The 72,089-nt window shown below is 36.2% G+C and overlaps 2 pseudogenes; both read left to right on the forward strand.

The window, feature by feature from the left end:
- The first annotated feature begins 37,631 nt into the window (after positions 1 to 37,631).
- On the forward strand, positions 37,632 to 38,930 carry LOC124885301 (annotated as a pseudogene).
- Positions 38,931 to 38,969: 39 nt separating this feature from the next.
- LOC107876554 lies at positions 38,970 to 39,765 on the forward strand (annotated as a pseudogene).
- Positions 39,766 to 72,089: the final 32,324 nt, after the last annotated feature.

Raw genomic sequence — 72,089 nt, forward strand, 5'->3', positions numbered from 1 at the left:
GATAATGGGAAGGGTATAGTATGCAGAAAAGACCATAACCTGGTTGCAACAAGGGATAATTCCTTAGTTACACTTGATACTCCTCTGGAAATAGATGAATCTTTGCTCTGGACTAGTAGTATTTAGGCTTCAAATGATGTTTTTTACAATATTTTAACACATAAAAATAAAGAGTTGGAGGCTTATGAATAGTTAGAAGATGGAGACAAAATAGTGCAGTTCATCTTAAGGTACAACTTAGAGTAATATAGATCTCTATCTCCAATAACTACCAAATCAATCAAATTTTCAGAAAGGGGAAACATGCTAATAGTGAGACTACACAACCTGCTAAAGTCCAACCAAAGTGAAAAACAGGGTTCCAAAAGACAAAAAAATCAATGAAGGCTATTATATGGATTCTTAGGTTGGTTAAGTCACAAAAGACTCTTAAGAGAGACCAAATGTTACATAAGTTCCATGAATTTTCTTTTGCAGATTTACTAGAGCCTTTTCAACACATAAGAACCATTAACATATATAGGAGCCTTATCTAGATGGCATTGGTGTTTCATGATTAGAAAGGTAAGATATGGTTCTTTTTTAGTCTCAGATTTAATATGACTATAGTAAGTGATACAATGCAATAGATTTCCCAAGAGTTGAGGTATAATTCTGGTGGTTCTTATTTTTTAGTGATAGTTGTGTATGCAAAATATGATAGAAGTCAAACATTACAATTCTAGGAGAGCATTTATGATATCTCCAGCTTTTTGAAATACCTTGGATGATAGGGGGAGATTTTAATATTGTTCTCAATGTGGTAGAAAAGAATAATGGTGCTATAATTGTTAATTTATAGGTTTAGGACTTTCAAAATTGTATTGAATCATATGATTTAACCCAAGGGTTGTATAAAGGGGAGCCTTTTTAAATGGTGGAATATATTAGCAGGTTCTGATTGTATATTTGACTGCCTTTGATAGAGTTTTAAATAACTCTTAGTTTTAAGGTCTGTATTCTCAATAAAAGTTGAGCACCTTGCTAGAGATGGGTCAGATCATGCCCCTTTATTACTAAATTGTAAGAGTAGAAGCATACAGTTTCAAAGGCTATTCAAATTATTACAATTCTAGACTGGACATGTTGAATTCAAGGAGGTGGTTCAGAGTAGTTAGGATGCTAAACACACAAAAAACGTATTCTTGGATTTCAAGAGGAAGATTAGTAAGTAAAAAAGGCTTTCACTGTGTGGAGTAGACATGTGTATGGTGATATTTTTCAGCAATTAATCATTAGAGAAGAGATAGCCAAAATAAAGGACAAATTGTTTGAAGATCATCCTTGTCAGGAAAAAAGGTTGTTATGCAAAGGGCTAAAGCTGAATATGCAAAATATCTTTACTTAGGAAAGAGCTATTGGAAATAAAAGGTTGGGTATGATTGGTTTAAAAGTAGGGAAATAAATACTATGTTCTTTCACAGTATTGTAAAGGGAAGAAGGAATAGATTGAAAGTGTCTAGACCTATGAATCAGCAGGGTTATTTGTTAGAAAAGGAAAACCTCATTGCTAATAAAACTATTCATTTTTATCAGAAGAACTTTACTCAATAGAGGGATTCCATTATCTTCCTTTTAACTTATCCCATACCAGAGCTTGTTATTGAAGAAAACAATGAGTTTTTAAGGTTTACCCCTAAAGATGATGAAATTTAAAAGGTTGTTTTTAGTCTTAATGGTGACAGTGTTAGTGGTGCTTATGGTTTATCTAGGAGATTTTACAAATTTTGTTGGGATATTATTGTTGTTGATATTATTAGATTGGTTCTATATTTCTTTACTGGTAATACCTCTCCGAAATCCATAACTTATACTAACCTGGTTCTCATCCCTAAAAAGGATAATGTGAAATCATTTTCAAATTTGAGACCTATCAATCTTAGTAACTCTGTGAACAAGGTTTTTTCAAGAATTTTTTATGATAGATTTGGAAACTATTCTTCCTAAATTGATATCTCCTAATAAATTAGGTTTTGTGAAAGGAAGAACCATTGTTGAAAATATGTTATTAGCACAGGGATTGGTTACTGATATGGAGAAAAGAGAAAGACCCTCCAATGTTGTGCTAAAGTTGTATATGGCTAAAGATTATGATAGGGTCTTCTGGTATTTTAATAAAAGTCCTAGGAAATATGGGTTTTCTTCTAGAGTTGTAAATGCAATCTAAAGGATAATTTCTTATAACTACTGTTTAGTGTTACTAAATGAGCACTCTGTTGGTTATTTTCATTCTACTATGGGGTGAAGTGGGAGGATTTTGTTTCCCTGGATCTTTTTATTTTATCTGTTAAAGTCATGACAAGGACTATTAACCAGTTGTTTAAATATGAATCTTATGAGGGGTATGGTATGCCTAAGTGGAGTTCAAATTTGAGACACTTAGCATATGATGATGACACCATAATTTGTTCCTCTTCTAATGATCATCCTTTTAAAAAAATTATATTGGTTTTGTAGGAATGTGAAAAGGAATCAGGAAAAAAGGTGTATAGGATAAAAGCTTTTTCTACATGCACAAGAATAAACTAGGGGTATGCTATAATAGGTGGAGCATATTACAGGGATGGCAACGGGTTCCTTTTTTATGAAATAAATTAGGTACCCTTTATCACATTCAAAGAAGAATAAAGTATATTTTATAAATTTGATGGACAAAATGAGGAAAAAACTACAAGCATAAAAGGGGAGATTACTGTCATATGGGAGGGGAAGAGGTATTGTTGAAAAGTGTGCTTCGTAGTGTTCCCATTTATATACTATCAGCATTTGTTCCACCTAAATATGTTTTTAAGATAGTCAAAGAATCTTTGCAAAATTCTTTTGGCACAACAAGGAGTATAATAGAGAAAAAAATTGGTCTGCTTAGAAGAAGGTTTGTCTACCCAAACAAAAAGGATACTAAGGGTTTAGATCCCCATATAACATTTCACAAGCTATGAATGCTAGTTATGGTGGAGATTTAGGACATGGATTAATGGACTAATTTCATTTGGAACAAATACTAAAAGAAACAAATTCCAACTTTAGTACAATTGAAAGGGGGATCTTAAGTGTGGAAAACAATATTGAGAAACACGGATAGGATTGAATAATTTTTATCATGGAAACCAAGATGTGAAACCTGTACCATATGGTTTGATAACTATACTAACATTGGTCCATTGTTTATGCATCAAACATAGGTTCTTTCTTTCCATCCATCGGAAGATGTTGGGGAATTTCTCAAGAAGGGGGTGGAATTTTTAGACTATGCAGGATTATATTCCTAACTATATTTTGGAGCATGTTAAAAATAATATAAAGGACTAATAAATAAATATATGATGGATAGACCTTGGTAGACCAAAAATACTAATGGAAAATTTACAACAAAGAGTGTTGCGAGTTGCTGAGATAAAGAGCTGAGGATAATAAAGACTTAAAGGTTATTTAGTGTATAGGTTTCCTTTGAAGTACACTGGATAATAATGACTTAAAGGTTAATTGGTGTAAGGATTTCCTTTTAAGTACTCTTTTATTACATGGACAATATGCTTAGGGAAGGTCCATGTGCCTTCTCTAATGAATAGGTGGAATCTTGACACTACTAAAAATAGTAGTTGTTGTAATAGCCTGACGGAGAAATAATTGATCATATTTTTCTTAAAGGTGAGGTTGCTAAGAAAAGGTATGGAATCATTATTGTGGTGAAGGTAGCATTATTGAGCATAGACTTGATTTGAAACAAAGTGTGATACTTGGGAGGAAGCTAGAAGGAAACATTAGAATGAAGCTAGCTTGGTTTCTACGGAAAAGGATGAACATAATTCTACATGGAGACACATATCATAAAAGGAGGGTTATTTGGGAAATTAATGATACTATTGTCAAATATGTTAGGCTTAGATTCAGAATGGAGATGATAGGAAGTGGTTAGCTTAACATAATTGATGAGCTTCAGAAATGCATCAGTACCTAATCTTTTAGAATTGTGAGATGGATGGCCCATAACATGGCTGGTTCAAAGGAAATGCTGATAGTATATCAAAGGAAATCCTAGACCTAGCTCTTTTAATTTTTAAATTAGAAATTGTAAAGGACAATTGGTGGTCTCTAAAGTCTCTAGAATTCATAACACCACTAGCCTGGTTGCAGATACTATAGCTATCATGGAATATGTGTTCTTTGCAAGGAAAAATGGTATTCAACAAATAATTGTGGAGTCTGATTCATGGACTATGGTGCAAATCCTGAAAGGGGAATGATATGTCCCATAGATTAAGACAATGGTGGTAAAATATATTAGGTCCGTAGTAAGTATCATAACAATAAGAGTGGTACATTCACTTAGAGAAGGTAACACTGGGTTGGCCGGAACAACAGCTAGTCGATCATTCTGAGTTGTGACTGAATTAGCTAGAGTAGTGAATGCTGTTCTAAATCCTGCATGAGAGACATGCTTATCCAGAGGATCTGTCTGGACAGGCTGAGGTGTTGATTGATTCCCTGTTCCTCTTTCGTTAGCCCTTTTGAGAGGCATGTTCTATAAGCAGAAGAAAATAAGGGATTAAACTGAGAGTTTGACTGGAGCTCATGCTCACTCGTACGACATGAATACTGAAAGAAGGAAACTGTTCCTAAAACATCTCATAGCCTCCTGCACGTAAGTGTGGTGCACAACACACCCATGTACAAGACTCTACTAGATTTGGCTTTTCAGACTTCCTAGGACGCTATTGAACCTTAGGCTCTGATACCAAGTTTGTAACTCCCCAAATCTGGTGCTCAGAACGTTACACGGTGCTCATAATCCCGAAGGACCACAAGCTAACCCATGACTAATATCTGTAACTGAGCCCAGAATAATAATGGTAATATTGTAAATACGAAAAAGATGAACTAAAAAGCCATAAGGTTCAATACTGATACATAACTAAAAATATGGTATAACAATACCAAAACAACTGAAATAACTATTTGAACATGTTATAGTCTGAAAGCCTCTAAAACTGACCCTTCTGAATGAAGAGTTGATGGGACAATTGCACAACTAACCCCATCTGCTAAAATAAACTAAGTACTGAAAGAATGAAATAATCAAATAATAACATCCTCGAATGATAAGGACTCACTGCTGACTCTGACTATTGAAATTGGAATGCTACTGATACTTTAGAGTGTGTTCTTCTGAACCTATGGTATAAAACACCATAGCTCACACTACAAAAAAAGGTCCATTTAAGACCAACATTTAGGGACGAGTTAATAATTTGGTCTCTAAAAGTATATCTATTGAGATGAGATTAAATTCTGGTCCTTAATTGTGCATTTTTTTGTGAAGGTATAAAATATGGTTTTAAAATTTTTTTTAACTCGTCCCTATAAGTAATAGATCCTGGAGCGGAAAATTAATATTTTCATAAAAAAATTCGTATTGGCGCCAAAATGCCAATTTTTTTTGCCTTTTCTAAAATCTAATTAAAAGGAAACTTTTATCTTGAAAATATTCCAACAGCTTAAAACTTTTCTCATTGAATCAACAATTTACCCTAATTATTTTTGCACTGTTGAAGAAATTCTCTCAATTACACGATCTGCTTTGTGCCTGTGCGTTCTTTTTCGTTGATTTTGCCCCATAATCTTGTTTTTTCAAGTTGTGCAGGTAATTAGTTTTATCTTAAATTTCATTTTTTTAGATGAAAATTCTGTCCATATTGATTTTTTCAATTTCGATCCATTGCCTTTTCAATTTTCATCTATTTTTCGTTCATCCAATAATCTCTATGCTTTCTCAATTTCAACTATTTTCAATTTTGTTTCTCTTGCTTGTTTGATTCAAATTCTGTTTTCACTCAATTTTGCTTGTTTGATTCAAATTTTGTTTTCGCTCAATTTCGTTTGTTTGATTTCACTAATCTCCGTTTTTGCTCAATTTACCCTAATTACTTTTATCAAAATATTGACTAAAATACCAAAATGGGTGTAGCTGTATTTGAAACCGCTGGCAACGATATGTTTATATGTACGATGAGGTGTTATGTTGGGTAAAATATAAGATGTAATTTTTTCTGGGTAGTTAACCCGGGATGTTGGTGAAGGTCTTCTCGGTGTTACTTTTGCATAGTTTATAATGGTCCTTCAATATTGGTAATGACAACAAGTTGTCATTCCAATATTATTTTGTGAAAACTAATTAATACGACAATAATGGAAGTGAACCATATTTAATATAAGTAGCTCACAAGCTATCTTACAAGGTCGTGCATCTGCTTATAAGTAAGAAACTACTCTACTCAGCAGATAGTGGTATAAGGAACTACTATTTTTTTTCATTACAGACTGTCGGGTATTGTCATAATAAGATGCATTGTAACAATGACTATTTATTCTTGTCGTCTAAAGAGTTAGAGGAGTTTTTTCTCTGTAATAGTGTTTGAGTGAACCCAAACTTGAGTTGTAATGAAGAACTATGAAAAAAGTAAATAAAAGTGGCTCAAGGTGATTCTTTTTTACCTAGTACCTCTATCCTCCTTGCTCGATTTTGAAATCCTATATACATAGATGAGACAAGTACCATCACTGAGATCAAAGAGGCAATTATTATCTATTCCCACATCTTGCTCCCATGTGAAATTGGTGCATCTGTTCATAGCAAGTCAAAAGTGTTAGTTATTTTGTACTCATAAAACTTAGGCTTCAGCTCTGTTCTATTAAGGAATTTGTAGAGGTATTTGCTTTTTCTGTTAATACAATGTCAAAGATTTTGAAATAAGAACAACTAGATGCATGCAGGTTAGTTTCATCTTTTGCTAGATTATATATCTTGAAAAAAAAGGAATGACAAAGCTGCATGAACCATTAATCAAGTACTAAAATGGGAATCCTATTAGTTAACGTTTATGAACCAGTTATGTCATGTCTCAAATCCTTTTTGGGCGGACTGACACCCATAATCAATGAGGCCCGGGAGAACCAGCTCATAACCTTATACTTCCCTTGCATACCCCTATGACAACCCAAAATTCGGACAATATCATGTCGCATATAAAAGGAAATAATCACCTGTATAAGCTCGAGCACACATATATATGTACATACAATACTTGGCTGTTGGAGCCATCATGTCTATTTGCAAAACACCACCTTGACTGTACATTAGGTCAACAAAGCCTCTAGACAATACACAAAGTTTAACTAAGGTCGGGACACGCCCCACCATATAACTAACTTCTATACAATACCAAAAGTGACTGGATATGACACGAAAAGCCCCGAAGTATACTGGAGCTCACCAAAAGAAGCTGGATATCTTGGCTTCTACTTGTGCGGTGTATGAGATGAGGTACCTGTACCTGCATCATGAAATACAGGTCCCCCATGGGGGACGTCAGTACGAAACATGTACTGAGTATGTAAAGCTATAGATAATCACATATGATATAGGAGCTCAATAGAAATCAGAAACATGTGAATAAATCATAATAGGAGTGGACCACACTTACTAGAACTTGTGACAACCTGTACATTGTATTTATTCAATCACTTTACCATCGTTCTTATCATCTTTGTAATCATTACTATACTATACTGTGACCATTAGGCTGCCTCCAGTACATATCAACTGGGATCGACCCATGATAGGCTTTGCCCGTGGGATACCACCCATAAACACATAAATAGGGATCGACCCGTGATAGGTTTATGCCCCTGGGATACCACCCGATAAGAGAGAACTTCCGTCACTTAATTCAATTAATCTTTGAGATAGTTATTTCGGTGGCCACCGTATTTTTAATACTTTAAAAAAATGATACCTCAATAAGAGACATATAAATAGACCATCAATGCAATAACATTGAAGTAAGAACTCATTGGCATATCAATGAAGTGTTTTGGAGTCATCAATGCCATAACAATGAAGTAGGAACTTATTGGTATATCAATGAAACATTTTGGAGTCATTAATAGCACATGGATCTTGGTTAAGTAACCGGATAACTTCTGACATTCATTAGTGCAATAAACATGTAATATTTGGAAAACAAGTATTGGAATGTCTTGACATCTTTTAGGGTGGAAACAAGTTCATTGGTAATGTAGGACATCATCCAAAGCCATTATGGATCACATGTTATTGAATAACTTTGGAAACTTTCTTAATAGAACAATTGTTCACTTTCATGCCAAATATATGGTATAGAGTATGCTTTACATACCTAACTGTCAACCTTCAATACTAGTCCCAAATGGACTTCCCGTCTTTTTGGATTACTTATCTACAATGAACATATATAGCAATCTAGTATTAGCAACCAAACGTCACAATTCAATTATTTGAATTCACCAAACTAGTGGTTAAGTAGTAAGCCTTAATTACACCATAAAGGGTGTCACTTTAACCCTCTTGTACTCCAATTACATTCACATGCCATGCATATTCATACAACATCCTCCAATATCAAGTTTGGATTCATTTATCCTTCCAACCAATCCATTAAACAAAATTTAGTCATAGACATAAATAATCATCAATTCAATAGTATATCACCATATCCACCTTTCATAACTCAATTACCACATCCACCTTCCATAACTCAATTATCATATCCACCTTCCATAATCCAATACAACCAAACCATGCAAAATAGTCCATAACCCTATTTCCATCACCTTTCAATAACAACCAATACATATAATCCTCTATCACACATATACATATGGAAAAGAACAAAGGCAAACAATATTCATACCTTAGAATTCACCTCTTGATTAGGCAATCCTGTTTGCACAAATAATAGGTGTCGTTCGGAGCTTTTGAGATGACAAACGCAGTTATCGGATTACTTTGGAATTTCTACAGTTGAATCAAAAGTAATGTAAAGGTAAAATTTGGCTAGGGTTTGTTCTTTCTCAATGATTGATTATGAAAATGAGTTTTTGAACTCATATACATGTATATATACACATATTCCCGTCCATAATATAATAGGAAATGACCAAAATGCCTTTAAAATTTAAATAATGTCAAATTTGTCCTTTGGTGGACTGTTTTGATAAGCTAAAGTAGATCGACCATAACTCTTTACTCGGATATCGCATTTGGGTGAAATTGGTATCTTTGGAAGGTTAATTCAAAGGGATTTAATTTAATATAAAGTATACCACCCAATTCATCCTGTACAAGGAGTTATGATCGTTTAAAGTTGACCCTAAAAATCTATTTTGATAGGCTGAAGTAAAACGAGTATAACTCCCTACTCAGAAGATGGATTTGGATGAAAATAATTGAATTGGAAAGAATACTCAAAGATATTTATTTTCATATGTCGTAGCTCTCCCATTTCATTATATTAAGGGAGTTATGATCATTCGAAGTTGACCTAAAAATTCGGCTGGCCTTAGTAGTTTGTGTGCAGGAAATTTTCCTGCACATTTGCTATTTCCAAATATCCCGGCCACTGTTTTATAGTTTCGAACGTGCTCGATTATATACGAAACCTATCTATTTTTTGGAAACCTTTATATCATTTGAAATCTTATTTAATAACATTCGCATGGAACCATCAGCAGGAAAATTCTGGTATAAATAAATAAAAAAAATTAATTCCATATAAATAAGACCAATACACGTACTTGAATATGCCAATACACGGACTTGAATATGGGGTGTTACATCCTTCCCCCTTTAGGACTTTTGTCCTCGAATGTTAGCGTGGTTATTCAACCGAAACAAGTTTAAGTCCATCATTAATATTCATATCATCACATAAATACAATGCATATATAGCAAAAAAACATACTTGTTAATGTTCTAACTCCGTTTCTTGAACATCCTCTTCATCTTTGAACAAATGAGGGTACTTATATTTAATTTCTTCCTTAGCTTCCCATGTAATCTATTCCCTATGACGATTTCTCCAACGTACTTTCATAGATGCTTTCTCTTTATGTCTCATCTTCTTAACTTGGTGATCTAGAATAGCAATAGGCACTTCCTCATAGGTAAGATCTTCCGCAACTTGCACAGCCTCAGTAGAAGTGTATGTGATGGATCTCTGATGCACTTTCGAAGCATTGACACATGAAATACCGGATGTACTGATGAGAGCTCTTGGGGTAGCTCTAATTCATATACAACTTGTCCAAACCTTTGAGTGACCTTATACGGGCCTATATAACGTGGACTCAACTTCCCTTTCTTTCCAAATATCATTACTCCTTTCATTGGTGATACCTTCAAAAATACCCAATCACCTATATAAAACTCTAGCCCTCTCCTTCTACTATCTGTATATGACTTATGTTGACTTTGGGCTATTTTCTGTCGTTGCTGAACTACTTTAACCTTCTCTAGGGCTTGAAAAACAAGATCCGATCCGAACAAAAGAGTTTCACCCACTTCGAACCATCCTATTGGTGATCTACACTTCCTTCTATATAAAGATTCACATGGTGCCATTTTGATACTTGAATTATAGTTATTATTGTAGGCAAACTCAATAAGAGGTAAATGATCATCCCAGTTGCCCTTAAAATCTATTACATAAGCCCGTAGCATATCTTCAAGTGTTTGGATGGTACGTTCTGCTTGTCCATCTGTTTGAGGGTGAAAACTTGTACTCAACTTCACTTGTGTTCCCAAACACCTCTGAAAAGACTTCCAAAAGTTTGCGGTAAATTGGGTTTCCCAATCCAATATAATAGAGATCGGCATTCTATGTAATCGGACTATCTCTTTAATGTATATCTTTGTATACTTTTCAACTGTGTAAGTGGTCCTAACTGGTAGGAAATGTGCGGATTTGGTAAGCCTATCAATAATAACCCATATAGAATCAATTTTTTGGGATGTACGAGGCAAACCAATAACGAAATCCATGTTGATCATGTCCCACTTCCAGCTTGGAAGATTAATGCATTGCATATAACCTCCGGGTTTTTAGTGCTCAACTTTAATACTTTGACAATTTGGACATTCAGCTACATATTCTGAAATGCTCTTATTCATATCATTCCACCAATACATAGCTTTCAAATCTTGATACATTTTGGTTGATCCTGGATGAATGGAATACCTTGAACAATGTGCCTCTGTCATAATCTACTTTCTTAGCCTATCTATATCCGGCACACACAATCGGTTTTGGCACTGAAGTAATGCCTTGGTATCACCACTCTGAACGTTCTCCTTAATCTATAATAAAACAGGATTTGCATATTACTTCTCTTTCACTTCAGCTACTAATGAAGATTCTGCAGTATTATGAACGATAAGCTCTTTATTCGGAGTTTCAAGCAGGCCAACTCCCAAACTAGCTAGCTAGTGAATATCTTTAATCATCCCTTTTCTTTCTATAGTTGCCATCATAGCCTTACGACTTAACACATCATCTACCACATTTTCTTTCCCAGGATGGTACAAGATATCAACATCGTAGTCCTTTAATAGTTCAAGCCATCTCCGCTGCCTTAAATTTAGATCCTTTTGATTGAAAATATATTGCAAGCTCTTCTGGTTAGTATATATATCAACATTAACCCCATATAAGTAGTGGCGCCATATCTTTAAAGAAAAAATAACTTCTGCCAGCTCAAGATCATGTGTAGGATAATTTTTCTCATGTGGCCGCAATTGTCTAGAAACATATGTTATTACCTTAGCATGCTGCAACAATACACATCCTAAACTAATTATGGAAGCATTAAAACACACTATATACCCTTCGATGCCTTCTGGAAGTACCAACATGGGTGTAGATATCAACTTGTTCTTTAAATCTCGAAAACTCTTCTCATAGGCATCATTCCATTGGAATTTGGATGCTTTATGGGTTAGCTTGGTTAAGGGTGCTGGAATAGAAGAAAAGCCTTCAACAAACCTTCTATAATAACCGGCCAACCTGAGAAATTATGAATCTCCATAGGCGTTGTGGGCCTTGGCCAGTTCTTCACAGCTTCTATCTTTTGAGCATCAACCTTTATCCCTTCACTAGATATAATATGACCCAAAATGCCACCGAACTTAATCAAAACTCACATTTAGAGAACTTTGCATAAAGATTACAATCACGAAGAGCCTGCAATGTCTATCGTAAGTGATTGGCATGGTCCTCTTCTGATCTAGAATAAACTAGAATATCATCTATAAAAACTATCACAAATACATCAAGGAATGGCTTAAACACCCTATTCATCAAATCCATAAAAGTTGTGGGTGCATTTGTTAGCCCAAATGACAGAACTAGAAATTCATAATGACCATACCGTGTTCGAAAAGCTGTCTTGGGTATATCCTTCTCTTTGAACCTCACTTGGTCGTAACCTGACCTCAAATCAATCTTAAAAAAGAACTTGGCGCCCTGTAACTGATCAAATAAATCATCAATTCTGGGAGAGGATATTTATTCATAATATTCACCTTATTCAATTGTCGATAATCAATACACATACTCAGCGAGCCATCCTTTTTGCACACAAATAACACTGGTGCTCCCCAGGGGGACATACTAAGCCTTATGAATCCCTTCTCTAGCAAATCTTTCAATTGCTCTTTCAATTCTCCTAATTCAGCTGGGTCCATTCTATATGGAGGAATGGAGATTGGTTGGGTTCTTGGTATTACATCAATACCAAATTCTACTTCTCGTTTAGGAGACAAACCTGGAAGATCTTCAGGAAATACATCAGAAATTTCATTTACCACTGGAACAGCGAGAAGATTTAGTGGCTCCGCTTCTATATCCCTTAATCTAACTAAATGATATATGTATCCCTTGGAAATCATTCTTCTTGCCTTAAAATAAGAAATAAATCTACCTCTTGGCACGCCAATTTCACCTTTCCATACAAGGACTGACTCATTTGGAAAATGGAAATATACGTGTTTTGTGCAGCAATCAATTGTGGCATAACAAGACGCCAACCATTCCATACCCATTATAACATCAAAATCTACCATTTCTAACTCCACAAGATCACCCATCGTATCATGAACACAAACAGTTACTATGCAATTTCGGTAAACCCTTCTAGCTATAATAGATTCCCCAACCAGTGTGGACACTTCAAATGGCTAAACTAACAGTTTGGGTATTCTTTTGAACTTTCAAGCAACCAATGGAGTAACATAAGATAATGTAGAATCAAGATCAATTAAGGCATATACATCGAATAAAAATATAGACAATGTACCCTTAACCACATCTTGGGAAGCCTCTAAATTCTGTCGATCCGCTAGACCATATGTATGATTTTTACCCTTGCTAGAGCTTGTGGCTTCTCTATCACCTCTAACACGACCCATTGGTTGTGCACCCCTTCCTGAATAGGGCATCGATGATGATGATGCAAAAAATGACCCCGTAGGTTGTGCCATACCCCCTATGCCCCTTCATGGGCATTGTCTCATCATATGCCCCCACATACCACACCAAAAGCAAACATTGGTCCCCAGCCGACATGCGGCTAAATAATACCTTCCACATTTATTGCATGTCTCTCGAGGAGGTCTCGATTGGCTCATATTCCCTTGCCCTTGATACCCCATTGTTTACAAACTCTAACTCTCACTTCTGTGCCCAAATTAATTTCCTCTGGACCCTTAGAACTATGATGGGGCACTAGCTGCAGAATAAGAAGATAATAGCCAAGGTGGTCTAGTAAAAAAATATGGTCTAAACCCTCCTTGGGATGCCATGAACTACCCTGTAGATCTGGCCCTCTTGGAATATTCTCTTTCTAATTCTTGTGTTCTTCTCCTCTGCCTCTGTTCTTCCATTTTCGGTGCAATAGTTTGGATCCTTGCTATGTCCATATCTTTGTACAAAGTGGCAATAATACAATCTCTAACCAGATATGGATCCAGCTTATCCACATATTGATGAACTCTATCATCCATAGTAGCTACAACATTAGGAGCATATCTCGACAAGGAATTTGTAATGCCCCGCATTTTGGGCTAGAATTAAAACCATTATTTCGATGCATTTCTAATCCCGAAGCCATAAAATCCTATGCCAATATGTCATGTTAATTATTGTGTAGCATGTAAATTCGCTCAAGCTTGAATTTAGAGCTTAGAGGTCCTTCAATTCAAAGACAAGTTGAAACTATTTCGGTCGACTAAGTTTTAGTGGACGTTGTAAAGTGTGTCAGCTTCTATCGACCATAATTCTTTGTATATGTCAATTTAGGAAGCCTACTATATGTCAAATGATAGGTATTTCAGTTAGCTTTCAAACAATACCAATTTGGCTAAAATCCAACACCCGAGCAAGAAGTTATGACCTTTCAAAGTGATAAGCGACCCCTAACCAATCTCCCATGGCCACTAGAAAGCATAGATGATAGCCAAGGTGGCGCCTATGTGAAGATAGGCGATGGGATGGGCGGCGCCTGTGTAAGGAATTCTTGAAATTTAAACACTCCGTGTGGAGGACAAAGTGGTTCTTTTCCACCCTTACTTAACCCTAAAATACGAGATTTAGTTCCAAGGACCCCAAAATACATATTCTTTCATCAAAAGTGCTCAAGATTCTCCTTAGGGTTTCAAAATAAAAATCAAAATAGTTCAAGATTTGACTGTAGGTTTTCAAAGATAATTACATAATTAGAATCACCAATCTGCAAGCTTCAAGAAACATCTATTATCTTTGGAAATAGAGGTACGTGGGGTTATCCAAAAAAATCTCATGGGTGTAGTCTTTATGAACATGCATGCTTTTAAATGGGGGTTTTCAATCAAATGCTAATATCGTGCTTTCAATATGATTTCTAAGTCATTTTCTTTATGTCATGGGAATTGTTTGCCTATATACTTTAGTGATTGAAACCATGCATATGAGATTTGAGATTTTCCACAGAAGTTGATAAATATGAATGATAAATTGTTTTCAAATTCCCATGATAATATTTCGATACTCCGTATTATATTGTGATCAACAAAAGAGAGCATGAATTTGAAATACATATTGTTCACCACTTGTAAATAATGAAGCACCTTAGTTTTTACATGATTATGCATATGTGGATGTGATATTGATGACTTGTAAGTCAGGTATGACGATACCCTACAGAATACGATATGCGATTGAATAAGATAAATTTGAATACATTGATTTTACATGAGAAAGGTGGATGCCCGAAGAAGGCATTTGAGACACAAGCGGCTCATCGCTGGAAGAACGTGTTTGCCGACACAGAATATCGGTACCATGCTTTATGGTCTTGCATACCTGATATTATATTATCCCAAATTGGCATTATGGTTAGGAGCCATGCTTTGTGTCTTGTGCACTACCATATTTGATTTGGGTCGAGACACCATGCTTTGTGGTCTTGTGTGTCTCTTCCTCACTTATACTCTAGCAATCGAGGTTTTTACAGTTGGGGTAAAATATGTAGGGTATTCCACCAAGCTCGGTTACATTTCATTATTGTTGAGAAAAACTATTGCATTACACCCATGTGTTTTTAAATAATTTGATACGAAATTTCTTTATAGTGGCTTTCAACTATATTTTGTAAAAATATTATGTTTTGCTTTGATATATTTGCGTTCCAGTACTTTTGTGATGAACCCCTTCCCTATCCAACCTCTAAGGTTCAGAGGCCCAGTCTAGGGGTCAAGAGAATCAGTAGAACTTTCAGACAGAGCTGTAGAGAGAAGTGGTGATCCTTTTATGTTTTGGAAGGTCTTATGTCCTGCAGTCCTTTTTTCTTATATTCAGTTTTTGGGTCTGCTGGGGGCCTTGTCCCAGTTTTCAGATAGACATTATTTCAGTCTTATAGTAGAGATTTCGTAGGCAGTTTTAGAGATGTTGATTTAGATTATGGGACACTATTCCCCATTATCGTTTTCATATGATTCTTGACCATGTTTTTTTTATATTGTGTTTCTTCTGCATTACTTTGATCATATGAATTATATACATGATTATCATATAGATAGGGATGTTTCAGGCTTCCATGGTTTGAAATGCTCGTCGCGGCCAGGCCTTGGTTTGGGTCATGACAAACTTGGTATCAGAGCACGGTTCATGGTCCCTGGGTGTCTATTAAATCACATCGAGTAGAGTCTTTTTTATAGGTGTGTAGCGCACTACACTTATAAGTAGGAGGCTTCTTGGTGTTTAGGAAATGTTTCCGTTCTTTGTGATTTAGTTCGTGCTTTAGATTCTGAACTGTCCCCTAATCAATGATCACTTGTGTTTCAAAAACACAGTTATACCTCCATGTCGTATCATCGATTAGAATGCTCAGGCAGATGAGGTCCGTCCCACCCATGGGATGCGGACCCATAATAGGGCTCACACTCTAGAATTTTTCCCTTCTCCGGGAGTCCCTCCAGTCCCGACCAGTCCACCTCGAGCTCCGCGGACTAATGCCAATCGTCCCCCAGCTGCTCAGGGAGATATTTCAAATACAAAATTCAAAAGGTCTATTCATATGCTGATACAATATTTAGCTAACCAAGCTCAATGATCGAAAGATGTTGGGTCTATATCTGTTACATCTGAGGCAACTAGATTTGGACATTTCATGAAGATGAACCCACCTAAGTTCACTAGCACCAAGGTGGAGAAAGATCCACAGGAGTTCATGGATGAGATGCAAAAGATCTTTACGGTGATGCATGTGGATGAGGTTGAACGGGTGGAGCTAGCAACCTATCAGCTCAAGCACATTGTGAATTAGTGGTATGTCGACTAGGAAGATGAAAAAGGTGAAAGTGCTTAGCCCACAGTTTGGGGCGAATTTGTGGAAGCTTTTCTTGATCGATTCTTTTCTCTGGAGTTGAGGGAGGCCAAAGCTGAAGAGTTTATGAATCTGAAGTAGGGCAGTATGAGTGTCCAGGAGTACATTTTAAAGTTTAATAAACTAGCCCGCTATACACCAGAGTTGGCTAGTAATATGAAGGACCGGATGAGGAAATTTGCATCCGGCCTTACTAATAACCTAGTACTTGAGTGACAGGGGGCTATGTTTAATAAGGAGCTAGAGTTTGCTCGAATGACCATTCATATGCATCAAGTGGAAGAGAAGAAGAAAAAGATTACTAAATCTAAAGAGAAAGACAGATAGGCTAAAAGGGCTAGATCTGCGGATCAGCACCAAAGTCAACCACAGAGTGGTAACTGGGGTAATAAGTGGTCGAAGAAGAAGAAGTTTTGGAGTAATGCATAATCAGCAGCTAGTTCCCCAACACCCAGACCACCGACAGACAGATAAACTTAGAGTTTTTAGAATCCTCATGGGTCCAAAGCTCTAGGTACACAGTCTCAAGGCAGTGTGGCCCAGCAGCAGCGTACTCGTTCGCAGTGTGAGGTTTGTAGAAGGAATCATCTAGGAAAGTGCTGGTTTGAGGGGAGAAACTGCTATACTTCTGGTAAAGTGGGTCACCTTCACAGAGATTGTCCATCTGCTGGAGTAAATGAGAGGGGGGATAAGTCCCAAGCCTTCTCTACAGCTCTTTTTCCTAAAGGTTCCCCTTCAGCTGCCGAAATCGGTCGCAACCGGTTATATTCTTTGACTAACCATCAGAAGACGGAAGCTTCACCAGATGTTGTCACTGGTATGTTACAAATCTTTTCTAGTGATGTTTATGTATTGCTTTATCCTGGGTATACTTTATCCTATGTGACCCCTTATGTAGCTGTTGGTTTTGAGATTGAGCCCGAAGTTATTGTAGAACCCTTCTTTGTTTCTACTCCTGTAGGTGATTCTGTTGTTACTAGAAGGGTATATAGAAATTGTATTGTGTCTGTTCATAGTAGGAAAACTGTGGCAGACCTTATAGAACTGGATATGATAGATTTTCATGCCATCCTTGGGATGGACTGGCTCCATTCGTGTTATGCCACCCTTGATTGCATAACCCAAAAGGTCACTTTTTCTTTCCCGAATGAGACACCAGTTATATAGGCAGGGAATTCTGTGGAACCTAGAGGTCACTTTATCTCTTATCTTAGAGCTCGAAAGCTTTTCTCCAAAGGCTGTATGTATCATCTAATTTGAGTAAAAGATTCAAAAGTTGGAAACCTTCCTCTGCAGTCAGTCCCTCTAGTGAATGAATTCCCAAAAGTCTTTCCCGAAGATCTCCCAAGGATACCCGTTGATAGGGAGATAGATTTTGGCATTGATGTGTTGCTAGACACTCGTCCTATTTCTATTCCGCCATATAGAATGGCTCCCACGGAACTAAAGGAGTTAAAGAAATAGCTTGCGGACCTCCTAGAAAAAGGCTTTATACGTCCTAGTGTTTCCCCATAGGGTGTACCTATGCTCTTCGTGCGAAAGGAGGATGGGGCCCTTCGGATGTTCATAGACTACCATCAGTTGAATAAGTTCATGATTAAAAATAAATATTCTCTTCCTAGGATTGACGACCATTTTGACCAGTTTCAGGGTGCCAAGTGCTTTTCAAAAATAGACCTTCATTTGGGTTATCATCAGTTGAAAGTTAGGGAATCAGACATACCCAAGACAGCCTTTCGAACCTGATATGGTTACTACGAATTTCTAGTCATGTCCTTCGGGTTGACTAACGCCCCTCCATCCTTTATGGATCTTATGAATAGAGTGTTCTGCTAGTTTCTTGACTTGTTCGTCATTATATTTATTGATGATATTCTGATCTATTCTAAGAGTAAAGAGGATCACGCCAATCACCTCCGAATTATCCTTCAGACCCTTAAGGATCATCAGCTGCATGCCAAATTTTCTAAGTGTGAATTCTGGTTAGACGTTATTGCCTTCCTAGGTCATATTGTGTCCAGTGATAGGATAAGAGTGGATCCTCAGAAAATTGAAGCAGTGAGAAAATGGCCTAGACCCACAACTCCAACCGATATTCGGAGCTTCTTGGGTATGGCGGGGTATTACAGAAGGTTCGTAGAGAGTTTTTCTTCCATAGCTGCTCTGCTTACTAAACTGACTAAAAAAAAGATGAAGTTTGTGTGGTCTGACTTGTGTGAAAACAGTTTTGAAAAATTGAAGGACAAGTTGACTACTGCTCCTGTTTTGACCCTTCTAAAGGGTGTAGATGATTTTGTTGTTTCTTGTGATGCGTCCCGTGTGGGACTTGGTTGTGTATTGATGCAATTTGGTAAGGTGATAGCTTATGTATCTAGGCAGTTAAAGGTTCATGAGTGCAATTACCCCACTCATGACTTAGAGTTAGCAGCCGTGGTGTTTGCACTAAGAATCTGGAAGCACTATCTCTATGGAGTGCATGTTGATATTTATACTGACCATAAGAGTTTACAGTATGTTTTCTCATAGAAAGAATTAAACCTCAAGCAGAGGCGTTGGATGGAGCTTTTGATAGACTATGATATGAGTCTGTATTACCATCCAGGCAAGGCAAATGATGTAGCCGACGCCCTCAGCAGGTTGTTTATAAGCATCCTTTCTCATGTAGAAGAAGGAAAGAAAAAGATGGTGAAGTATATTTATCGCGTTGCAAATCTGGGAGTGCGACTCTTAGATTTTGAAGATGGAGGGGTGATTGTTCACGAGTTAGCTAAGTCATCTTTTTGTACTGAAGTAAAGGAGAAGCAGGTTAAAGATTCCATCTTGATGCAAATCAAGAAAGATATGGGTCAACAAAAGGTTATGTCGTTTGAAATTGGTGGCGATGGTGTTGTGAGATTTCAAGGTAAGTTTGGCATTCCAAATGTCTATGGGCTATGGGAAAGAGTCCTTAATGAGACGTACACTTCGAGGTATGTCATTTATCCAGGCTCTACTAAGATGTACCATGATCTGAAAACCTTGTATTGGTGGAATAACACGAAATGTGATGTAGCTGATTTTGTGTCCAAGTGTTTGAACTGTCAACAAGTGAAGGTAGAACACATGAGTTTAGGTGGTACTTCCCAAGAGATAGCCCTGCCTTTATGGAAGTGGGAGATGATAAACATGAACTTTATTATAGGACTTCCGAGATCCTGAAAACAGTATGATTCTATATGGGTGATTGTAGATCGGTTGACCAAGTCAGCCCACTTTTTGCCTGTGAGGACTAATTATTTGGGAGAGGTTTATGCTAAGATTTACATTGAGGAGATAGTTCGATTGCATAGGGCACCAGTGTCCATTATGTCCGATAGAAGTACGCAGTTTTCATCTCAGTTTTGGAGATCCTTTAAGAAGTGTTTAGGTACACAAGTGAATTTGAGCACAGCTTTCCACCCTCAGACGGATGGGAAATCTGAGCGTATCATTCAGACCCTCAAAGATATGTTGAGGGCATGCGTCACTGATTTCAAAGGTAGTTGGGTAGATCACCTGCCACTGGTTGAATTCGCTTATAATAATAGCTACCATGCCAGCATCAAGATGGCTTCTTTTGAGGCTTTGTATCGGAGGAGATGTAGGCCTTCGATAGGATGGTATGAAGTAGGTGAGACTCAGTTATATGGGCCTGATCTTGTTCATCAGGCGATGGAGAAAGTGAAAATCATTAAAGAACAACGAAAGACTGCTCAGAGTCATCAGAAGTCCTTTACCGATATTCGGAGAAGAGAACTAGAGTCTGAAATTAGTGATTGGGTGTTTCTCAAGGTTTCTCCTATGAAAGAAGTTCTGTGGTTTGGAAAAAGGGGTAAATTGGGCCCTCCTTATATAGGGCCATATCAGATTTTGAAGAATATTGGTATAGTTGCATATGAGTTAGAATTGCCTGCAAGTTTGGGTTTCGTTCATCCGGTATTCCATGTATCCATGTTGAAGAAATGCATTGGAGATCATTCTATGGTATTGCCAATAGAGGGTATCAAAGTGATAGAATCTTTGTCTTATGAAGAAGAGCCCATTGAAATTTTAGATCACCAAGTTTGAAAGCTGAGGAGCAAAGAGATAGCCTCAGTAAAGGTACTGTAGAGGAACAAGAAAGTCGAAGAAGCAACTTGGGAGTCAGAAAATGACATGACAATTAGATATCCCAATTTGTTTACTTCAATGGAGGAGGAGACAGAAGGTACTATTCCTATCTTATCTTTCCAAGTTCGTTATTATGCTTGAAATCGTGTCTGTCTGTTTCCCGCATCATCATTCGAGGATGAATGATCCTAAGTGGGGGATAATGTAATGCCTAGTATTTTGGGCTAGACTAAAAACCAGGATTTTGATGCATTGCTAATCCCGAAGCCGTAAAATCCAATGCCAATACGGCATGTTAATTATTATGCAGCATGTGAATTCGCTCAATCTTGAATTTAGACCATAGAGGTCCTTCAACTCAAGGACGAGTTGAAACTATTTTGGTCGACTAAGTTTTAGTGGATGTTATAAATTATGTCAGCTTCTATCGACCATAATTCTTTCAATATGTCGAATTAGGAAGCCTACTATGTGTCAAATGATAGATATTCGAGTTAGCTATCCAACGATACCAATTTGGCTAAAATCCAATACCCGAGAAAGAAGTTATGACCATTCAAAGTGATAAGCGATGCCTAACCAATCGCCCATGGCCACTGGAAATCATAGGTGATAGCCTAAGCGGCGCCTATGTGAACATAAGCGATAGCCTAGGCGGCGCCTATGTAAACATAGGCGATAGCCTAGGCGGCGCCTATGTGAAGATAGGCGATGGGATGGGCGGTGCCTATGTAAGGAATTCTGGAAATTTAAACACTCTGTATTGAGGACAAAGTGGTCTTTTTCCACCCTTACTTAGCCCTAAAACATGAGATTTATTTCCAAGGACCCCAAAATACATATTCTTTCATCAAAATTTCTCAAGATTCTCCTTAGGGTTTCAAAATAAAAACCAAAATAGCTCAAGATTTGACCGTAGGTTTTCAAAGATAATTACATAATTAGAATCACCAATCCACAAGCTTCAAAAAACATCTATTATCTTTGGAAATAGAGGTACGTGGGGTTACCCAAAAAAATCTCATAGGTGTAGTCTTTATGAACATGCATGCTTTTAAATGGGGGTTTTCAAACAAATTCTAATATCTTTCTTTCAATATGATTTCTATGTCATTTTCTTTGTGTCATGGGAATTGTTTGCCTGTATACTTCAATGGTTGAAACCATCCATATGTGATTTGAGATTTTCCATGAAAGTTGATAAATATGAATGATAAATTGTTTTCAAATTCCTATGATAATGTTTCGATACTCCATATTATATTGTGATCAACAAAAAAGAGCATGAATTTGAAATAAATATTGTTCACCATTTGTAAATGATGAATCACCTTGGTTTTTACATGATTATGCATATGTGGTTGTGATATTGAGGACTTGCAAGTTGGGTATGACGATACCCTACATAATACGATATGCGATTGAATAAGATGAAATTTGAATGCAATGATTTTACATGAGAAAGGTGGATGCCCAAAGAAGGCGTTCGAGACACAAGCGGCTCGTCACTGGAAGAACGTGTTTGCCGACACAGAAATCAGTACCATGCTTTGTGGTCTTGCGTACCTGATATTATATTATCCCAAATTGGGATTATGGTTAGGAGCCATGCTTTGTGGTCTATTGCACTACCATATTTGATTTGGGTAGAGACACCATGCTTTGTGGTCTTATGTGTCTCTCCCTCACTTATACTCTAATCTCGACGACAATCGAGATTTAACAGTTGGTGTAAATTATGTAGGGTATTCCACCTAGCTCAGTTGCATTTCATTATTGTTGAGAAAAACTATTGCATTACTCCCACGTGTTTTTAAAAGATTTGATACAAAATTGCTTTATAATGGCTCTCAACTATATTTTGTAAAAATATTATGTTTTGCTTTGATATCTCTGCGTGCCAGTACTTTTGTGCTGACCCCCTCCCCTCTCCAACCTCTCAAGTTTAGAGGCCCAGTCTAAGGGTTAAGAGAATCAGTAGAACTTTCAGACAGAGTTGGAGAGAGAAGTGGTGAGCCTTCTAAGTTTCGGAAGGTCTTATGTCATGCAGTCCTTTTTTCTTATATTTAATTTTTGGGTCTGCTGGGGGCCTTGTACCATTTTTCAGATAGACATTGTGTCAGTCATGTAGTAGAGATTTCACAGACGATTTTAGAGATGTTGATTTAGATGGTGGGACACTATTCCCCATTGTCGTTTTCATATGATTCTTGACCATGTTTCCATTATATTATGTTTCTTCCGTATTACTTTGATCATATGAATTATGTGCATGATTATCAGACAGATAGGGGTGTTTTGGGCCTCCATGTTTTGAAATTCTCATCACGGCCAGGCCCTGGTTTGGGTCGTGACAGAATTAAATCGAAGACTGTACTCCCTCATGCTCATATTCCCCTGACGAAGATTTAAAAACAAATTTGCACGGGCCTGACGAATCTCGAATGAAAGATAATGATTAAGAAATGCCTCTTTGAACTCTTTCCAAGTAGCTGGGGGTGCATCAATACCCCTAGATCATTTTCAGTCCTCGTACCAATATATAGCCTCCCCTTTGAATCTATACGCCGCTAACTCCACTGTCTCTCTACCCATTACATGCATAACATCTAAGGCCTTTTAAATTTGATCAATAAAGTTCTGTAGGTCCTCATTAAGATCTGATCCAGTAAAAGTGGGAGGATCCATCTTAAGAAAATCCTGTGTTCGAAGACTAGCCACCCTATCTGTACCACTAGAACCCATGGTAGGAATGACTTGCCCTTGAGCATGCCCAGAAACTATACGAGTCAAAAGTTGCACTGCATTTCTAAGATCTTATTTAGTAGCATTAATAGGTGGCTCTGGGGATATAGTTCTCCTCCCCCTTATTTCTTTCGGAGTGGAAGAATTTTCTGATGCATGCTCAGCTGGAGCCTTTCTTTGATTAGCTGGTATAGTGGGTGACTTACTAGTCCCCTCTCCGGCAGCCACATCTACTTGCTTACCAGTATTCTTGCGTTTGGTAACCGGCATCATTACTATAATAAGAGAAATAAATGGATTTAGTGCTCAACTATGACTTCATATACAATATAGGCTCGATCGCACAATCTAAGACATAAAGAAAAGAAACAATTCCTAAATGTCCATAGCCTCTTATTTATAAAAGCGGTACATGACACACCGATAAATAAGACTCTACGTAGACAAAACTTTGTAGACTCACTAGGACAAACTTCTCTGATACCACTTTTGTCACGCCTCAAATCCTATTGGGGCGGATTGGAACCCATAACCGAGGAGGCCCGGGAGAACCAGCTCATAACCTTATACTTTCAATGCATACCTCTATGACAACCCAAAATTCGGACAGCATTATGTCGCATATAAAATAAAATAATCACCTGTATAAGCTCGAGCACACATATATATATGTATATTCAATACTTGGACGTTGGAGCCATCACGTCTATTAACAAAACACCACCTTGACTGTACATTACGTCTACAAAGCCTCTAGACAATACACAGAGTTAAACTAAGGTCGGGAAACACCACACCATATAACTAACTTCTATACGATACCAAAAGTGACTGGATATGACACGGAAAGCCCTGAAGCAAATTGGAGCTCACCAAAAGCAGCTGGATATCCTGGCTCCTACTTGAGCGGTGTATGAGCTGAGGTACCTGTGCCTGCAGCATGAAATGTAGGTCCCCCATGGGGGACGTCATTACGAAATATGTACTGAGTATGTAAAGCTACAGATAATCACATATGATATAGGAGCTCAATAGAAATCAGAAACAAGTGAATAAATCATAATAGGAGTGGACCACACATACTTGGACTTGTGACAACCTATACATTGTATTTATTCAATCACTTTACCTTCGTTCTTATCATCTTTGTAATCATTACTGTACTGTACTATGACCATTTGGCTGCCTCTAGTACATATCAACTGGAATCGACCCATGATAGGCTTATGCCCCTGGGATATCACCCATAAACATAAAAATAGGGATCGACCCATGATAGGCTTATGCCCCTTGGATACCACCCGATAAGAGAGAACTTCTATCACTTAATTCAATTAATCTTTGAGATTGTTATTTCGGTTGGGACTGCATTTTTAATACTTTAAAACAATGATACATCAATAAGAGACATATAAATAGACCATCAATGCAATAACAATGAAGTAAGAACTCATTGGCAGATCAATGAAGTGTTTTGGAGTCATCATTGCCATAACAATGAAGTAGGAACTTATTGGTATATCAATGAAACATTTTGGAGTCATTATAGCACATGGATCTTGTTTGAGTAACCGGATAAATTCTGACATTAATTAGTGCAATAAACATGTAAGATCTGGAAAACAAGTAAGTATTGGAATGTCTTGACATCTTGTAGGGTGGAAACAAGTTCATTGGTAACGTAGGACATCATACAAAACCATTATGGATCACATGTTATTGAATAACTTTGGAAACTTTATTAATAGAACAATTGTTCACTTTCATGCCAAAGATATGGTATAGAGTATGCTTTACATACCTAACTATCAACCTTCAATACTAGTCCCAAATTGACTTCCCGTCATTTTGGATTACTTATTTGTAATGAACATATATAGCAATCTAGTATTAGCAACCAAACGTCACATTCCACTTATTTGAATTCACCAAACTAGTGGTTAAGTAGTAATCCTTAATTACACCATAAAGGGTATCACTTTAACCCTCTAATACTCCAATTACATTCACATGCCATGCATATTCATACAACATCCTCCAATATCAAGTTTGGATTCATTTATCCTTCCAACCAATCCATTAAACCAAATTGAGCCACAGACACAAATAATCATCAATTCAATAGTATATCACCATATCCACCTTCCATAACACAATTACCATATCCACCTTCCATAACTCAATTACCATATCCACCTTCCAAAACTCTATTACCATATCCACCTTCCACAATTCAATATAACCAAACCATGCAAAATAGTCTATAACCTTATTTCCATCACCTTTAAATAACAACCAATACATATAATCCTCTATCACACATATACATATGGAAAAGAACAAAGGAAAACAATATTAATACCTTATAATTCACCTCTTGATTATGCAATCCTGTTTGCACAAACAATAGGTTCCGTTCGAAATTCTCGAGATGACAAACGCAGTTATCGAATTACTTTGGAATTTCTACGGTTGAATCAAAAGTAATTTAAAGGTCAAATTTGGCTAGGGTTTGTTCTTTCTCAATGATTGATGATGAAAATGAGTTTTTGAACTCATATACATGTATATATACACATATTCCCGTCCATAATATAATAGGAAATGACCAAAATGCCTTTAAAATTTAAATAATGTCAAATCTGTCCTTTGGTGGACTGTTTTTATAAGATAAAGTAGATCGACTATAACTCTTTGGTCCGATATCGTATTGGGGTGAAATTAGTATATTTGGAAGGATAATTCAAAGGGCTTTCATTTCATATAAAGTAGGCCACCCAGTTCGTCCTGTACAAGGAGTTATGATCGTTTGAAGTTGACCCTAAAAATTTATTTTGATTGGTTGAAGTAAAATGAGTATAACATATTACTCAAACGTTGTATTTCGATGAAACCAATTGAATTGGAAAGAAGACTCAAAGATATATTTTTTCATATGTCGTAGCTTCCCATTTTATTATATTAATGGAGTTATGGTCATTTGAAGTTGACCCAAAAATTCTATTGGCCTCAGTAGTTTGTGTGCAGGAAATTTTCCTGCGCATTTACTATTCCCAAATATCCCAGCCACCGTTTTATAGTTTCAAACGTGATCGATTATATTCGAAACCTATCCATTTTTGGAAATCGTTATATCATTTGAAAGTTTATTCAATAACCTTCGCATGGAACCATCAGCGGAAAAATTCCGGTATAAATAAATTAAAAAAATTAATTCCATATAAATAAGACCAATACACGTACTTGACTATGCCAATACACGTACTTGAATACGGGGTGTTACATCCTTCCCCCTTTTGGAAATTCGTCCTCGAAGGTTAGCGTAGTTATTCAACTGAAACAAGCTTAAGTCCATCATTAATATTCACATCCTCACATAAATACTATGCATATATAAAAAAAAAACTTACTTGTTAATGTTCTTACTATGTTTCTTGAACTACCTCTTCATCTTTGAACAAATGAGGGTACTTATATTTCATCGCTTCCTTAGCTTCCTATGTAATCTCTTCCATTTGATGATTTCTCCATTGTACTTTTACAGATGCTATCTCTTTATGTCTCATCTTCTTAACTTGGTGATCTAGAATAGTAATAGGCACTTTCTTATAGGTAAGATCTTCTGCAACTTGCACATCCTCAGTAGAAGTGATATGTGATGGATCTCCGATGCACTTTCGAAGCATTGACACATGAAATATCGGATGTACTGATGAGAGCTCTTGGGGTAGCTCTAATTCATATGCAACTTGTCCAAACCTTTGAGTGATCTTATATGGGACTATATAACGTAGACGCAACTTCCGTTTCTTGCCAAATCTCATTACCCCTTTCATTGGTGATACCTTCAAAAATACCTAATCACCTATAGAAAACTCTAGCCCTCTCCTTCTACTATCTGCATATGACTTGTGTCAACTTTTGGCTATTTTCAGTCGTTGCTGAATTACTTTAACCTTCTCTATGGCTTGAAAAACAAGATCCGGTCCGAACAAAAGAGTTTCACCCACTTCGAACCATCCTATTGGTGATCTACACTTCCTTCTATATAAAGATTCATATGGTGCCATTTTGATACTTGAATGATAGCTATTATTGTAGGCAAACTCAATAAGAGGTAAATGATCATCCCAGTTGCCCTTAAAATCTATTACACAAGCTCGTAGCATATGTTCAAGTGTTTGGATGGTATGTTATGCTTGTCCATCTATTTGAGGGTGAAAAGTTGTACTCAACTTCACTTGTGTTCCCAAACACATCTGAGAAGACTTCCAAAAGTTTTCGGTAAATTGGGTTCCCCAATTTCATATAATAGAGATTGGCACTCTATGTAATCGGACTATCTCTTTAATGTACATCTTTGCATACTCTTCAACTGTGTAAGTGGTCCTAACTGGTAGGAAATGTGTGGATTTGGTAAGCCTACCAAAAATCACCCATATAGAATCAAACTTTTAGGATGTACGAGGCAAACCAATAACGAAATCCATGTTGATCATGTCCCACTTCCAGCTTAGAATATTAATGCATTGCATATAACCTCTGGGTTTTTGGTTTTCAACTTTAACTCTTTGATAATTTGGACATTCAGCTACATATTCTTCAATTCTCTTCTTCATGTCATTCCACCAATACATATCTTTCAAATCTTGATACATTTTGGTTGATCCTGGATGAATGGAATACCTTGAACAATGTGCCTCTATCATAATCTTCTTTCTTAGCTTATCTATATCCGGCACACACAATCGATTTTGGCACTGAAGTACTCCTTCTTACGTAAGCTCAAATACCTTGGTCGTACCACTCAGAACGTTCTCCTTAAGCTATAATAAAATAGGATCTGCATATTACTTCTCTTTCACTTCAGCTACTAATGAAGATTCCGCAGCATTATGTACGATAAGCTCTTTATTCGGAGTTTCAAGAAGGTAAACTCCTAAACTAGCTAACTGGTGAAGATCTTTAATCATCCCTTGCCTTTCTATTTGTTCCATCATATCCTTACGACTTAACACACCAGCTACCACATTTGCTTTCCCTAGATGGTACAAGATATCAACATTGTAGTCCTTTAATAGTTCAAGCCATCTCCACTGCCTTAAATTTAGATCCTTTTGATTGAAAATATATTGCAAGCTCTTATGGCCAGTATATATATCAACATGAACCCCATATAAGTAGTGCCGCCATATATTTAAAGCAAAAATAACTGCTGCCAGCTCAAGATCGTGTGTAGGATAATTTTTCTCATACGGCTGCAATTGTCTAGAAGCATATGCTATTACCTTACCATGTTGCATCAATACACATCCTAAACCAATTTTGGAAGCATCACAATACACTGTATACCCTTCGGTGCCTTCAGGAAGTACCAACACTATTGTAGAAATCAACTTGTTCTTTAAATCTTGAAAACTCTTCTCACAGGCATCATTCCATTGGAATTTGGATGCTTTATGGGTTATCATGGTTAAGGGTGATGTAATGGAAGAAAAGCCTTCAATAAACCTTCTATAATAACCGACCAACCTGAGAAACTATGAATCTTCGTAGGCGTTGTGGGCCTTGGCCAGTTCTTCACAGCTTCTATCTTTTGAACATCAACCTTTATCCCTTCGCTAGATATAATATGACCAGAAAATGCCACCGAATTTAACCAAAACTCACATTTAGAGAACTTTGCATAAAGCTTACAATCACGAAGAGTCTACAATACCTGTCGTAAGTGATTGGCATGGTCCTCTTCTGATCTAGAATAAATTAGAATACCATCTATAAAAACTATGACAAATACATCTAGGAGTGGCTTAAACACCCTATTCATCAAATCCATAAAATTTGCGGGTGCATTTGTTATCCCAAATGACATAACTAGAAACTCATAATGACCATACCATGTTCGGAAAGCTATCTTAGGTATATCCTTCTCTTTGAATCTCACTTGGTGGTAACCTGACCTAAAATCAATCTTAGAAAAGCACTTGGCACCCTGTAACTGATCAAATAAATCATCAAATCTTGGGAGAGGATATTTATTCTTAGTATTCACATTATCCAATTGTCGATAATCAATACATTTCCTCAGTGAGCCATCCTTTTTGTACACAAATAACACTGGTGCTCCCCAGGGTGACATACTAGGCCTTATTAATCCCTTCTCTAGTAAATCTTTCAATTGCCCTTTCAATTCTCATAATTCTGCTGGGGCCACTCTATACAGAGGAATAGAGATTGGTTGGGTGCCTGGTATTACATCAATACCAAACTCTACTTCTCGTTCAGGAGGTAAACCTGGACGATCTTTAGGAAATACATCAGAAAATTCATTTACCACTGGAACAGCGTGAAGAGTTGGTGGCTTCCCTTCTATATCCCTTACTCTAACTAAATGATATATGTATCCCTTGGAAATTATTCTTTTTGCCTTAAAACAAGAAATAAATCTACCTCTTGGCTCCCCAATTTCAGCTTTCCATTTAAGGACTGATTCATTTGGAAAATGGAAATATATACCTTATTTGTGCAGCAATCAATTGTGGCATAACAAGATGCCAACCAGTCCATACCCATTATAACATCAAAAACTACCATTTATAACTCCACAAGATCATCCATTGTATCACGACCATAAATAGTTACTATGCAATTTTGGTAAACCCTTCTAGCTATAATAGATTCCCCAACCGGTGTGGACACTTTAAATGGCTTAACTAATAGTTCGAGTATTCTTTCGAACTTTCTAGCAACCAATAGAGTAACATAAGATAATGTAGAACTGGGATATATTAAGGCATATACATCGAATGAAAATATAGACAACGTACCCGTAACCACATCTGGGGAAGCCTCTAAATTCTGTCGATCCACTAGAGAATACATATGATTTTGAGCCCTACTAGAACTCGTGGCTCCTCTATCACCTCTAACACGACCCATTGGTTGTGTACCCCTTCCTGAATAAGTAATCGATGATGATGCAACAAATGACCCCGTAGGTTATGCCATACCCCCTATGCCCCTTCATGGGCATTCTCTCATCATATGCCCTGACATACCGCACCAAAAGCAAACATTGGTCCCCAGACAACATGCTCCTAAATAATACCTTCCATATTTAATTCATGGCTCTCGAGGAGGTCTCGATTGGATCATATTCCCTTGCCCTGGGTACTCCACTGTTCACAAACTCTGACTCTCACTTCTGTGCCCAAATTAATTTCCTCTGGACCCTTGGAACTATGGTGGGGTACTAGCTATAGAATAAAAACATAATGGCCAAGGTGGTCTAGCAAAAAAATATGGTCTAAAACCTCCTTGGGATGCCATGAACTGCCCTGTAAATCTGGCCCTCTTGGAATATCCTCTTTCTAATTCCTGAGTTCTTCTCCTCTGCCTCTAATCTTCCATTTTCTGTGCAAAAGCTTGGATCCTCGCTATGTCCATATCTTTGTTCAAAGCGGTAATAGTATAATCTCTAACCAGATATATATCCAGCATATCCACATATTGATGAACGTTATTATCCATAGTAGCTATAAAATTAGGAACATATCTCGACAAGGAATTTGTAATGCCCCACATTTTGGGATAGAATAAAAACCATGATTTTCGATGCGTTTCTAATCCTGAAGCCATAAAATCCTATGCCAATACGGCATGTTAATTATTGCATAACATGTGAATTTGCTCAAGCTTGAATTTAGACCATAGAGGTCCTTCAACTCAAGGACGAGTTGAAACTATTTAGGTCGACTAAGTTTTAGCGGACGTTGTAAAGTGTGTCAGCTTCCATTGACCATAATTCTTTGTATATGTCAAATTATGAAGCCTACTATGTGTCAAATTATAGGTATTCAAGTTAGCTTTCCAACGATATCAATTTGGCTAAAATCCAACACCTGAGCAAGAAGTTATGACCTTTTAAAGTGATAAGCGACACCTAACCAATCGCCTATGGCCACTGGAAAGTATAGGCGATAGCCTAGGTGGAGCCTATGTGAACATAGGCAATAGCCTAGGCGGCACCTATGTGAACATAGGTGATGGGATGGGCAGCGCCTATGTAAGGAATTCTGGAAATTTAAACACTCCATGTTGAGGACAAAGTAGTCCTTTTCCACCCTTACTTAGCCCTAAAACACGAGATTTAGTTTCAAGGACCCCAAAATACATATTCTTTCATCAAAAGTGCTCAAGATTCTCCTTAGGGTTTCAAAATAAAAACCCAAATAGTTCAAGATTTGACCGTAGGTTTTCAAAGATAATTACATAATTGAAATCACCAATCCGCAAGCTTCAAAAAACATCTATTATCTTTGGAAATAGAGGTACGTGGGGTTATCCAAAAAAATCTCATGGGTGTAGTCTTTATGAACATGCATGCTTTTAAATGGGGGTTTTCAATCAAATGCTAATAACTTGCTTTCAATATGATTTCTAAGTCATTTTCTTTATGTCATGGGAATTGTTTGCCTATATACTTCAATGGTTGAAACCATGCATATGTGATTTGAGATTTTCCATGGAAGTTGATAAATATGAATGATAAATTATTTTCAAATGCCCATGATAATGTTTCGATACTCCATATTATATTATGATCAACAAAAGAGAGCATGAATTTAAAATAAATATTGTTCACCACTTTTAACTGATGAAGCACCTTGGTTTTTACATGATTATACATATATGGATGTGATATTGATGACTTGCAAGTCAGGTTTGATGATACCCTACAGAATACGATATACTATTGAATAAGATAAAATTTGAATGCATTGATTTTACATAAGAAAGGTGGATGCCCGAAGAAGGCATTTGAGACACAAGCGGCTAATCGCTGGAAGAACGTGTTTGCCGACACGGAACATCGGTACCATGCTTTGTGGTCTTGCATACCTGATATTATATTATCCCAAATTGTCATTATGGTTAGGAGCCATGATTTGTGGTCTTGTGCACTACCATATTTGATTTGGGTCAAGACACCATGCTTTGTGGTCTTATGTGTCTCTCCCTCACTTATACTCTAATCTCGGCGGAAACCGAGGTTTTACAGTTGGTGTAAAATATGTAGGGTATTCCACCAAGATCAGTTGTATTTCATTATTATTGAGAAAAACTATTGCATTACACCCATGTGTTTTTTAATGATATGATACGAAATTGCTTTATAATGGCTCTCAACTATATTTTGTAAAAATATTATGTTTTGCTTTGATATCTCTGCGTGCTAGTACTTTTGTGATGACCCCCTCCCCTGTCCAACCTCTCAGGTTCAGTGGCCCAGTCTAGGAGTCAAGAGAATCAATAGAACTTTCAGACAGAGCTGTAGAGACAAGTGGTGAGCCTTCTATGTTTCGGAAGGTCTTATGTCCTGCAGTCCTTTTTTCTTATATTCAGTTTTTGGGTCTGCTGGGGACCTTGTCCCAGTTTTCAGATAGATATTATTTCAGTCATGTAGTAGATATTTCGCAGACGGTTTTAGAGATTATAAATTTAGATTGTGGGACACTATTCCCCATTGTCGTTTTCATATGATTCTTGACCATGTTTCCATTATATTGTGTTTCTTCTCCATTACTTTGATCATATGAATTATGTACATGATTATCGGACAGATGGGGGTGTTTCGGGCCTCCATGGTTTGAAATGCTCGTCATGGCCAGGCCCTGGTTTGGGTTGTGACAGAATTAAATCGGAGACTGTACTCTCTCACGCTCATATTACCCTGACAAAGATTTAAAAACTGATCTGCACGGGCCTGACGAATCTCGAATGGAAGATAATGATCAAGAAATGCCTCTTTGAACTCTTTCCAAGTAGCTAGGGGTGCATCAACACCCCTAGATCGTTTCCAGTCCTCCTACCAATATACAGCCTCCCCTTTGAATCTATACGCCGCTAACTCCTCTCTACCCTTTATATGCATAACATCTAAGGCCCTTAGAATTTGATCAATAAAGTCCTGTAGGTCCTCGTTAAGATCTGATCCAGTAAAAGTGGGAGGATCCATCTTAATAAAATCCTGTGTTCAATGGCTAGCCACCCTATCTATACCACTAGGACCCGTGGTAGGAATGACTTGCCCTTGAGCTTGCCCAGCAACTATACGAGTCAAAAGTTGCACTTCATTTGTAAGATCTTATTCAGCAGCATTAATAGCTGGCTCTGGGGATATAGTTCTCCTCCCCCTTATTTCTTCCGGAGTGGAAGAAGTTTCTGATACATGCTCAGCTGGAGCCTTTCTTTGATTAGCTGGTATAGTGGGTGACTTACTAGTCCCCTCTCCGGTAGCCACATGTACTTGCTTACCGGTATTCTTGTTTCTGGTAACCGGCATCATTACTATAATAAAAGAAATAAACGAATTTAGTGGTCAACTATGACTTTATATACAATATAGGCTCTATCGCACGATCTAAGCTATGAATAAAAGAAATAATTCATAAATATCCATAGCCTCCTGTTTATAGAGGCGGTACATGACACACCGATAAACAAGACTCTACGTAGACACGACTTTGTAGACTCACTAAGACAAACTTCTCTGATACCACTTTTGTCATGCCTCAAATCCTATTGCGGCAGATTGGCACCTGTAACCGAGGAGGCCCGGGAGAACCAGCTCATAACCTTATACTTTCAATGCATACCTCTATGACAACCCAAAATTCAGACAGCATCATGTCATATATAAAAGGAAATAATCACCTGTATAAGCTCGAACACACATATATATATATGTATATACAATACTTGGCCGTTGGAGCCATCACGTCTATTAACAAAACACCACCTTGAATGTACATTAGGTCTACAAAGCCTCTAGACAATTCACAAAGTTTAACTAAGGTTGGGATACACCCCGCCATATAACTAACTTCTATACAATACCAAAAGTGACTGGATATGACACGAAAAACTCCAAAGCAAATCGGAGCTCACCAAAAGCAGCTGGATATCCTAGCACCTACTTGTGCGGTGTATGAGCTGAGGTACCTATGCCTGCAGCATAAAATGCAGGTCCCCCGTGGGGGATGTCATTACAAAATATGTACTGAGTATGTAAAGCTATAGATAATCACATATGATATAGGAGCTCAATAGAAATCACAAACTAGTGAATAAATTGTAATAGGAGTGGACCACACTTACTAGAACTTGTGACAACCTGTACATTGTATTTATTCAATCACTTTACCTTCGTTCTTATCATCTTTGTAATCATTATTGTACTTTACTGTGGCCGTTAGGCTACCTCTAGTACATATCAACTGGGATTGACCAATGATAGGCTTATGCCCCTGGGATACCACCTGAAAAGAGAGAACTTCCATCACTTAATTCAATTAATCTTTGAGATTGTTATTTTCGTCGCCACCACATTTTTGATACTTTGAAACAATGATACATCAATAAGAGATATATAAATAGACCATCAATGCAATAACAATGAAGAACTCATTGGCACATCAATGAAGTGGTTTAGAGTCATCAATGCCATAACAATGAAGTAGGAACTTATTGGTATATCAATGAAATGTTTTGGAGTCATTAATGGCACAGGGATCTTGTTTGAGTAACCGGATAACTTCTGACATTCATTAGTGCAATAAAGATGTAAGATTTGGAAAACAAGTAAGTATTGGAATGTCTTGACATCTTGTAGGGAGGAAACAAGTTCATTGGTAACGTAGGACATCATACAAAACCATTATGGTTCACATGTTATTGAATAACTTTGGAAACTCTCTTAATAGAACAATTGTTCACTTTCATGCCTAAGATATAGTACAGAGTATGCTTTACATACCTGACCGTCAACCTTCAATACTAGTCCCAAATGGACTTCCCATCTTTTTGGATTACTTATCTATAATGAACATATATAGCAATATACTATTAGCAACCATACGTCACAATTCAATTATTTGAATTCACCAAACTAGTGGTTAAGTAGTAAGCCTTAATTACACCATAAAGGGTATCACTTTAACCCTCTTATACTCCAATTACATTCACATGCCATGCATATTCATACAACATCCTCCAATATCAAGTTTGGATTCATTTATCCTTCCAACCAATCTATTAAACCAAATTGAGCCATGACATAAATAATCATCAATTCAATAGTATATCACCATATCCACCTTCCATAACTCAATTACCATATCCACCTTCCATAACTCAATTACCATATCCACCTTCCACAATTCAATACAACCAAACCATGCAAAATAGTCCATAACCCTATGTCCATCACCTTTCAATAACAACCAATACATATAATCCTCTATCACACATATACATATGGAAAAGAACAAAGGCAAACAATATTCATACCTTAGAATTCACCTATTGATTATGCAATCCTGTTTGGACAAATATTAGGTGCCATTCAAAGCCCTCGAGATGACAAACGTAGTTATCGGATTACTTTGGAATTTCTATGGTTGAATCAAAAGTAATTTAAAGGTCAAATTTATCTAGGTTTTGTTCTTTCTCAATAATTGATGATGAAAATTAGTTTTTGAACTCATATACATGTATATATACACATATTCCCGTCCATAATATAATAGTGAATGAACAAAATCCCTTTAAAATGTAAATAATGTCAAATCTATCCTTTGATGGACTGTTTTGGTAAGCTAAACTAGATCAATCATAACTATTTTCTTTGATATCAGATTTGGGTGAAATTGGTATCATTGGATGGATAATTCAAAGGGATTTCATTTCATATAAAGTAGGTCACCCAGTTCATCCTATACAAGGAGTTATGGTCGTTTGAAGTTGACCCTAAAAATCTGTTTTGATAGGCTGAAGTAAAACGAGTATAACTCCTTACTCAGACGTTAGATTTGGATGAAACCAATTGCATTGGAAAAAATACTCAAAGATGTTTTTTTTTCATAGGTCTCAGCTCTGTTTTTTTTTCATAGGTCTCAGCTCTCACAGTTCATTATATTAAGGTAGTTATGATCATTTGAAGTTGACCCAAAAATTCGGCTGGCCTCAGTAGATTGTGTGCAGGAAATTTTCCTGCACATTTACTATTCCCAAATATCCCAACCACCGTTTTATTGTTTCGAACATTCTTGATTATATCCGTAACCTATCCATTTTTGGAAATCTTTATATCGTTGGAAAGCTTATTCAATAACCTTCGTATGGAACCATCGATAGGTAAATTGCAGTATAAATAAAAAAAATTAATTCCATATAAATAAAACCAATACACGTACTTGAATATTCCAATACACGTACTTAAATACGGGGTGTTACAAGTTCACTGTATAATTAACGCGCTGACACACATCTAATATCACAAGTAATCAATCATGTTTTACCTAGTTTTTCGTTTGACATCCATATAAAAATGTCATTCCTAGATTTCTGTGAACGTCTTATATCAAGTAACTCCCCCAACCAAACATGGCATTTGCTGCCATTTCTGTTTATATTGGTGTTTGTATAAGCCATAAACAATTTTTCCTTCAAGCACTTCTCTACACACTCCGCGGCATACAACATTCCCCAGTATAAGCCACTCGGTCTATGGGTTTTTCTGTATCACTTCGTGAAAGTGAATCCTCTGATCCAACCAATAAATGAATAGGAAGCGAGTTGGGATTGGGATGTTGTAGTCATTTATTGTTGTTGTTGTTGTTGTATTAGTATTTCATACTTGATTTTGTAATTCTTCATCACTTATTAGTGTTATTTCTCTGAACAAAGCTTGATTTTAGTCTTTTTTGCTATCTCTTGTGTGTTGTCTACTCCTGATATTTTAGCTTCTAGTCGATGTTCTATTGTGGTTTGTAACTGAATTTCCTCTGTGTATGTCTTACAGCAACAAACTAACGGTCTTCTCTATTATAACATTTGCCTAATAGTTTGGTCGTCTCTTTCTGTAGATAATTTCTTAATCTAGCAGTTCCATCCCCGTCCGATTACTTTCTATTTATCAAAAAATGCATGGTCTTAAGAAGTCTCCTTTACATTGGAATGCTAAGAAAAAATATGCAGATCCTTTGATCCATAGATATTTTGGATCGAATCCCTTTGATTATGATGATGAGTCTGACAAGAAACAAACTGTAAAACCATCAAGTAAAACACCACCGGAGCCTTCTACAGCTACCCCCAATTTGAGTACAAACCCTTTTGATGATGATGAAATTAAAGAGACTCCTTCACATTCTTACTCATCTTCAACAACCATACTATAGAAGAGTTGGAAAACTATGCCATCTACCTGTCAGAAGAGACTACAAAGTCTGTTAACAACTGCATCAAGATTGTAAAAAATATGAGAGATGATGCAACAAAACTTTGATCATTTTGCATCAACAGGAAGAACAAATTACAAGAACCCATATAAATGCAGTAGACATGGACCATGATCTTAGCAGGGTATGACTTGCTTTGTTTACTGATATAAGTTTGTAGAAGCAGACATAATTGTGGAGGCTTATATCAGTATGCTTTATGTTTTTGCATATTCTTGTAGTCATTTCCTAAAGCACCTTTTTTCTCTAACTTATTTGTGTATAGTATTTAAGTGATGGTTTCTATTTACATAAACAACACCAAAACCATCATACCCAATATATTTACATACCCGTTCATTTTAATATGAAACTTATTCCATTGTCCATTTTACTATTAGAAGGAAATATATATTTATTTATCCATAACAAGTCTCTTTTTACCCTTACACCTAGAAGTCTTTACTCCCTTAGATATCTCTTGAACATCTTGAAGCTGTTTTGCAATTGATACTTGTCATTATATAGAGACTTATGTTCGAAATTTAATTTCAGGGTGAAAAACTCTTGGGGAGTCTTGGGGGTATATTATCGAAGACGAATCGTGCAATTACAGGGCCCGTTATTATAAGAGGTAGCTCATTTTAGTTTTCTTGTTCTTATTCTTTTACTTTGATTTGAAGATCATGAGGGAGAAAAATGGAGGATTAATGTGCACAAATTTTGGAAGCAGTAGTAACGGAATGGTTGAGCCAACTGACAATGATTACCTAGTTTGCTACTCTATTAATGTGGCACAGGCTCCGAGGTGAAATTTCTTTCAGAGAGTTCTCTTATGGCTCTTGATTCCAGCCTAGAATATGCACTTCTGGTAAGTTTTGCCTCCTTAATCACTGCTCTAAGTAGGACGTATTAATATTCTTCAATGGTGTTTTGTCATTAACTCTCTTGTAATTCTCTTGCATTATTTTCCCGCAGGGCTGTGTTATAAATGCCGACTGATATAGATATGTAGCTGCAGAGAGCTTTTATAAACTAGTGATGGCATTTTCTCCTGTGCCAGATCTTCACATAATGTTGTTACTGTATGAGTGGGTGGCTGCAGTGCAGCTACGGCTGCATGTTTCTCATGGGAGAGTTCTTTTATTTAGAACAACTTGCTCTTAAGCATAATGCCGCTGCTCAGGCTATAATGATTAAACAAATGGATCAAGGAATTGATCTATTCTTCTCTAGTAGAAGACATGCTGAAAAGTTTGTGAGTTCATAGGAAAAGTTGTTCCCATTCAGAGTCGTAATGACAAACAACCGGTATCTCATGATCCCAAGAGCAACAATTACAACTATAAGTATACTTTTTAGTTGAAATTTCTCCAGTTTGTCGTGAGGACTTGATTTGTCTTCCCCAAAAAGTTTCAAATAGTTTGGGGAATCTAGGACCACTTGTGATCTGCACCAAAGTGAGTAACCACTTTGCTTTACTTGACCCATTTACTCTCAGGAACTGTTTTTTAGATATGAAACAATACTAGAGGGCATCTTTTATGTCCCTACTTTTTAGTAGGCATCTTGTGGAACATATAATTCTAGATATTAAGGTTGTTCCTTCTGAGGTCAACATTGGTAGATCTAAGTATGCTTTGGCAGATGCCCAAGTAGCTTGTATATCTGATTTTGGAAGGAATGATATAATTTTCAATGTACGTCCACATCTGGGGCATCTTCTAAATCCTGGGATTATTCAATTGGGTATGACTTATATATTGTTAATAGTAATGATAGTGAGCTGGACAATTATAAAGGAGTATCAGCCATCAGAAATGGCATCTGTGACTGATGGTGATGATACTTCTTCTGTCCTATTGGAGGAATTGTTAGCTGATCTTGATTTAAGTGGGGAGGAAGCTGACAATGATAGCATGAGGTAGTGAGTCAGGTACGTGGATATGCACTTGTTTATTTTATAATAAAATCTTAGATAAACTTAACAAGTGAGAGAACTTCTATTGTTACTGCATCTTTAGCCTGTTTCCATAGTATTTACTATTTTATTACTGATTTTCTGCTATTCTGGTTTGTTATCCTTTGTAAAGCACAAGGCATCAGTTTTTTTTTTGGAGTAATTAGGTCAGCCTGTAGGCGTGATAGTGCCTTACCATCTTTTCCTGAGTAAAAGTGAAGCCACGGCTTCTCAATTGAAGAATGCTTTCGAAAGGTTCAGTTAGAATGGCAGACATGAGCCAAGATGAAAGAACTGCAGTTGTTCCTTTTATGCTATATATAGTGACTGTTCAATTATTTTATCTGTCTTTTCGATCATCGTACTTCTCTATTGATGTTTAAAACTGAACCCTTCCCAAACCCTTTCTCACATCGAGCACCTCCTGGAGTGATATGGGTGGTTGTCCATTTTCATTTGACAGATACAAAGATGAAAGTGTCGCTTCAAAAAAAAAACATAGTGTTATAGCCATTAGCTTCCATTGAGATTTTTTTATCTTGAACAGAACTTAAAGGACTGGATCTATATGCTGGTCTACTTACTCTCAAACAGATTAACGTCGCGACAAAGAATTTTGGCTTAGATAACAAGGTAGGGGAAGGTGATTTTGGTTCAATTTATAAGGTAATCATCCTTTCCTTTTCTATTTTAAATCAAACATATGACTAAAAATATCGTTATATCAGCATGAAAAGGATTATAATGGCATAGTGCAGTACCTTTTGAATGCCTCCGTGGAAGTGTGTAAGTTTTTTGATAAAATTATTTTTCTTCATTTGACTTATTTGTCTGTGATAATGTTCTAACAAGAAGACAATTTATTCAGAAACTTGTTGGAGAGCTATTCTGCATTGGGACAAGAATATTAAGACCAATGTGCCTATAATTTATTTATTTGTTGCACTGATATTAAGTAGGGAATCACAGATAAATGTCTCGTTATGTACTGAGAGATAATTTCATTCTCAAAAAGGAAAAAAAATTACTAAGCTCTGATTTAGTGGAGCAGTATTATGCCTCAAATCTAACTTTGCTCAAGACTCTCTTAATAGGTACGAAGAGCGATCGTGAAATGGAGTCTGCACAAGATAAGAATCAAGCACTCAAAGATGTTGGAGTTGTGGTTCCTACTTTAGATGAATCTTTTGAAGGAACGATCAAAGAACCATTTGAAAATCTGGTGAGTATCTTAACATCGAGCACACTCAATAATAGTTCTTCCACTTGGTATTGGTTTGAATAGGTTTACTTGGTAGTTTTGATAGGTATCAAAAGGCAAAACAACTCTTATAAAGGAAATAATGCCTCCAAATATTCCTAAATGACACTAGTTTATTTTGCTGTCCAAGTAAGTACTTAGTTTGCTTGGTTATTATTTAACTACATTCTGTCAAGATTATACATGGGACTTGGTTGGAGAATTATGTTAGGCTGTATTTATCTTTATTTTCATGTATAGCATTGTTATAAGTGGACTTGAGTATGGTATCTTCAATTTGCAGAATAATGGCTGCAAGAATATTTGCAACTTTCACCTTTTCTACTAGAAGATTTGTTGCTTTCATTTCTTTGTTTTTTTTGAAACTATTTTGCTGCTTCAATTTCCCTCTAGTTAAACATGTCTCTTGGCAGATTTAGTTTACTTTATTATAACAAAAATATATGTGATGTAAGAAAACAGCTCCAGTTAAAGCTTTTTTCATCTTTAGTTTATTTTATTTAAGAATATATGTGGTGCATAAATAAAATGTGTATTCTGATAGTTGTGTCCTACATCCTTGCAGAAATCATCATTCACTTAGTTTGTTATCACACTTCTTGCTGCTTTTATTTATGTCCATGCTTTGCAGACAATCAATTGTTGCATTATTTCTCACCTTTGTATTGATAACCTTTAATTACTCTAACAAGGATTGCATTAACATGTCATGCAACTCTATCATGTTACGTTATTGTTCCAGAGCCTTTGTCATGGCTGTTTAAGGATTGACTTTTTAAAACTTTGTTCTGACAAACTTTTGAAGATTGAAGTTACAAGAGAGATGCACAAGCTTATTATTATTTTTCTAAGAGTGTTATGTAAAGCTTGATATCATATTCCAGCTTGGGATGTTAATTTATTAATATTTTTTTTGTTTAAAAAGTATTGAAACTAGTGAATATTCTAGCTCGGGATGTTAATTGGTTAAGTTTTTATTGTTTAGCAAATATTGAAATTATATTTATTATACTTTGACATTTTCAGTAATAATTTTATATTTAACAATGAAATATATACTTTTATGATATGAAGTTTCAGGACGTACCATTGGTGGTAAATTAGAGATACAAATATAATATTGTTTGGTCTAAATGTTAATTTAGGATGAGTTAGTTGCTTGTCTCTGAAGGTTAATCAAGGACGGGTTAGTTTCTCGTCTCTAAAGATTGATCAAGGACGAGTAATTGCTTGTCCAGATAGAGTAATTTAGGGCAAGGTAGTTATTCATCGTAAAAGTGTTTTAGCGACCACAAAATAACTACTTTTTAAAAATGAAATCATCTATTTGGGATGACATATATGTTCTCTAAAAGTATTTTTGAGACCGGATATATTACCATCGCTAATGACATTTAATGACCAGTTAGAGCACCTCGTCGCAATAGACCTTTAGCGAAGAAGGCTATTAGGATGAGCCGCGATGAGCATTTTCCCATCCTAAAAGGGCATTTAAGACCAAAATTGGACTTTTAGGGACGAGATTTCCCTTCCCTAAAGGCTGTTTTTCTTGTAGTGGCAAATGCGTCAGTATGATTGAATGTACTGGTATGAAAGTGTAATACCCCAAAAAATGCAAATTAATTTCAGCGCCATATTTCAATCTTATGCATAGTACATCATGATTATTTGGTAGTTTCATGATCAAGTTCGATGTCAATTAAGGTCTCAAATACGTCCTAGCTATTAGTCAAATCAAACATTCTGTACCGATTGAATTCTTGGGAAGGATAATGGCATAGTCAACTTCAAATGAGCATATCTCTCGTTATACTATGAATTTATGAACTCATGCCCAACAAACAGATAGATAATTGAATTATCTTTCTAACAATACCAATTTTAGTCAAATCTGATGTCGGAGCAAAAAGTTATACCCATTTTACTCCAGCATGTTAGCTTGGCAACTAAGTGACGACATATCTGACGAGCCGTCACATATCTGAAGACTTATCAGCCTTGGTCATCAGCTGAGAATTTTAGCAACTAGGAAGTGGTTTCGTAGGGGTATTTTAGTTTATTTCCTCACCCTAAACCATAACCCCACGACATAAAACACCATAAACACGAAATTCAACCTCAAATCACTAAAATATACTCACTTTCTCTCAAACTCTCTCTAGAACAACCCTTAGGATTTTAATAAAAGATTCAAACCTGAAGAATTTCACCGTCAATCTTCTTAAACTCAAGTATTAAGGTATGTCATGTGTTGATTCATGGGTCCCTTTCACCCATGAAGCTCAAGAATCTCTTTTCGAAATACAAGATTTGTGTATTTATGAATATTCATGATTTAAATAGAAATGAAATTCATGTTCATGATGTTGTGGGGTATTTATTCATGTTTTAAATTATATATTCCAATGATTGACCCTAGTATATGAAGATTTTCATAATAATCATTATAAAACCCCCTTCAATTTACAAGTTGATTGATGTATTCATGATTATTAGATGTGTTGATGATTGTATAACCAAAGCATGCTCCTCATATGTTTGACTAAATGCCTTTGTGATAAAAAAAAAGTGTCATACTAGTATAATAATATGAAATCTCCATTCATGTACAACTTCATGCACATCAAGTGATTGATGAAATGTCTTAGTCAATGAAATATGGATATATGTGTAGCCATTGTGGTGATTTAGAACTTGTACTTCATGAAATCTCCAACTTATTGTATTATGGATTGTGATGTTGGTCATGTATTCAAGAAATTTATGCTTTGTCAGTTTCTTTCCATAGAGTCCTCGAGATACTTGTACCCAAAAAATGTAGTTGTGTGCCTAGAGTTAGTGTCATGTTTTAACGATATCCTCAGTCAAGCCATGATCCATAGAACTCAGTCAGTCATGTGACTCAAGAAAGCTCAGTAATTCAGTAATCTCAATAGTATTCCATCAGTTAATGGAACTTATGAATTCAGTGTAGTCCAGTTCAGTTAATCATGTCCAGTGTCTATTTAAAAGGGAGTAGGAATTAGCACCGAGTGAACCCAAGGATAGAAACACACACTATTAGATGAGGGTGTGATTCTTAGAAGTCGTCCTTACATTTCAGAACTATGTAGCCAGCATAGGTTAAGACATTAACACTGTCAGATAAGGGTTGATGAGGTGGATAAACACTGTCAGATGAGGGTCCCATCATTCTCTTTTGGGGACTCTGTCAGATGAGGGTCACCCACATCTTGTCCTTACTAGTGGCGCGATATTGACACCCTTCCAATCAGGGCACAGATTGGCCCCCAGATCATCTATAATTAGGGGTGTGTACCGGTCGGTTCAGTTCGATTTTATGTGTTATTGGTTTGGTTTATCAGTTTTCAGGTTTTAAATATGTAAAATCAATAACCAACCAATATGATATTTTCTTATCGGTTTCGATTTATCAGTTTTTGGTCCTTAACAGTTCGGTTTTCGGTTGAACCAATAAGAAAATACTTATAAAATAGACATAGTAACAACTAACATAAAAAAGTAAAATCTAAGTTATCGCCAAAATCCTACGCAATTGCATTTTAGTTTACAAGAATATTCAAACTTGCATTGAATGTCAGTTAGAAAAAAATTGAAGCCTAATTTTTGGAATCTATAAATGCTTCAAGCTTTTCAATACAGTAATATCCGAGCTTTATATGTGCCTTTGTTGCCCTGAATAGGTTAATACTTTGTGAATCACAGATTTTTGAATATATATATATATATATGTGTGTGTGTGTGTATACACACACATATATATATATATATATAAAATTAAAAGTGTGAAGACCTTTAAAAAAGTGATTTGAATTTTTTAGCCTTCATTTAAAGACTCTGCAATAGACAAAATTGTCTTTTTGCTCTTTTCCTCTAATTTGATTTAATTAACTTTATAATATTAATTATAATATTAAAAGATTAAAGAGTCCTAAACTATATGATAAAGGAAAATATGTAGTCAATTATTTTTTATAGGTTTTGTTTCTTTGTGTAAGTAAAAAACAATCTTAAAATGTATGGTAATAAATAAAGAGTCTTAAAAAACCTTATAAATATAGGGTAACAAAGGCAGATCAATAACTATGCATAAATTTGTCAGGTAAAAATTCTTATTTTCCTTTTCCTTTGCTAAATATTCTAAAAATCCTACATTAACTTTTATTGTTTTGATCCTTTTTCTTTCAATTTGGAGTCCTTTCCGCAGTACTATAAAAATCATTATGTCTTGAATTTGATGATTTGTTGTGTGATCCATTTAGTTTTTCTAAGACCAACTATTTTTCTGTAAATCATCTTTGGGTTTTTTTATTATGATATAATTTTTGTGTATTGCGATGTTTAATACTTTCCTACATTAACGAAGAAATAATCTGTATAACATGTGTACAAATGGGCAAGTAGAAGTTTAAATATTTATAGTAACATTCATGCTCAGATGTGTATACATATCCTGTAAGCTAACATAGTTCGAATATAAAGCATAATAATTTTGTTAAAGAAGCATGTTAGTATTGTGCAAGTGCAGATTCATATATTTCATTTGTATAAAAATAAACCCACTTATAAAGATTTCTCCTTTTAACTATTAAATTATTAATATTATTTCGATAAGTAATGCGATGAAGGTGTCAACTGGATCTCATTACCTATGAATTCGAACAAGTGCCAAATCAAATCAAATTGATTTTTTGGGATGAGGAGAGTTAGATGAAGAGATTGTAAACTTTTTGTTCTTCACTATAATCTTCATAATAGACAAATCATTATTTACTATTTCTCAAATTATTAATTAATTATTTTTATTATATTAAATATTATAATTATCTAATAAATTTAATTTTATAAAAGACTTCTAAATTTATAAAAAAAATATAACACTTAAATATATGTTTTTTTTTATAAAATAAATAACACCTAAATATATAAAAAGATTTGGTTGTACATGTAAAACTAGAAAAGTCCATGTATAAGAGTTGGAGGGTTTGAACAAAGTCCAAGAATTTTTTTTTCTTCACTTGGTCATCGTTTCTTCTTTTTGTATTTGTATTGGCATAAATTGCTTAGAGATGCAAAAGCAGATAGATGGGGACAAATGATTTGTCCATTATATGTGAGCCTTGTCTTGGGCATAACCCATACTTTCTAATGGTAATATTTTCAACTTTTTTTATTTATTTTGTGAATAACTTTTGCATGACCTCAGTTTCCACTGAAAACATCTTTGCATTCACAAAATAAAAATCAAGTTGCCTACACACTCTGCTTATGGGACTACATTAAATAAGTTGTTGTGATTTAAAAATATTTAGCTTAAAAATTTTGATGTTGCAAAGATTTGTGAAAGTCTAGGAGTATTATATTTGTCGTAATATTAGCCTTTACTGATTTCTAAGTTTTATCTAAAAATCATTAAAAAATTAATCGAAGTACTCAAATTTTATGACTTGCAATTTTATTATTAGTTAATTTATCCGAATTGAATTGAAATATTAGATAACTATAGTAAAACTTTATTGACTACGTACTTCCAGTATTGATTTTAAAATATTTTTTTTGCTGACTACTTGCAATGTGCACACACACTTTAGTTAGCATATGCTTGTAAAGTTGTGAACTGCGTTGACGAATCTCACTTATTTATTTGTAATGAGTATTTCTGATTTTCTTTACGCTTCAACTAAGAATCATATTTCAGTACACTTACTTGAAATATTGGCTCCCAAATTGTGATATTGTCTTGACAATATCACTTAATTAATTTCTAACATTAAAAAATAATTATTTGATGATTTTCATGATATTTAAGACTTTGAAATCAATAACATCAATTGCTGTTTTACGATTTAATAATTTTTATTATTTTTATAAATAATTAATTAATTAACGTAAGATATGCGCAAAGCGCGTACACTAAACTAGTATATAGATAGATAGAGAGAGAGAGAGAGAGATTTTTATATATAACATAAATAGGGATAAAATAATAATTTAGTGTATCCTTATTGGGTTATCAATTTAACCGATAACCCAATAAGGTAAAACCAAAAACGAACCATTTACCTAATATATTTATGTATAAAAACAATAAAAATCGTTAACCGAATAACGCAATACCAATAACCCAATAACATTTTTATCGGTTTGATTTATCGGTCGATTAGGATTTTACACATCCCTAGCTATAATGCATTATTTGGGGTATGTCGGTTAGATGACTACTTCTCACAGTTTCAGCTACAGATTTCACCATTTATTTCTCTCGAACTTAAAGGATTCATGCATTATTCAATAATACTCTCATGAAGGTTGATCCTGTTAAGGAATTAACCCGTTAACCCAAAGGGTAAACCTATCGAGTTCATGTGAATCACTTCTTTTCCCAACATCCAATTTCTTGTTAGACAAGTGGAGTTTATGGGCTCACTTCTCAAGTTTGCAACCAAGAGATGTCATTAAGATAAAGAAGGATTTATGCAATTTCGATAGATGTTAGAAATCAAATCCTTTCACAACCCCAAAATAGTTCTCTACATCAAGACTCCGATAACCCTAGTTATGGGAGTTTAGATACCCATCTTCATATAAAGAATCAAAGTTATATTGATGTTCATAAATAACTTCAGAAAAGTAATTACAAAAGTCACAATATTGTCCTTCTCAATCTTTGATGGAAAATATGAAAACTAATAATCAACTCTCAATCTCTTGATACAAATCCCAATGGAAAGTAATACAAAGCTCTCAATAGAGGAGAAAGTATGAAACTGAAAACCAAAGATACGGAATAAACCCTAATACCTGGTATTTATATGATTCTAGAATGAGGTTTATAAAAATTCAAACTCAGATTCTCGATATTTTAGTCGATGGTTCAAGCGATGGTTTATCGCATGTTCGACGGTCCGTCGCCTTCTCCATCGCTTGGTATCAAGTGACTTCATGTTCTGCTTCTGGGCGATGGGTAGTTTGATGGCCCATCGCAAGGTCGATGGTCTATCGCCTGGACTATAGCAGGATTCTCGTATGATGTGTTCTGTATCATGGCGACGGTTTAGACCGATAACCCGTCGCGGGGCCGATGGTCCATCGCCTGGAATGTCGCTGATGTGCAGAGTCTATGCCTTCTATTTTTCATCGATGGTTTAAACCGACTGATCATCGCAAGGTCGACGGTCTGTTGCCCAAGCCATTACTGCTCATTTTATTTTTGTTCTGCTCAGATTGTCCAAGTTACCCTTCCCACTTCATCCTTATCCTGAAAATGCTAAAATACTATGTTAAATACAACAGTGGCTTCTTAAAAACACACAATTATCCTAAGAAAAAAGCCTAAAATGTTCTGTCAAAATTCAAAACATCATTACCTTAACTTAAGGAAATTGCTTGTCCTCAAGAAACTCAACACCAGGATACATATATTAACTATGTCATGATGGGCATTTCGCAGTAACACCAACACAATCATACAATCATTCCACTACCCATTTGGTTATGCTATTTCAACACATATGGATCTACTATTGGAATTAATTATTAATCAGCATATTCATAGCTACAGATACAACACCCCAAAGAAATAAATAGAGCAGATATAACTCACTCTGCCCTCATAGACGAATAAGTTCACCTCAAATCTCACAGTTAAATTATGGACAAAACTAATCTCTCACTCTCAGAAAAGAAGCTACCAACACAGTGCACATCTATAAGCTTTTCCTTATCATCTAATGCTCTCACATAATTGACTCGCTAAGATCAAATAGGACTTGCTATGGGTCGTAATGAGGTTTTAGGCTCGATAAAGGTTATTCATTTGGGTAAGTGACTTAAAGTACAAAAATGTCACTCTCTTTACCATTTTTGGTAGCTACTTACCAGAATGAAGGACCCTCTTATTCATTTGTAGTTATTCATCGGCACTCTTATCATAACCCTTTTTTTTCTTTTGTTTGTTTTTTATAACAACCCAACACCAGCCACCCTTAACTTATACTAATGCACAAGATTGAGGTGCACAATATCTATTTAGAGTGCTAACTAGACCAGGGCGGGATGCTACCCCTCAAATTACTTTCAACTTAACCTCCTAGGCTGCTAACAATCTAGTAGTAGCCAGCCTCAACTTAGGTGATTTTCCTAAGTTAAAGTGCACAATGTCCACAATTGGATCAGGGCAAAAGATAAATGCTTAACACCTTCTAGAGAGTGAATTAAACTTATTTGGACAGAAAAACACGATCACAGCTCAAAAGGGTTGACAAAGGGAACATACTATTTTTGGTGTGTCAATTATTTGGCTAAGTGGACTAACAACACAAGATGGCCTACTATCCTCTCTTATTGAGTCAAAACACACGACAACATCTGATGAATCAGGCAAGTTCTAGGTGTAACACTTATGTCAGAACTACACAAATACTTACCCATACAGGGACTGAGTTAATTTCTATCCTACTAATTCTTGGGATCTAGATCACATAGCTATGATTAGCTTTATTACTAACTTCTAATGCCATTAACAGAGTCACACATGGTTGCACAACACTTTGCCACTAGGTACGAGGAATTAATTATACAAAAAATGAAAAACACAATTTTGCTACCATAAGTTATCATCCACATATATACAATAAGGTGTTAACAAGAATGGAACTTTTATTTTATGTAACCATATTACCAACAGAACATGAAAATGTAAATAGCAAAATTAAAAATGCAATAACTTAGACATGCCGGTAATATCGTCAGCACACCCACCCCATGTTAAAAGCATATCCCACTCCCACAAAAAAATAATGCTTTATCCTCAAATGCATAAAATTTTAAGTACAAAGGAGGGGAAAATACTTGTGCATTTTATTCAATTTGAGGCATTAATGAAGTACGGTGAAGCTGTTGTGTCCTCACCCAGTGCTATGTTGACTCCCACGGTGGTGGGAGTACTCACAATATCTCCCTCTGGAATCAGAGGTACCACATCTCTATCCGGATCTACAGGTTGCCTTCTAGCTGGGGCAGAACTGGTAGATACTTTAGCAGCTTCATCTTCTACTCTTTTTCTTATTCTTTCCTCATCTCTTCTTGACCTCTTTCTTTCCTTTCTCATATCATACTCAAGTCTCCGCTCAGGTGACATGGCTTCTAGCCTCTTTCTCTTAGAGTCCTTCTTTGCAGGTTTCTTGGCCTTTTCATCTGGTTCAGCTACTTTCTTACCCTTATACTTGATTAGGTACTCAAACAAGTCAACCAGGTCCTCATCTTCATCACTAAAAATTTAGACTGGATCAAAGATGGCCTACTGTAGCTGGTGATTTATCTTGTCTATATCTGCCTGGATCCGTCTAACCTCATCCATCACGTTAGCAAAATCTGGGATAGACATTGTATCAAGCTATTGTTGATTTGCTCCTCCATGCTGTCCATTTATAGTTGGATATTTTTTAAAGGGTACAATGCTTTTTCTATAATCTGCTCAACAAAGGGTTCAAAATCTTTCCCCCATAAGGCCATTTGCTTTTCAACCTTTTTGACAGCCTGTACAGTCTTTGCACAGTTTTTATGGTTCATCCTGTACTTAGAATATTAGGGTGGGATCGACGTAGTGTCCAGAATCCCACCCGTCGGCATCAAATCTAGACCTACAGATATAGTATGAGGCATGCATGTAGCAAGTGGCAATGGCATACCTGCAAGACCCTCTAGCAATTCAGGAACTGGCACTGACTGAGTCTATTGAGCTGGAGGTCTGCTGACTCTCATATCAAACCTCGATTCATCCCTCATCTTTTTAATGTCCTGTTTGTGCAGTGCTTGGACCTCATTATCAACCCCACTAATTAAAGGGAAATTTTTTTGTTTGCACAAGTCAGTGATAAGGCAAAGAAATGGCAGTACCATCTGAGTCTTGTGAGCATGGAAAACAACTCATCAGAGATAATGTGACCAAAATCTATGGTAAACCCTTCAATCAAAACAGCCACAATCACAGCTTTAGTAAGTTCCAAGTGAGTGGGCATAAGACTCAGTCACATAATTGCCCACCAGAACTTTGCTCTAAAGTTGGGAGATTTCTTCAATATTTGCTCATGGAGATCATGTAACCATACAGGCTTGCCCCCATCTATTAGGATCCTCGCTAATCAGGGCCTTTGTGTAGCCCATGTGAATAATTGATGCTCCAACTCAACAATTGCCACTGGTATCTGGTAATTGGTCCCAAATAAGAACCTGTTCAGATTCCACTCTAAAATGTCAATATCAACTCTATGGGCAGGAACTATCTCCAGCTTGTTCATGTCGGCAACTGATGCACCCGCAGGACAATCCCTTTTCAGCAATGCCAAATAGTTGGCAAAAAACTCGTGAACCAAGTTAGGTTGGTAGGATCCAAATGGCTTACTCATCCAAGACAACTCATATTATTGAACCATCTCGAGTTTGGGATACTCGTGCAGGGTTTTTGTTATGATCTGATATTCCTCAGAAATTGCTCTTTTGATTGGCAACCGATCAGTTGGTGCCAACCCTTTGTAGAAGATATTTCAAGCACCCACCACTTGGCATTTTATGGTTTCCCGTACTTAGGGATCCTTGCATCGAATTAAGTCAGGATCCTCCTTTTGGGGAGCCTCCTCTAGAATGGGGTTAGAAGTTTCAACCCCTATCTCAATTAGAATCGAACTGGAGTTACTGTTGCTACTGTCTTCAACCTCCTCTTTAGTTGAGGAGGATAAAGAAATCACTTGATGACTTCGCCGAGTGTTATGGGCTGGTGCGTCAGACTTGGATGCTTGGCCTCTACCCCGACCTTTGGTTTGTGGTAATTTGGGAGCCATGATACCTACAAGTGATACATTATCAGTTCACAGAATTAAACCAGAAAGTAGGAATAATTATAGACCAGTGATGGCTAGGGAAATGGTTCATTGGTTCTATGATGGTCCATTGACCTAAATCGTTGGGGTCATTCTAGTTACATTGATTTGGAGAAAGTGGAAATAGTTTGGGTGATGGGTCATTGAGTATCCAATGGTCCATTTCACTGATCGTCGCCTACTAGTTTTCTCTTTCAGGCTTCATTTCGACATTTTGTCGAACACCTTGCACGCGTTCAGTTCAAGCACAAGTTTTTATGGCATTTTCATCATTAATATACCACTCATTTTGCTTTTGTTGATCCATGGGATAGTCAGACTTCACCTAGGATCTTTGTCAAGTTTCAACTCAGTTCAGCCCCACACATGAAAATTTTGAGATCGAAGAAAATTTCTTTACCGTTAGAACCTTCTCATGAGTTCTTGATTTTTAAAGTTGAGTAGCATAAAGCGTTAAGAAAATTTCATACCTTAGCATTGCTGTACTTGATTCTATCCTTGACTTGCACTCAAAACATAGGACATAGTATGACAATTTACTTTTGTGTAGAACTTTAGTTGTTTGTAAGTGAAATAACAATAAGGAGATAAAGTTTAAATATAAGAGGGAAAAGGAAAGTGGAAGGTTTTCAGAGAGAACGAAAGGTTTCAGGTGCGTTGAATAATATAGGGGTTATTCAATGACTTCAAATTATCTATTTAAAACCATTTGGGTTAGGTAAGAATGAAAAATTTGGCTATTTAAATCGATCTGACCCGACCTACTGAAATTGGGTTAAAGCAACGGTTAGTTCGATGGTCCGTCAAATATGTGATGGTCCGTCAGTTAAACCGTCACTCCTTTTTCTAGTTTCTTGGTTTCTATACATTGTCATGACAATTACCAAAATGGTACGTCAAGCCCGTGATGGTCCATCGGGTGACCCATCGGTCAACTAAAACTTCTTCAGCTTCTGATTTCCCTGCTTTGTTATACCTGCACACTTCCACACACCCTTCAGCTTACACAAATCAACTAAACCAACACTAAAATAACCTAAATTAATGATACACAACAACAAAATATAGGTTGGCTCCCACTAGTGCCTGATTTATCATCGCGGTACGACTTAGTTATCTCGATTACTCAGATTTCATCAAGATAGAGAGTAGCAATACTTTTTATCAAGTCTTTTGGATCGATATAAAGTTTGACTCATTTCCTGTTGACTTTGAAAACACTTCCATCTTCATTTTCAAGTTCAACTACTCCAGATGAGTAGACTTGACTAACTTTAAATGGGCCTAACCACTTGGACTTAAGTTTACCTGGAAACAGTTTGAGTTTGGAGTTGAATAAAAGTACCAATTCACCTTTTTGGATATCTCATTTTTCAATCCTCCAATCATGATACTTCTTCATCTTCTCCTTGTATAGGTCTGTCCTTTTATAAGCCTTGAGATGGAATTCATCCATCTTATTCAATTGCGCCAGTCTTAGCTCCACTGCCTCCTTCTGATTCAGATTTAATTTTTTGATTGCCCATAAAGCCTTATGCTCTAGCTCTATCGGTAAGTGACATGATTTTCCATAGGCTAACTAATACATTGATATGTCGAGGGGTGTCTTGAAAGCAGTTCAATATGCCCACAAGGTGTCAATAAGTTTTTGAGACCAATTTTGCCTACTAGTGTTCACCGTTTTGGCTAGGATGGCTTTAATATCCCAATGAGAAACTTCCACTTGGCCACTAGGAGTTGCTAATCTATGCTGTTTTACCGTATATTTCGCCAAGGTAGTTCAAAACACTTTGTTGCAAAAGTGAGATCCTCCATCACTTACAATAGTGTATGGTACTCTAAAGTGAGAGAAGATGTTCCTTTTTAGGAATGTAACAACTCTCTTTCCATCATTATCAGCCAAGGAGATGGCTTAAACCCATTTTAATACACAATCAACAGTAACTGGAATGTACTTCATCCCATACGAGCTTACAAAAGGGCCCATAAAATCGATGCCCTAGACATTAAACAATTCTACTTCCAGCATCTTCGTCAAAGGAATTTCATGACGCTTAGAGATTGACCCCTGCCTATAACATTGGTCACAACCTCGCACAAAATCATGAGCATCCTTGAATAAATTTGGTCAATAATAGCCACTCTGGAACACCTTTTAGCGGTTCGATCACCTGTATGGTGACCTCCAACTGGGAAGCATGACATGCTTCTAATATACTCAATACATCTACTTCTTGCACACATCTCCTTATAATATTGTCAGCACACCACCGAAATAGATACAGCTCATCTCAGAAGTAATGTTTCATATCATGAAGGAATTTCTTTCTTTGATGAAAAGAAAGATTTTCAGGAATCAACTCGCTCACCACATAGTTTGCAATATCATCATACTAAGGAATTTCTCCATAACAGTAGCCATGATCTCTTTATCCAGAAATATATCGTTGATCTCCATTTCACCTCTAACTACTTGTTCACCTTCCATCCTAGACAAATGATCTGTAACTTAGTTTTTGCAACCTTTCTTATCTTTGACTTCAAAGTCAAATTCTTGGCGCAGCAACACCCATCTAATCAACCTTGGTTTTGCATCCTTCTTAGCCATAAAATATCTTAAGGCTGCATGGTCAGGGTGGACCACCACCTTGGTTCCAAGAAGATAACCCCAAAATTTCTAAAAAGCATAGACTACAGGAAGGAGTTCCTGTTCGATAATGGTGTAGTTCTTCTGAGAACTATTCAATGCTTTGCTGGAATAATATATTGGATGAAACAATTTATCCTACCTTTTTCCCAACACATCTCCAAGGGAAACACCACTTGCATCACACATAATCTTAAACGGTTTCGACAAATCTGGTACAACAATGATAGGAGCTTCAACCAACTTCTGTTTAGGGCATTCGAATTCCTTCAATCAATCATAATCAAAGTATAACTTAGCCTCCTTCTCTAAAAGTTTGCAAAGTGGTTTGCAATCTTTGTGAAGTCTCTTATAAACCTCCGATAAAATCCAGCATGTCCAAGGAAACTATGCACTCCCTTCACAAAATAGGGAGGTGGTCGCTTCTCAATAACCTCCACCTTGGCTCGATCTACCTCTATCCCTTTTTCTGAAATTTGTGCCTGAGAACAATGCCCTCCTTCACCATGAAGTGATATTTCTCCCAATTAAGCACAAGATTGAATTCCAAACACCTCTGCAAAGCCCAACTTAAGTTCTCCATACACAGCTGAAATGAATCTCCAACCACATAAAAATCATCTATGAACACCTCCAAGGTCTCCTTAACCATATCCAAGAAAATAGACATCATACACCTTTGGAAGGTAGTGGGTGCATTACATAACCCAAATGACCCACTTGAATGGAAAAGTGTCATACGGGCATGTGAACATCATCTTCTCCTGATCTTCAGGAGCAATACAAATCTAATTGTAGCTAAAATATCCATCTAAGAAGAAATAACACCTCTTTCCTACCAACCGATCAAGCATTTGATCCATGAAGGGCATTGGGAAGTGGTCCTTTAAAGTCCATGAGTGCAGTTTGCGGTAGTCCATGCAAAATTTCCAACCAGTCATAGGACTGAGAGGAATCAACTCATTCTCTTCATATGCAACAACCATTATGCCTCCTTTTTTAGGCACACATTGAACTGGGCTTACCCATTTACTATCTAAAATAGGATAAACCACTCCTGTGACCAGCCACTTAATAATTTCCTTCTTAACCACCTCTTGCATTGGTGGGTTAAGTCGGAATTGATGCTCGATGATTGGAGTATAGTATTCCTCAAGTTGTATCTTATGAGTGCAGATACCAGGGGGAGTGTCAATAATATCAGTAATAGATCATCCTGTTGCTCTTTTGTACCTCTGAAGCACAAAAATAAGTGCTTCCACCTACTTTTCGCCAAAATCAGCTTCAATAATCATGGGTAACATGCTTCTATTGCCTAGATACATATAAATTAAATGCCCTGGCAACTCTTTTAATTCTAACACCGGTGGATCTTTAATGGATGGCTTCGCCGGTGGTGTTGGTCAATTCTTCAGATCAAGATCTAGCTTCTTGGGAGCATAAGAGTATGATCCCATTCCTTTCAAAGAACAAATAGTCTCTTCATACTCCTCAATACCTTCACGATCAAAATTCATAAGCACTGCAGCTAAAGGCTCGACAACAAACTTCTCCTCTATTGGCACCTCCTGCTCATCCTCATAATATACATCAACAATTGAGAACACACTTATTTCTTTATGTTTCTTTATTGATTGGCATAAATAAAAGCGCACCACTTCATCATTTATCCTAAATAAGAGCTCATTAGCTTGTAAATCAATCAGCACACTTCCTGTTGTGAGTAAAGGTTGACCCAAGATAATGGGCACCTCGAAGTCCACCTCACAATCTAGAATTATGAAATCAGTAAGAAATATAAAGCTAGCTACCTTCACCAGCACATCATACAAAATACCAATAGGTCATTTTATCGATCTATCCGCCATTACAAGTTGTATGTTAGTGGGTGTAGGATCTCCTAAACCTAACTTTTTATAAACAGCTAGCGGCATCAGAGTAATGCTCGCTCCCAGATCACATAAGGCCTTAGCAAATTCTAAAGACCCAATTCACAAGATCCTTCATAAATTTAGCATATCCAGGCATTTTCTCAAGTTCCTCTACCAAAGGCACATTTACTGTCAACTGCTTCAACATTGCCATGAATTTAGTAAACTTTGTTTATTATCCTTCTTCTTCAATCTCTAAGGGAAGGGAAATAGTGGTTTTGGGAGAGTCTTCACCACTTCTTTCTTTTCTTTCTCTTTCTCTTTTCCCAACTCATCAACCTGCTGATGATTAGAAAGAGTATCAATGCCATCCAACTTTTTAGTCTCCATTTGATTACCTTCTTTATGATCAATATCTTTTTTCACAACTTTGGCCAAAGAAGAGCCTGATAAAACCTTACCACTCCGTGTGGTAATAGCCATGCATGATCCATCATTCCAAGGTTTTTGGATTGTATCACTTGGTAGTGTTCCATTCTTCCTATAATTCAATACAACCCAAATCTAGCTCATTTGTTTCTCCAACTTCTTGACAGAGGTACAGTGCGAGTTTACCAATTGACTCATAAAAAAATAAATCGCTCTTAATGGTAGTCACTCCAGAGTTGGTAGCTTCAACTTCCTTTAATAATTTCTCCATCATGTCCTCCATGGACATCTTTCCAGAGCTAGTTGCAGCACTATCTCTATTTCTGGGTGATGCATATAGCCTACTCCTATCATTCTTACCTTTCCAATTACGTTGCTCTCTATCCTTGTAACCAACCTTGTCTTAGTAGTTTCGACCTTGATTTCATTGGTTGTTGCCTCAAAAACCCCCTAATTATTTAAATAGTTTGCCTCTTCTTTCGAATCATATAATCATATCTACCTTTGGCTACAATAGCTTTCACTTTCTCGATCTTTGGAGATAATAAATGCTTGGTCAAAATATCCATCTACATCTTCAAGTATGCCATGTATTGATCATGCTCTTCATCTTTCTTACGTTGCTCCACAGTCATGCTAATAGACACAACAGGTCTTGATATCATAGAATCCCTGTTATGCCAAGCTCTACTTTGTTTGTTCATCCGATCAAGCATCTCCGAGGCCTCCTAAAAAGTGAGATCCATAAATGATCCCCCTCCAGCATTATCTATAACTGGCTTCATAATAGAGTTGAAAGCCCAATAAAGAGTCTCCATCAAATAAATATCTTTCATATTATGGTTTGGACATTGCGTCAGCTTTTTTTTAAACCACTCCCATGTCTCATAAAGGGCTTCGGTTGGAAGCTGCCTAAAGTTGCTGATCTTATTCCTCAACTATACCTTTTGGGAAGACGGAAAGAAATTTTCTAGGAAAGCCTCTATTAATTGCCTCCAGTTGGTTATAGAATCGGGCAACAACTCATTAAGCCACAATGTTGCCTACCCAGAAGACACAATAGAAATAAATGCAGGCGGATGGCAATTTATCCCACTCCTGGGTTATCAAAGGACTTGCAAATAGTGACAAAATTCAATAAATGCATATTGAGATCATCTCCCAGGAGTCCACCAAACAACCCCTTTAAATGAAGGAGCAGAATCATTTTACTAGTAATATTGAACTTTTCTTTTGGTGTTATAGGTGGAGGAATAATAGCTCTAGTGGTACCAGCTTCGTCCATTCCATCTTTATTATCATTAAGATCAAATTAAACAGCTTGACGATCAGGTCTCACCCTGAAAGTATGGTTTCTGTTCATATTTCTATTCACTGGTGCAGCTATATTCTCTCATGCCTACGATTAGCAGGATCTAACAAGTCATCAGTTCCTAATTCATTATCATCAGGATTAGGATGACGTGCCTGCAGACCATCATTCTGCTGATTTAGTTGAGCTCTACTCAATGTGGCTAGTCTCTCAACATCTTAGGGTTCAGTCATTCTAACAATAAGTTGCTGTTTTGGATGTATTGGTAATAATGGTGCACCTGATCTCCATGTACTTGGCATACACAACAACTCCCCTGTACAAATAAAAACAACAAACAAAAGTAAAATTTGGGAAACTTGACCAAAGGTCAATTAACAAACACAAACTTAATTGACAACCATGTTCCCCAGCAACGACGCTAAAATTTGATATGCCCAAATTAAACCTCTCTTATGAGAGAGTAAGAGGTCACTATCAAATATAGAACTCAAGTGGGTTGGGTGTTGAATCCCACAGGGAATACAATGTTCACTAAGTATTATGATTGTTATTAGACTGTTGATCTAAGGTTCCGAAATAAAAAGGGTTTGGAAATAACGGTATTCTTTTGTATTTGTGTTACACAAAAGTCCAGCTACTGAGAGTAAATGTAAATGTAATATCAATGAGAATGAATTAACTAGAGTTATTCTCACCAAGATGTTCAAATAATTAGGGTTGCGTGTTTGTGTTTGAAATCTAACTTATGTATCCAATTGTAGGAATTATTGAATTCTAAGGATTACCCATACGTTTATCAACCTAATGATTGTTTCACCCTTTACTTCTCTCGAACTTAAAGGATTCATGCATTATTCATTAACACTCTCATGATGGTTGATCCTGTTAAGGAATCAACCCATTAACCCAAAGTGTAAACCTATGGAGTTCATGTGAATCACTTCTTTTCCCAATATCTACTTTTTTGTCAGACAGGTGAAGTTTATGGGCTCACTTCTCAAGTTTGCAATTAAGAGATGTCATTAAGATGCAAAAAGATCATGCAATTTTGATAGATGTTAGAAATCAAACCCCTTCACAACCCCAAAATAGTTCTCTACATCAAGGCTCCCATAACCCTAGTTATGGGAGTTTTGCTACTGATCTCCATATAAGAAATCAAAGTTATATTGATGTTCATAAATAACTTCAGAAAAGTACTTACAAAAGTCACAATATTGTTCTTTTCAATCTTTGAAGGAAAATATGAAAACTAATAATCAACTCTCAATCTCTAAATTCAAATCCCAATGAAAAGTAATACAAAGCTCTCAATAGAGGAGAAAGTATGAAACTGAAGACCGAAGATACGAAATAAGCCTTAATACTTGGTATTTATATTATTCTATACTGGGGTTTATAAATATTCAAACTCAGATTCTCTGCGTTTTGGTCGATGGTTCAAGCAACAGTTCATCATATGTTTGATGGTCCATCACCTATACCGTCACTGGGTGTCCAGTGACTCCATGTTCTACTTCTGGGCGACAGGTAGTGCGACGACCCATCGTAAGGTCGATGGTCCATTGCCTGGACTATCACAAGAATTCCAATGATGATGTGTTCTGTATCACAGCGACGATTTAGACTGATGGTCCATTGCCTGGGCTATCACAAGAATTCCAATGATGATGTGTTCTGTATCACAGCGACGATTTAGACTGATGGTCCGACAGTCCATCGTCTGCACCATTGCATGATGTCCAGAGTGTATGGCTTTTGCTTTTGGTTGATGTTTTAAACCGACGGATCATCGTAAGGTCAACAGTCTATCACCCAAGCCGTCGCTACTTATTTTACTTCTGTTTAGCTCAGATTGTCCATGTTACCCTTCATACTCAGTCCTTATCCTAAAAATACTAAAATATCATGTTAAATATAATAGTGGCTGCTTTAAAACATATAATTAGCCTACTAAAAAGGCTTAAAGTGGTCCATCAAAAGATGGAACATCAGTACACTTACTAATCCAAGTGTAAAATACATGGTTCTTGAGTTTTTTAGAAAGTGAGAGAGTTACATGCTTTAGAAAACTTGATTTACCAATAGTCTTGACTTTACTTTGTCCCTTGAAGATCATCCTTGAAACCCTAGCCTCCAATTCTTCCAAAATGCATATGAGATAGAGGTTTGGATGTTTGATCCAGACAAAATGTGTTTTAGGAGGCCATATACACTTATATAGTTAAGGGACTTTGGGTTTTGGGTGTGGGAAAAAACCATAAGGTCCTCAACTAAAAGATGGAAATTAGTCACGATGTTGGGTACGACTCAATTGAGTCAATCGTACCCTAAGGTATGAGTTGCACCTTAACTCGTACCCTAGGTTCCTCCTAGGTCACCTACACTGGGTTGGGTACGGCTACACACTATTGAGTTGTATCCAAAGGGTACAAATCGTACCCTAAATCGTACACATCAACCGCTTCAAAAATACTCCATTCCAAGCTAAGATTTTACTCTATACGATTGGTCTTGGTATGAAATATACCTTAAGGTACAATTGGTTGGAGGATCACTTGTACCGAGGATAGTGAGTGACCCTTACCACACTGCCTAGGGTATGAGAGGGGAGGGAGAGAAGGATACAACTTGTATCTAAGGGGTACGGCTCATTCCCCTAGTCGTACCCTGCTCAGTGACAACTAAATAAGAAATTCTCCTCATGGTTCAAAGCCTAGGTATTTCAATTGGTATTCATTAATCATATTTAACCAGATGATTACCATACCAAATATGAATGTTCCCTCTATAATTCAATCACCATGCTTTCATTACATACAACATAGATACCTGGTCTTTTGTTGTCAATTGCTATCAAGATTCAATTACTTCCTTTTGTCTTTATGCACTATTGGTTATTTAGTTCCATCATGTTGTCAATTGTCATGAATCTTTAATTACTTCCTACTATGTTCATGGGCCATTGGTCATTTAGGGCATTTACATACTTTCTCTTATCATTATGCCATTATGCATTCATTACCAAATTATCACATGTGCATACTTGGTACGAGGTCCCTAACATCATCAGTACAATACACCTGGGTCCTCAGTACATGAAATCAATATTCCCTCTTTTTGCATCTTTAAAAAGTAAAAACAGTAAACCAAGAGTAAATATAAGCACGTGTTAGTTAACTCATGGCCATTTAGGCAACACTAACATGAAGAACAGTTTTCAAAAGGAACAAGTGTAACACAGAAAATAAGATTCCTTCATTCATAATAGTTAGTACCACTATAATCGTACTAGAATAACAAATAAATTAAACTGTCTGCAAGAGCCAATATAAAAACCAAACTATGAGATTGTCACGGGATCGATGAGAGGACAGGGATAGTAGGGCTTATATTGAGAAAGGTTTAGGGGAAAAGGACTTAAAGAAGAATTTCCATTCTTGTATTTTCAACACTATGGGCATCCAACAACTATTTCGTGAGTTACTTCACTTTGGCATTCAATCTTTGAACTTTACCAGTTAGTTATACATCTTTAGCCTAGACCTTTGCATTTTCAGCTAAATGTTTTTCAGTGACACCTGGTTCCTCAGAAGATAACCTCTAATTCTGTATCATTAGGTGCACTATCTCAATGTCCTTAATATCCATCCCGATACTTAATTCCTCCATTTTCTTGCCTAACCTCTCTTGAATAGCTAGCAATTCAGATTATTGAGACACTATCCCAGCCTTGCCTTCTACGGATCCAATGTCTACTAGAGTTTTTAAGTTGAACATCTACTTTACTGTACCTGGAGTTCCCTTGGTTCCTATAACTCCAACGTATTCAAACACTTTGTTCAAGAAATGGCCATATGGCATCCTATTTCTACCTTCTTTTTATTGAACCACCTTGTGCAGATGCTCTATTATTAGAGTAGGCAGACTTAATAGTTGAAATTTCTTAAGTATTCAGTCATAAATAGATCAATAACTGATGCTATAATTCTTTTCTTGAATCTAGGCAATAGAACTTTATTGATGAACTTAAATTCTAGCTGAAACTCATTAATTGAAAACCTCATTTTTACTGCAGCAGTTGAGGTCCCTCCTATAATTGAGACATTAATCATAAACTCAATTGTAGGATATTTCTTTGCCATAATTCTCACACCTACAATAGGTACATCAAATATTGTTCCTAATGTTTCTTTGTCCAGTGTGATAGGCTTTCCTTATACTTGGGCATTCAAACTTTGCCCATCTTTTAAGAATTCTATGGTATAATGAAATTCTTTGGCTTTATTTTCAAACACTATAGGGGACGATTCCTTAAAAAGGTGCAACCCACCTTGCTGCCTGATATACTGAACTAGCTCTATCATTCTTGGATTTTCATATATCTTTAAATCAAATGTTCTACCAGGAAAAACCTTCTATGTTATCAGTATTTTATTATTTCGTTCTCTGGTAGCATCCTTTATCTCTTATTATTTTGTGATTCTCTTGGGACTACTACTCAAGTTTTTAACCACAAATGTTCTCTTCTTGGGACCAGGTCCCTTAGAGTCTTTTGTTTTCTTGATAGCTATGTGTTTCTTCCTCATTCCAACATAGGTAACATACTTTGACTTAGAGGATGTAGTTCTCTTAGCATCATGAACTTCTTGATTTCTTTTCTTAGTTGAAATATCAATGTCAGAATCAATATCCTTATCTTTTATAACATCTACAATTTTGACATTTTGCTCCTTCCCTACATTAGATTTTTTGAGTCTTCTTCTTTTAGTTCTAGAAGACTTGCTCTTCTTCATCTCATCTGCTAGCGGTTTCATTTCAAACCCACTAGTGGAATATGATCTTGTAACATATACACCAAAGTCAATCATTTTGTTATGTTATTTAATGTCCCTTAGTTTCTTCATTTTCAAAATCAAAGGTTGTTCATCCTTATCCTTTTTGTCTTCTTAATTTAGAGGTAATAATATACTTTTACCTTAGTCACTTCATATTTATCACCTACTTCCTATTCTTTTCCATTGACTGAACTTTCCTTGGTGTCATATGCAAGCAGTAGATAATTCTAGGCTACCTAGTTTATATTACTTGAAAAATCAACCCTTTTACTAGAATTTCTTCACCTAATAGCTAAAAAAATAGGGTTTGAATATGAGGATGTAGAAGAATCAGGTGCTTGTTTTTTTTAGAGGGTTCAACTTTTTTGGAATTTTTAGATAATCCAAGGAATTAGAAATTTTTAAGTAGTAGGAAAGAGGGAATTTTAAGTTGAGAAATTTGTTGTTCTATTCGCTACCCAAACCCTTGGTTTGGATTCTCTATCATGATTGGCTGAGCAACAATTGCTAAAGTTAAGGAGTGTTCAATGGAGACTAAATCGATTGAATGTTTTAGATTTTCTGTGGATGAGTCAGTGATTAAAGTTGGCTTAGGTTCTTGATGGAGACTCAAGATGATGTTTTCTATGGCGTTTTCTTATCGAAGGATTAGAGTATTAAGGATATTTATCTTGACTTTTTGGGGCTTTGTCCATTTTAGGACAATTAGTAGGGTTTGAGGAAGAAAGATTATCAACCATTTGATTTTGAGAGCAAGAGAGATAACAAAGTACCAATTTGGTTTGTCAATTTAGGAAGATGATTTATTGAAGAAGAATAAAAAAGTCTAATTTAGCAATCATGAGAAGAGACCATTGTCATTAAGAGGTGTTCCTTTTTAAATGACATGTTTGAACCTAATAAGTACGACTCTTTATTTTGCAAAGGAATTGATAGCTTTAAAGAATACATGGATTTTCAGACAATATTTTATGATTACTAAAGCATCTTGCATAAGTACTAACCTGAGAGATGGGACCAGGCCCCTCTCCTTTGAGTGAATCTTCAAATTTGTGCTTTTCACATTTTTCTATATCATAAGCTATTCCCATGGGCATATGCCTACACCGGTATAGTTACTGAGGTGGACTCTCATACACCTATTCTACCTAGGATACCTACCCTCTTATCATAGATAATTTTTTGAGGAATCACGAATTCACATGTTAGGTCACGTCAATTTGATTAGTTCCATATTCAAATTAAGTTGGGATTAGTGATTGGTAATCTATGTCCTCACTATTCTCATCTACTTCTTTCATCCCACAGAGATTCCCTATTTTTGAGCTTTCAACAATAATGTGCTAGGGCCATATCCTTTGAATTCAACTACTTCAAAATAAGACACCTCCACCTTGAAATGTTTTGAGAGAGAGAACATATTTAGACCTCTCATCATTACACTTTGAACACATACTATTAATAACCCATTTTTGACTGTAATCCTTTTTCTCCTACTTAGAACCATGATTACTTGTTGGATTTGGAAACCCGCTTGACCTTGAGTTCCTATTAGGAGGATAATGGAGTGATCAAGACCTTCTTGGCCCATTTAGGTAATGATAGCTTCTTCTTCACAATTTCCAGAGGCTTGAATCCCTTAGGATGTGATTCTTGTGCTAAATATCTCTGGAACCATTTATGAGCTTTAATCCATGTTTGGAAATTTTTCTTCATGTAACCATCTTTTACATAATGATTGCATAGAGATTTGAGAACTTTGTTTATAATATTAGGAGTAGCCTTTCCTTGAGACCCAAAAGGTTGGAATTTTCTTTGATACCCTAGCCTACAGTAGGTTGGAATTTTCTTTGATACCCTAGCCTACAGTAGGTTGGAATTTTCTTTGATACCCTAGCCTTTCTCATTATCAACACCTTGACTAGTCAAATTATAAAGGATCTGTTAAGAAGCAGTCCGTTTATGAGATTTGTTAAGCTCTTCTCTCAAACGGACCAGGTCTTTTTCTAACTCCTCATTATTGTGAAGTGCAGACATAATATGCTTTTGAGAATCCATCAGTTTCTCTTCAAGTTCAATCTTAAGCCTTGAAATTTCCTTCTTTTCTTTACCATTTGAGTTATTTGTCTTCTTTAGTTGACTCATCCAACTTAGATTTTCTAATTTCAATTTAGTGACCATTTCTTCAGTTATAGATATTTAAGATTTAAGTAAATCAACTCATGCTCTTTATTCTCTACCTTTTCCTCCAATGAACTCTTCTTAGGAGTTAATTCATGTACAGAGTCTATCAATACAATTGCAAGATTTTTTATTATCCTAGCAGTGTAGTTATCTAGGTTTTCCTTACTATTTGAAAGAGTTACCTCTTTTTATTTTTCATCTTCTGATTCTACCATAAATGTAATCAAGGAATCAAAGATAACTAGATTGTCTTCCACTACTAGCATAGAAATATCTCTAGACTTCTCACCTTTATCAGATTCACTGGAAGAATCCCCCAATGCTACCAGTGCTTGGTTATACTCAGTTGCAATTTTCCTTTTTGACTTTTTAGGGACTTAGTCCCTGTTCTTTCCCTTGTCACTTCCATTCTTAAGATACTCCTGATTGTCTAATTTGTGCATAGGACAATCTTTGTTAAAATGCTCAGGACTTTCATAGTTGTGACACATTTTAACTTTGCTTTCTCTTTGTTGTTGCTTCCTATCTTTTGAAACTAACTACTCTTTCTTATGGCTTTGACAGTTCTTTTTCCCAAATAGAAAACATCAGTGTCCTTTTCAGCTGAATCATGCTTTGAAGCCTTTAATGTGAGAGATTTTTCTCTATATACTTTATTCTTTTCCAGCCCTTTCCAGTTCTTGAGCTCATGGGTTTTAAAATTTCCAAATAGTTTATCAATGGTGAGAGTTTTTTCGTTTCTTGCTTTAGTTATGGCATCCCCCTCTCTTTCCAAAAACTTAGAAAGAACCCCAATAATATTCCTTACTTTCTTGTACAATGGAATCACTTCTCCTAAGCAATGAATCTCATTTGTGATAAAAGTGAATCTTGTATGCATATCTTGGATTGTTTCTCCTTCTTTTATGGTGAAGGTTTCCTACTGAGTTGTAAGCATGTTTACTTTAGAATCCTTCACATCAGTAGTGCCTTAATGAGCATTCTTCTAGCAATCCCAAATCTCTTTGGAATTTTCACAAGCTGAGATCCATTATATTCATTAGGCCTTATGCCACAAACTAACAATTTCTTAGCTCTGTAGTTTTTTTTTTCAATTTTCTTTCTATCTTCATCATCAGAATCTCTCCTGCCTTTTACTACTATTCTTATTATTTTTCCTTTGACTTCTTTAATTTGAACATGAGGACCATCAGGAATTATGTCCATAAGTTCACTATCTTCAACCATAATGAAGTAAAATATCCTGGTTTTCCACCACCCATAATACTGCCCATTAAATCTAGGTGGTCTATTTGTAGATTGCTCTAATTCTAGGCTTGGTGGAGCAACCATGCTAGCCAAATCAATTGAGGTATGAACCTTGTATAGTAACCTGCTCTGATACCAATTGTTAGAACCATGGGGGTTGGACCATACTATAAGGGACCAGGTCCCTCAAAATCTATCACAGGTAATAAATTAGGAACAAAATACTATGCTGGAAGAGTAAAGGACATAAGATTTAACGTGGAAACCTCTTTACTCCAGGAGGAAAAACCACGACTTTCTCTGACAAGCTCTAAAACGTTCTACTATAATCAATTTCTTGATTACAGAATTGAACTTAAACCTAAATCTAGGTTCCTCCTTCTTGTAGTAACTCTACTACAACTTCACCTAGACAACTCTGCCAAGATTCCCTCAATATTGATTAACTCTAACTAGCATCAAAACTAGGCAACTCTACCTAAGCATTCTCAAAGAAAGGAAAACAAAAGAACATTACTCTTATAGACTGAGTAATTCAATTACAAATCAAGCTTCACTCAAAAACACTTCCTATTTCAGCACACACATACATCTAAGATCTTGAGCAATGTTGAATATGGAGTTTTTTCCTTTTTCTATCTTTAGATCTTTGATTTTAAGTATGCAAAAACTACTTGATGAAGACGCATCCTTTTTCTTTTATAGTGGAGTGATGATTAGGGTTTTAATCAGATTAGACTAGGTGTCCCAAATAGTACAAGAAACACCTGCATAATTTGTTGCACAAGAAGACAAAACTATACAGATGCGTGCCCGCTGTACTGTACCTTGGAACATCTAGGGACCTAGTCCCTTGTAGTTAGCTTCTCATCATCAAAAAAAGATACAACAGTAAACACCAGACTAAAAATCATTCCATAACCATCATAAGTAGCCTCTCAATGTCAGATATAAATCAAAAATACTGTCCCACGTACTAGACCTGAATTGACAATAATATCATGGATATCAGAAGAACCAAAAGTAATATCATCATAGATGACAGACTTGAACCGTTCTTAATATGATAACTTTTTTAGACTTGAATCGCTCTTAATATCTCCCAAGTACAAGACTATAATAAGTCATAATATGCTTAAATCTTAAATCTGCTCAAAACATAAATAAGATAATATAAGAAGTCCTTTTGAGAATATAAGGAGCTAATTATTATCTCTACCTAAAGTGGGCCAGAGAGGCATACCTATTATCCCGAACTAGGCTAAGGTTCCAAAATCCTGCTACAAGGGCTAATAAATCCTCATTTTGTCCTAAGTTAGCAATTTTTTTGGAGAAACAAACCTTATTCGGGGCTCTCACCTCCTGTGGTGGTTAGGGGTTGAGCCACACACCCCTAATCCTTATCATAAATAATTTAAATGAAAGTACAAGAAGGGGGACATAGACTTTACCTCCAACCTATGGTGGTTCAAAGTCGACTAACCTACTAAGGCCGGTCGACTCATCCCCAATACTAAAAATGAAAACTAGATCTAAGAACCTAGAAGAGAGGACTCCTCTTAGAACAATATAATCTAGGAAAACATAATTAAGAAAGACTCTCCCCTTACAAGGTAAGAAGAAAATCAAAACAAAACTTAATCTCTTCATGAAAGTTATAAACTAATCAGAATAGCATAGATGAAAATGATGAGATGGGATAAGCAAAACAAATGAGAACCTGTGCAAGAAGATCCAACCCATGTGAATCTAAGGAGGCTGCTTTATGCGTTTCAACTTCTTTCATCTAGAATTAATAATTCCCACCTTATCCAGCATATAATAGCCTGTAGTATCATGCGGTAACTGATGATAACTAGAATATTTCTCTGTACTATCGATCATATAGTTGTGCTTGGAAAGCGTATCTGCTGGATAGTTTGCTTCTCTATAGAAATGCTTACATTAAAAACAATATAGTAATTAGATCAAATCCCAAAATCGGTGGTGTAATGAATAAAGTTCCAAAGAGGTGAAATAACCTATTTGATCCACTTAATAAGAAGCTCCGAATCAACTTCAAGAATTACCCTACTATAACTATGCTAAATACACCAAGTAATACCAAACGTAGCCACTGGCACTTCTGTCTGATTGTTGGAACCAATTCGAAGAGGAGATTCAAAAACATATATTAACTTACCTGTGTGATCTCTGATGATAACAGTAGCTTCTATCTTTCCTGAATTATTAATAGCCCTACCATCCATATTAAGCTTAGCCAAAGTAGAAGGAGGTTTTATCTATTTAACTTGTATCACCCTTATTTCATGTTGACAACTCTCAATCATCAAGACTAAGTCCTTCCGGTTATTAGGCCACTGAATACAAGGATAAACATTATATAAAAGTATGACAACCTACTTAATTATGGAAAATTTAACTCTTCTAGTTCTTGAAAGTTTGCCCCCGTACTTACTAGCACATCCATTCTTCCATAAATTCCATCATATAAAGATAGGGAGAGATAAAGCATAAGTTTTTGGACTTCATTTTTTTATTTGGCCAGCCACCATTTTATAAGCAAGTTCCGCAAGGGTATAACTGTATACTCCATTCCCATCCAATAAGAAAAATATTACCATACATGTTAAGTAAAATTCCCAGAAACAAATATATGATCTATCATGTCAAGCCTAGGTCTGTAGCAACAAGAACAAGTTGCTACATCCTTTTCGATTGAGATGATCTTTTCATTAGAAGAAAGCTTCCCTCTTAAGTGCTCTCCACAACAGAAAACAAGACTTGAAAGGAACTTGTTTATGAGAAGTAAGAGAATCCAACATAGTTTTGTTCTTTTTCTTTCTCACCAACTCCCAAGTAGAAGAACAAGTGAAATTCCCACTACTGTGATACTTCTAAATGGCCTGATCCGAAACACCCGCCTTATATGTGAATTTGGTGTAGAGAATTTTATGAACCAAACTATGAAGAGCATGCTGTCTCACCAATACTTCATCCCAGTTTCCATTATGCAACACCTGGGAAATTCTCATGTTGTTCAATCTTTGAATAAAAGCATTATGATAAGCAAGCGGTCCCTCTCCAAGCCAGTCATCCCACCAGAAAGAACAAGTTCCCAAATTTAGGTACCACTAAATATGACGTTCAATATTGCTCTTATTAGTTATCATGTACTTCCAGTTGAGAGAGTCACCATTATGCCACTTCTTGATTACTGGATTGCCCCTTTGACAGTATTTGTCCTTGAGGAAATCAACCCATAATGTTTTTTGCGATCTAAAAAAAACCATTTTTTGTATAGAAGAGATAAACAAATATCATCTAGAAGTTTAACTCCAATACCCCCTTCTTCATAAGGATAGCTGAGAGTATCCCAAGAAGCCCAATGATATTTCTTCTTCTCCTCCATCCAACCCTAAAAGAAATTACCAATTAAACTTTTAATCTGCTTAAGAGTAGTAAAAATTGGAGTGATAGCCATAAGGAAATATATTGGAAGATCTTGCAAAACTAACTTCACTAGTGTAACTTTGCCTCCGTAACTCAACATTTTAGTCTTCCACCCTTTGATCCTAGCGATCATCTTAGCCACCATACCTATGAAATAAATAATTCTAGGACCCCCAATGGAAAGTAGGCATCCCAAATAATTAATAGTACTCTTTTTGTGAGTAAGACCCTATCAATCACTTCAATAGGTGCTTTAGAAGGAACCACAAAGTGACTCTTATCTTTATTAATAAGTTGCCCAGCAGTATTCTCATAAACTTGTAAAGATTTAATAATAAGTTGAACAGAATATTTGCAAGTGGATGTGAAGATAATGAAATCATCAGCAAAACTCAAATGGTTCATGTATGGACCATTAACCTTTACGTGAAAACCATAATTAAGATAATAAGTATGAAAATTATTCATCAACCTGTATAAAACCTCTGTAATAGGAATGAAAAGAGCAGGTGATAAAGCCCTGCTTGAAACCTCTCGTAGAGTAGAAAAACCCATTCTTTGACCCATTCACAAAAATAGAATACCAATTGTTGGACATAATTTTCCATACCATATCGATAAACCTTTCACCAAAACCCATTTTTCTCAAAATTAAGAAAATGTAAGACCAAGAGACCCTTTCATAAGACTTAGCCATGTCTAATTTAATCACTACATTATCGCCATTCTTCGATTTTTTGATCTGATGAATAATCTCCTAAGCAAGCATGATATTTTCTAATATGCTTCTACCCTTAACGAATCTTGACTAATTATCATAAATGAGATGAGGAAGAATAGGAGCTAATATGAGACACATAGACTTGGAAATAATTTTATCAGTAAAGTTCCTGTGAGATATTGGTCTGAAATCTGAAAGATTATTAGGATGGTCCACTTTAGGAAGTAGAACCAAACAAGTATGAGAAAAGTACTTAGGCATCTCATGGCCATAAAAAAAATATCACACCACATTCAGAAGATAACCGTAAATAACATCCCAACAAGCTTGGAAGAATTAACCACTCATACTATTAGTACCAGCCACAAATGTTGCACTTATAGAGAAAACTACTTGCTTTAGCTCATCAATATTAGGCATATCTTAATGTTTCTGATTTTGGATGTCACTAACCATGCTAGGAATGCAATTAAGAATATTTTCATCAATAGGCTTAGCATCACCAGTAAAAATTTCCTAAAAGTATTCACATGCATCCTTAGCAATATCATCATCACCTTCAATCTATTCTCCCTAATCATTTACAAGTTTATGAAGATAAAGCCTCCTTCTTTCCCCTCATCAAAGCATAAAAGTACTTGGAATTTGCATCTCCTTCCTAGAATTAGTGAAGTTGAGTTGTTTATTTGAAAATGGGCTGCTCTAATTTGAGAAACTTGATATACTCTGCGTTGATGCAATTCAACTTTGTTCTAGCTTCATCTATGTTATTATTGATAATATCATCCTCTGCAGCTTTAACATTTTCCTTAAACACTTTCACAGTAGCAAAAATATCTCCATACTCCTTCTTAGACCAATTACTAAGAGTATTGGAAACCCTTTTCATTTCCATGTGAAACCTCCATATTGGGCTGCCTTCAATAGGTTTTTTCTAGCAAGCTTTTATAGTATCAATAAAAGTTGGATAATCAACCCATCAATGGAAAAATTTAAAGTATCTAATAACTATATCTTATTTCTCCACAACCTCAAGTAAAAGAGGGCAGTGATCTGACCCTATAGATAGAAGACGAGTGATTGAGAAGTGAGGTATGATTGTAAGCCACTGATTATTAACCATCGCCCTATCAAGTCTTCTCAAAATTCTAGCATCAGCTTCTTTGTGATTACACCAGGAAAATTTCTGACCATGGAAGCCCAAATCAGTCAAGCCACAAGCCTCAATCACCCCTATGAAATTAAAACTCTTGTTCATATTGTACATCTGGCCACCCAATTTTTCTTCATTATCCACAATAACATTAAAGTCCTTGATAATGCACCATGGTATGTT

This window comes from Capsicum annuum, chromosome 7 (assembly GCF_002878395.1).
Source record: "Capsicum annuum cultivar UCD-10X-F1 chromosome 7, UCD10Xv1.1, whole genome shotgun sequence".
Lineage (NCBI taxonomy): Eukaryota > Viridiplantae > Streptophyta > Magnoliopsida > Solanales > Solanaceae > Capsicum > Capsicum annuum.